The sequence below is a fragment of the Salmo salar genome, chromosome ssa11 (assembly GCF_905237065.1).
Source record: "Salmo salar chromosome ssa11, Ssal_v3.1, whole genome shotgun sequence".
Lineage (NCBI taxonomy): Eukaryota > Metazoa > Chordata > Actinopteri > Salmoniformes > Salmonidae > Salmo > Salmo salar.
The window spans coordinates 63,438,550-63,499,923 of NC_059452.1; the positions used below are offsets into that span (position 1 = coordinate 63,438,550).

The 61,374-nt window shown below is 41.7% G+C and overlaps 1 protein-coding gene across 1 annotated transcript; it reads right to left on the reverse strand.

Annotated features, from left to right (window-relative positions):
* Positions 1 to 24,307: 24,307 nt before the first annotated feature.
* LOC106562890 (serine/threonine-protein phosphatase 2A catalytic subunit beta isoform) lies at positions 24,308 to 47,111 on the reverse strand. The gene is made up of 7 exons (XM_014127962.2): positions 46,691 to 47,111; positions 31,718 to 31,927; positions 30,494 to 30,667; positions 28,498 to 28,587; positions 27,829 to 27,990; positions 26,914 to 27,032; positions 24,308 to 25,158 (listed from the first exon to the last, which is right to left on the reverse strand). The coding sequence occupies exons 1-7, from the start codon at positions 46,790 to 46,792 to the stop codon at positions 25,086 to 25,088; spliced, it is 930 nt and encodes a 309-aa protein (XP_013983437.1). The 5' UTR covers positions 46,793 to 47,111; the 3' UTR covers positions 24,308 to 25,085.
* Positions 47,112 to 61,374: the final 14,263 nt, after the last annotated feature.

Here is a 61,374-nt window from a genome sequence, read left to right on the forward strand (position 1 = left end):
GATGAAAGAAAATAAAGCATTCGGTCGACTCGGGCACGCGCCTAAGCCCATAGTACTCTGATCGACCACTTGCCAAAAGCGATAATGTGTTTCAGCCAGAGCCTGCCTCGATATCGTTCAGCTTTTTCCCGGGCTCTGAGAGCCTATGGGAGCCGTAGGAAGTGTCACGTTAGAGCAAAGATCCTCAGTCTTCAATAAAAAGAGCCAAGATGAAACACAACTTCTCAGACAGGCCACTTCCTGCATGGAATCTTCTCAGGTTTTGGCCTGCCATTTGAGTTCTGTTATACTCACAGACACCATTCAAACTGTTTTAGAAACTTTAGGATGTTTTCTATCCAAAGCCAATAATTATATGCATATTCTAGTTACTGGGCAGGAGTAGTAACCAGATTAAATCGGGTACGTTTTTTATCCGGCCGTGTCAATACTGCCCCCTAGCCCTAACAGGTTAATATGAGTCTGAAAGGAGAGTTTACAGTCTAGCCAGACACCTAGGTATTTGTAGTTAGAACCATCCAGAGTAATGATGCTAGTCGGGTGTGCGGGTGCGGGCAGCGATCGGTTGAAGAGCATGCATTTAGTTTTACTAGCGTTTAAGAGCAGTTGGAGGCCACGGAAGGAGTTGTATGGAATTGAAGCTCGTTTGGAGGTTTGTTAACACAGTGTCCAAAGAAGGGGCCAGATGTATACAGAAATGTGTCATCTACGTAGAAATGGATTAACCTGTTTGGGATAGGGGGCAGTATTTTCACGGCCGGATAAAAAACGTACCCGATTTAATCTGTTTACTACTCCTGCCCAGAAACTGGAATATGCATATAATTTGGATAGAAAACACTCTAAAGTTTCTAAAACTGTTTGAATGGTGTCTGTGAGTATAACAGAACTCATATGGCAGGCCAAAACCTGAGAAGATTCCATACAGGAAGTGCCCTGTCTGACAATTTGTTCTCCTTCTAGGGCATCTCTATCAAAAATACAGCATCTCTGCTGTAACGTGACATTTTCTAAGGCTCTCAGAAGGCGCCAGAAAGTGGAAAGACGTCTCTGCAGTCTCTGGGCGAAAAACAGCAGGAGTTGTTGTGAGTGGTCAGGCAGGGAACAATGACACTGGAGATGCGCGTCCACGAGAGGACTCCATGTTTTTCTTTCAGTCTGAATGAATATAACGTCGCCGGTTGGAATATTATCGCTATTTTACGAGAAAAATAGCAAAAAAATTGATTTTAAACAGCGTTTGACATGCTTCGAAGTACGGTAATGGAATATTTTGAATTTTTTTGTCACGAAATGCGCCCGCGCGCCACCCTTCGGATAGTGACCTCAACGCACGAACAAAACGGAGCTATTTCAATATAACTATGGATTATTTCGAACCAAAACAACATTTGTTGTTGAAGTAGAAGTCCTGGGAATGCATTCTGACGAAGAACAGCAAAGGTAATCCAATTTTTCTTATAGTAAATCTGAGTTTGGTGAGGGCCAAACTTGGTGGGTGTCAAATTAGCTAGCCGTGATGGTCGGGCTATGTACTCAGAATATTGCAAAATGTGCTTTCGCCGAAAAGCTATTTTAAAATCTGATACCGCGATTGCATAAAGGAGTTCTGTATCTATAATTCTTAAAATAATTGTTATGTATTTTTTTGAACGTTATTCATGAGTAATTTAGTAAATTCACCGGAAGTTTTCGGTGGGTATGCTAGTTCTGAACATCACATGCTAATGTAAAAAGCTGTTTTTTGATATAAATATAAACTTGATTGAACAAAACATGCATGTATTGTATAACATAATGTCCTAGGAGTGTCATCTGATGAAGATCATCAAAGGTTAGTGCTGCATTTAGCTGTGGTTTTGGTTTTTGTGACATATATGCTTGCTTTGAAAATGGCTGTGTGATTATTTTTGGCAGGGTACTCTCCTGACATAATCTAATGTTTTGCTTTCGCTGTAAAGCCTTTTTGAAATCGGACAATGTGGTTAGATTAACGAGAGTCTTATCTTTCAAATGGTGTAAAATAGTCCTATGTTTGAGAACTTTCAATTATGACATTTTGTGGTTTTAAATTTGGCTCTCTGATTTGTCACTGGCTGTTGAATAGTGTGGGACGATTTCGTCCCACGTACCCTAGAGAGGTTAACCTGTTGGGGATAGGGAGCAGTATTGACACGGCTGGATAAAAAACGTACCCGATTTAATCTGGTTACTACTCCTGCCCAGTAACTAGAATATGCATATAATTATTGGCTTTGGATAGAAAACACCCTAAAGTTTCTAAAACTGTTTGAATGGTGTCTGTGAGTATAACAGAACTCCTATGGCAGGCCAAAACCTGAGAAGATTTCAAGCAGGAAGTGGCCTGTCTGAGAAGTAGTGTTTCATCTTGGCTCTTTTTATTGACGACTCAGGATCTGTGCAATAACGTGACACTTCCTACGTCTTCCATAGGGTCTCAGAGCCCGGGAAAACGTTGAACGATATCGAGGCAGGCTCTGGCTGAAACACTTTATCGCTTTTGGCAAGTGGCCACTCAGAGTACTATGGGCTTAGGCGCGTGCCCGCTTCGACCGAATGCTTTGTTTTCCTTTGTCTGTTTATCTAAACGCAGATTCCCAGGCGGAATATTATCGCTTTTTTTATGAGAAAAATGGCATAAAAATTGATTTTAAACAGCGGTTGACATGCTTCGAAGTACGGTAATGGAATATTTAGAATTCTTTTGTCACGAATTGCGCCATGCTCGTCACCCTTATTTAGCCTTTAGGATAGTGTCTAGAACGCACGAACAAAACGCCGCTGTTTGGATATAACGATGGATTATTTTGGACCAAACCAACATTTGTTATTGAAGTAGAAGTCCTGGGAGTGCATTCTGACGAAGACAGCAAAGGTAAGAACATTTTTCTTATAGTAAATCTGACTTTGATGAGTGCTAAACCTGCTGGGTGTCTAAATAGCTAGCCCTGTGATGCCGGGCTATCTACTGAGAATATTGCAAAATGTGCTTTCACCGAAAAGCTATTTTAAAATCGGACATATCGAGTGCATAGAAGAGTTCTGTATCTATAATTCTTAAAATAATTGTTGTGCTTTTTGTGAAAGTTTATTGTGAGTAATTTAGTAAATTCACCGGCAGTGTTCGGTGGGAATGCTAGTCACATGCTAGTCACATGCTAATGTAAAAAGCTGTTTTTTTTATATAAATATGAACTTGATTGAACAAAACATGCATGTATTGTATAACATAATGTCCTAGGGTTGTCATCTGATGAAGATCATCAAAGGTGACATTATATGCTAGCTTGAAAAATGGGTGTCTGATTATTTCTGGCTCGGTACTCTGCTGACATAATCTAATGTTTTGCTTTCGTTGTAAAGCCTTTTTGAAATCGGACAGTGTGGTTAGATTAACGAGAGTCTTATCTTTAAAATGGTGTAAAATAGTCATATTTTTGAAAAATTGAAGTAATAGCATATCTAAGGATTTGAATAACGCGCCACAGGATTCAACTGGCTGTTGAGTAGGTGGGACGCAAGCGTCCCACCTAGCCCATAGAGGTTAACCACCTAACCGAGGAACTCAATTTAACCTTGCGCAATACCCTAGATGCAGTTGCACCCCTAAAAACTAAAAACATCTGTCATAAGAAACTAGCTCCCTGGTATACAGAAAATACACGAGCTCTGAAGCAAGCTTCCAGAAAATTGGAACGGAAATGGCGCCACACCAAACTGGAAGTCTTCCGACTAGCTTGGAAAGACAGTACCGTGCAGTATCGAAGAGCCCTTACTGCTGCTCGATCATCCTATTTTTCCAACTTAATTGAGGAAAATAAGAACAATCCGAAATTTCTTTTTGATACTGTCGCAAAGCTAACTAAAAAGCAGCCTTCGCAAATGGAGGATGGCTTTCACTTCAGCAGTAATACATTTATGAACTTCTTTGAGGAAAAGATCATGATCATTAGAAAGCAAATTACAGACTCCTCTTTAAATCTGGGTATTCCTCCAAAGCTCCATTGTCCTGAGTCTACACAACTCTGCCAGGACCTAGGATCAAGGGAGATACTGTGTTTTAGTACTATATCTCTTGACACAATGATGAAAATAATCATGGCCTCCAAACCCTCAAGCTGCATACTGGACCCTATTCCAACTAAACTACTGAAAGAGCTGCTTCCTGTGCTTGGCCTATGTTGAACATAATAAACGGCTCTCTATCCACCGGATGTGTACCAAGCTCACTAAAAGTGGCAGTAACAAAGCCTCTCTTGAAAAAGCCGAATCTTGATCGAGAAATTATAAAAAACTATCGGCCTATATCGAATCTTCCATTCCTCTCAAAAATTTTAGAAAAAGCTGTTGCACAGCAACTCACTGCCTTCCTGAAGACAAACAATGTATACGAAACGCTTCAGTCTGGTTTTAGACCCCATCATAGCACTGAGACTGCACTTGTGAAGGTGGTAAATTACCTTTTAATGACGTCAGACCGAGGCTCTGCATCTGTCCTCGTGCTCCTAGATCTTAGTGCCGCTTTTGATACCATCGATCACCACATTCTTTTGGAGAGATTGGAAACCCAAATTGGTCTACATGGACAAGTTCTGGCCTGGTTTAGATCTTATCTGTCGGAAAGATATCAGTTTGTCTCTGTGAATGGTTTGTCCTCTGACAAATCAATTGTAAATTTCGGTGTTCCTCAAGGTTCCGTTTTAGGACCACTATTGTTTTCACTATATATTTTACCTCTTGGGGATGTCATTCGAAAACATAATGTTAAATTTCACTGCTATGCGGACGACACACAGCTGTACATTTCAATGAAACATGGTGAAGCCCCAAAATTGCCCTCGCTAGAAGCCTGTGTCTCAGACATAAAGAAGTGGATGGCTGCAAACTTTCTACTTTTAAACTCGGACAAAACAGAGATGCTTGTTCTAGGTCCCAAGAAACAAAGAGATCTTCTGTTGAATCTGACAATTAATCTGGATGGTTGTACAGTCGTCTCAAATAAAACTGTGAAGGACCTCGGCGTTACTCTGGACACTGATCTCTCTTTTGAAGAACATATCAAGACTGTTTCAAGGACAGCTTTTTTCCATCTACGTAACATTGCAAAAATCAGAAACTTTCTGTCCAAAAATTATGCAGAAAAATTAATCCATGCTTTTGTTACTTCTAGGCTGGACTACTGCAATGCTCTACTTTCCGGCTACCCGGATAAAGCACTAAACAAACTTCAGTTAGTGCTAAATACGGCTGCTAGAATCCTGACTAGAACCAAAAAATTGGTCATATTACTCCAGTGCTAGCCTCCCTACACTGGCTTCCTGTTAAGGCAATGGCTGATTTCAAGGTTTTACTGCTAACCTACAAAGCATTACATGGGCTTGCTCCTACCTATCTTTCCGATTTGGTCCTGCCGTACATACCTACACGTACGCTACGGTCACAAGACGCAGGCCTCCTAATTGTCCCTAGAATTTCTAAGCAAACGGCTGGAGGTAGGGCTTTCTCCAATAGAGCTCAATTTTTATGGAATGGTCTGCCTACCAATGTGAGAGACGCAGACTCAGTCTCAACCTTTAAGTCTTTACTGAAGACTTATCTCTTCAGTAGGTCCTATGATTAAGTATAGTCTGGCCCAGGAGTGTGAAGGTGAACGGAAAGGCTGGAGCAACGAACCGCCCTTGCTGTCTCTGCCTTGCCGGTTCCCCTCTTTCCACTGAGATTCTTTGCCTCTAACCCTTTTACAGGGGCTGAGTCACTGGCTTACTGGTGTTCTTCCATGCCGTCCATGGGAGGGGTGCGTCACTTGAGTGGGTTGAGTCACTGACGTGGTCTTCCTGTCTGGGTTGGCGCCCCCCCTTGGGTTGTGCCATGGCGGAGATCGTTTTTGGCTATACTCGGCCTTGTCTTAGGACGGTAAGTTGGTGGTTGGAGACATCCCTCTAGTGGTGTGGGGGCTGTGCTTTGGCAAAGTGGGTGGGGTTATATCCTGCCTGTTTGGCCCTGTCCGGGGGTATCATCGGATGGGGCCACAGTGTCTTCTGATCCCTCCTGTCTCAGCCTCCAGTATTTATGCTGCAGTAGTTTATGTGTCGGGGGGCTAGGGTCAGTCTGTTACATCTGGAGTATTTCTCTTGTCTTATCCGGTGTCCTGTGTGAATTTAAATATGCTCTCTCTAATTCTCTCTTTCTCTCTTTCTGTCTTTCTCTCGGAGGACCTGAGCCCTAGGACCATGCCTCAGGACTACCTGGTATGATGACTCCTTGCTGTCCCCAGTCCACCTGGCCGTGCTGCTGCTCCAGTTTCAACTGTTCTGCCTGCGGCTATGGAACCCTGACCTGTTCACCGGACGTGCTTGTTGCACCCTCGACAACTACTATGATTATTATTATTTGACCATGCTGGTCATTTATGAACATTTTAACATCTTGACCATGTTCTGTTATAATATCCACCCTGCACAGCCAGAAGAGGACTGGCCACCCCTCATAGCCTGGTTCCTCTCTAGGTTTCTTCCTAGGTTTTTGGCCTTTCTAGGGAGTTTTTCCTAGGGAGTTTTTCCTAGCCACCGTGCTTCTTTCACATGCTTTGCTTGCTGTTTGGAGTTTTAGGCTGGGTTTCTGTACAGCACTTTGAGATATCAGCTGATGTACGAAGGGCTATATAAATACATTTGATTTGATATATATATATATATATATATATATATATATATATATATATATATATATATATATATATTAAATCATGTTTATTTTTTTAATAGCTATATATAATACACATCGAGGTGAGTGCGATGGAAATGCTTTTGGCGGTTGATCTGCTTCTGTTCTGTGGGTGGCACTGTGTGCTCTTTTCGAAGGATGGGTCCCTGTCACATTTCAGGTAAGACCCAGATGCAGACAACATCGAAGTAACAACAGGTTATTAACCGAACAGGAGCAGGCAAAAAGCAGGTCAAGGGCAGGCAGATGTCGGTAATCCACATAGATGGGGTAAAGGTGCCGGACGGCAGGCAGGCTCAGGTCAGGCAAAAGTTAGTAATCCAGAAAGGTGGGGCAAAGGTACAGGACAGCAGGCAGGCTCAGAGTCAGGGCACGCAGAATGGTCAACACCGGGAAAACTAGGAAACAGGAACAATCGAGAGACAGGAGCAGAGGGAAAAAAATCTGGTAGGCTTGACAAAACAAAACGAACTGGCAATAGACAAACAGAGAACAGGTATAAATACACAGGGACAATGGGGAAGATGGGCGACACCTGGGGGGGAGACAATCACAAAGACAGGTGAAACAGATCAGGGTGTGACAGGTCCCGGTCTCTCCAGGGCCATGAGATCTGGGGGGTTGGGGGTGGTCTGCCGGTCATTGGGGATGACAACCCAACTCGGGATGAGGAGGAGTTTTAGCGGGTGGAATAGTGGGGACCAATTGGAGGTTTACTTAGTAGCAGATCCCCTTATAGTATGGGACACATTTTCTTTTTTCCCCTTTTTTCTCCCCAATTTCATGGTATCCAATTGGTAGTTACAGTCTTGTCTCATCGCTGCAGCTCCCATACGGACTCAGGAGAGGCGAAGGTCGAGAGCCGTGCGTCCTCAGAAACACAACCAAGTCGCACTGCTTCTTGACACAATGCCCACTTAACCCAGAAGCCAGCCGCACCAATGTGTTGGAGGAAACACCGTACACCTGGTGACCGTGTCAGCGTGCACTGCGCCCGGCCCAGCACAGGAGTCGCTAGAGCACGATGGGACAAGGACATCCCTGCCGGCCAAACCCTCCCCTAACCCGGACGATGCTTGGCCAATTGTGCGCCGCCCCATGGGTCTCCTGATCGCGGCCCGGCTGCGACAGAGCCTGGAATCGAACCCAGAATCTCTAGACCACTACACCACTCGGGAGGCCTGTGTGGGACACTTTTAAATGTCCCTTTAGAGGTCATGCAATTCAGAACTCATCTATAAAACAAACAAAACATTTTATCAAAAGAGTCCATATTAATAAAGGAAATTGAAGGACTAATAGTACAGACAGATAGCAATAAAAACTGTACAATAGAGGCTCAGAGTAAGTTGGAGGAAAAAAAAAATGGAGGAAATTATTCAATCAAGATCCAGTGTAATATATTATAAAAATAAAGCGAACTGGATGGAATATGGGGAAAAATGCACCAAATTATTTTTCAATCAACAACAAATGCTACCAAAAATGTTTTACTGAAACTTGTTACAAATGGAGTCACTCATGATTCACCGAACAATATTTTGAAAGAGGAAGTAATGTACTTTAAGCATATATTTTTGTTTCAGTCTCCTCCACCTCCACTTTCACTTCCTATTAATAATGTAAAATTAACATCTGTACAGAAAGGCCAAATGTGAATGCCAAATTACAGAAGAGGAACTTCTTGAGGCAATTAAAGCCTTTAAGTCTGGGAAAACTCCAGGGCTGGATGGTATACCAGTGGAGGTATACAAAACTTTTTTTGATATACTCAGAGGACCATTATTAGCATGTTTTAACCATTCCTATATAAATTGTAGATTATCGGACACTCAACAAGAAGGTCTGATTTAATTATTACTGAAACAGGATCCAAATGGTATATATAAAGATTCAGTTCATTTAAAAAATTGGAGGCCTCTTACACTTCAGTGTTGTAATGCAAAAATTCTAGCTAACTGCTTAGCGCATAGAATTAAAAGGTTTTGGCAGATATTATTCATCCTAATCAGACAGGTTTTTTACATGGATGATACATTGGAGATAATATAAGACAAGTACTGGAAACAATAGAACACTATGAATTATCTGGGAAATCAGGCCTGGTTTTCATAGCTGACTTTGAAAATACTTTTGATAAGGTATGACTGGAGTTTATATATAAATGCCTGGAATATTTCACATTTTGGAGAATCTCTTATAAAATGAGTTAAAGTTATGTATAGTAACCCTAGGTGTAAAATAGTAAATATTGGCTACATCTCAGAAAGTTTGTCTACTATCGGCATATCTATTTATTATTGCCATTGAAATGTTAGCTGTTAAAATTAGATCCAACAATAATATTAAGGGACTAGAAATCCATGGCTTAAAAACAAAGGTGTCATTCTACGCTGATGATTCATGTTTTCTATTAAATCCACAATTAGCATCCCTCCACAGCCTCATAGAGGATCTAGATACTTTTGCTAACCTCTCTGGATTAAATCCAAATTATGATAAATGTACTATATTGGATCACAAACAAATGCTACTTTTACATTACCATGTAGTTTACCAATAAAATGGTCTGACGTGGATGTGGACATACTCAGTATACATATCCTGATAGAAAGAAATGATTTCACACCAATAAATGTAATACAAAGTTAGCAAAAATAGATAAGATCTGACTACTGTCATAACTCTCCTGTGAAGATCTAAAGGATCAGGTTGCAGTGGGTCCGCTCTACAGCGCCCTCTCTTTCTCCCGCAGAGGAGCTTTACGGCGGTCGTAAAATACGCTTCCTCTATGCTCTGTAGTGTTCGAGAATGTAATGCAACTGTGGACACTAAAAGGTTGAATAATTGAACAGTATTTCTGTATTATAAGCAGTTGAAATTGTCCGTGGACACTTAACCTGTTAGGGCTAGGGGGCAGTATTTACACCGCCGGATAAAAAACGTACCCGATTTAATCTGGTTACCACTCCTACCCAGTAACTAGAATATGCATATACTTATTACATATGGATAGAAAACACCCTAAAGTTTCTAAAACTGTTTGAATGGTGTCTGTGAGTATAACAGAACTCATTTGGCAGGCAAAGAACTGAGAAGGTTTCATGCAGGAAGTGGCCTGTCTGACAAGGTGTCGTTCTTCTTGTCTCTGTTTATTGAAGAGTGAGGATCTTAGCTGTCCCGTGACACTTCCTACGGCTGCCATAGGGTCTCAGAAGGCGGTAAAAAGCTGAATCGTGGCTTTGCAGGCTCTGGCTGAAAAAAAGTAGCGCGTTTGGGTAGTGGCTGGTTACAGTACTGTGAGACTCAGGCTCGTGCCCGCGTCGACCGAAAGCTTTGTTTACTTTCCTCTGTTTAGCTAAATGGACATTCCCGGTCGGAATATTATCGCTTTTTTACGAGAAAAATGGCATAAAAATGGATTTTAAGGGACAGTCATGTCGAGTTTGTTTCATTACTGTGTCTTTGGTTGTCTTTGGGATTTACATCTAAATGTTGTTAAAGGGATATGATTAAATATAAAACTAATTGTGAAAAGATGTAATGTGATGTTAAATATGAAGCCTTAACCAAGTCAGTGCCCACACCCACGTGAGCACTGACATTACCTCGGTGTCATGAACTGCCCCTCCTCGAAGTGTATAAAACCACTTGTGAAAGAATTTAAATTTTATGCCAAAGAGACCCACGGTAAGCCGGACTTCACGAATGGTTAAGAAATCTACAAACTAGGGTTAAAATAATGCTGTGACGAGGTCCCCACGTTGGAATGGCTATCACTCTAGAGACCAAAACATGCCGGGTGAAGCTGGTGTGTGAAGTGGGTCAAACTACAACTCTACAAAAGGACAAGACCAGAGAACGTGGAGATCATCCCCACACTGAAATGGTGAAGAAATCTACAAATTAAAGACCAATTATTCAGGCTGCTGCTGTTTAAATACTTTAGTCTGGTAAACGCACCCATACTAAGAACGAATGGTACTCTGAATTATCCATTATAATATACAACTATGGCAGACTTTGACCTCTGGTGGACAAAACAGGCTTTCTGTCGACTGTCTATCCAGCAGATGGACCAGCGATCGCAGAGAGGGACAACAAAGACATATACTCGTAAATATGTCAATTGCAATTTATTTTCAAATGAGCGGTTGTTCATGTTCAAAGTATTAGCAATTTCTATGAGTGTAGTTGTCAGCTCTGAGTTTCCCGATCTTGAGCTGTCGCCACCCCTTTCCAAGCCATCATATCAGTTTCGTCCACTAGGGACTTTTTATTTGTATCACGTAGTAACCAATGTATGACCTATTGTGTGTGTGTTTATGTAATTCTGTGATTGATTAAGTTAGTTTGTAAATAAATAATTAAGCCAATTTGTAATTCAATGATTCATGATCTATGCTAGTGTTTGTGCAGATGTCCAGGGGGTTTGCGACATTCAAAATATGACTGATGAGATAATAATACATTAATAAGTGACTGTAATCGATAAGATATGAAAAAATCTGAAGAGTTAATTTGAGAAATAGAGTCTCTTTAAACATTTTCCCGTGGTGCCCAGACTTCCTAGTTAAAGTTACATGATTAGTTTAATCGCGTAATTAAATTACACAGATATTTGATAATATACAGTCTTCACATTTAATGATGTGTCGATCAATGCGGGACAATCTAATATTTTCAGGGATACCGGAGAATGACAACAGCAGAGGCTGTGAGGACACAGTCCGAGATTTTATGTCAACTAAACTAAAATTGCCTACTGATGTTGTGAGTAATGTCACTTTCTCCAGAGTCCATAGAATAGGTAAGGCTTCTGGAAATAGGCCACGGGCTATTATTGCATGTTTTGACAAAATTAAGCAAAAAGAAATGACGAAGAACATGGGCAGAGAACTCAGAAACCCTGATTTTGGAATGAATGATCACTTCCCCACCGAGATCAATGAAAGGAGAAAAAAACTATATCCCATCATGAAGGAAAAACGTTGCCTGAATCAACGAGTCTCCATGGTGATGGATAAACTTTATATCAATGGTCAATTGTATCGGGACTCTAGAGTAACTCCCTGGCTATTTTAATTTAATGTTCAAATTTGAGTTTGTATGTTGTAGTGTATCATGACAACTTCAACTATAACGAATACATGCTCTATTGTTCTTCACTTGACAAGGAAAGGGTTGCATATAGCTCAGGTTAATGTATGTAGCCTTCCTAACAAAATACATGAGGTTTTTAACTTGGTCAAGATAAATAATATTCATATTTTGGCCTTGACCGAAACGCATTTAGATGCATCTGTAAATGATGGGCAAATTAATATTCATGGATATAGTCTACTTAGAAGGGACAGGAATAGGAATGGTGGGGGTGTAGCACTGTACATTCAGAATCATATACCTTTTAAGAGGAGGGATGACCTTAATGTATGTCAAGTAGAGGCACTATGGGCTCAGGTACATCTGCCTCACCAGGCAGCTATATTGGTGGGATGTGTGTATAGACCTCCTAGCTCTAAGGTGTCCTATTTGGATGACTTATGCACTGGGTTTGACAAGGCCACAGATAGCAACAGAGATGTACAGAATGTTTTATTGATTTGCTCACTGAGGTAATGGACCATCATGCCCCAGTAAGAAAGAGTACAGTTGGTGCTCGTCCATCTCCATGGATTGATGATGAACCGGGTGAGGCTTTTTCTCAAAGAAATATGTTAAGTCTTAGCAGCCAAATCAAAATCAGAAATTGATGAACAGAAGTATAGAACATTGCGTAATTATGCAGTTAAATTGAATCGAAGGGAAAAAAGTTATTTTTCAACAATGATTGATTGTAAAAATGATTCTAAAAAGGTATGGAATACAGTTAAGGGTTTACTTGGTACATCTATCTCATCATGCCCATCTAGTGTGGAGGTTGACGGGAGAATAATAACAAAACCAGTTGATATTGCCAATCATTTTGCAGAATTTTTCACAAAGAAAATGAATTTACTGAGCAACAATGTAAACATACATTCTTCCAAACAAGCTATTGTCCAATGGATTGATGATCATATTATGAGCAACAAGATCTGCTCTTTTAGTCTGCAAACGGTGTCAGTGGAGGAGGTGTTAAACCTTTTGAAGTCATTACCTGATGGGAAATCTACAGGTTATGATCTTATGGACAATTTTTTGCTTCGCTGTGCTGCTCCCCAGATTGCAGTTCCACTGAGATACATATTTAATTGGTCACTGGAAAAGGGGATGTTTGCAAATGTATGGAAGCATGCTAAACTGTGTCCTATTCCGAAAGACTGCAAAGAACCCGCTACTCCTACCAATAGTCGACTAATTAGTCTACTCCCTACACTCAGTAAGATATTGGAGGGTATTGTGAGTAGACAAATGTGGGAGTACATGGAAAATAATGATCTGATTACAGCCAATCAGCATGCTTATCGCAAAACTCATTTCACTACCACTGCATTGGTTGACATGACTGACCAGTGGCTCAATGCTATGGATAATGGCAAGTTTGTGGGGGTACTATTTTTAGATTTCAGTGCAGCATCTGATTTAGTGGATCATGAAATAATTTTGACAAAATTAATGCATTATGGTTTTAAGGATTGGGTTAAGGAATTGGGTACAGTCATATCTAACTGTCAGGAAACAGTCCACCTATATCAATGGTTCATTTTCTTCCCCTCATGCTTTAAACTGTGGAATACCGCAGGGCAGCTGCCTTGGGCCACTTCTTTATTTAATATATACCAACGACCTTTCCTATGCCCTAGCTGAAACTCAAGCTACTATATTTGCAGATGATACTACAATTTATGCAGCAGGACAATCGGTTCAACAGGTACAGCAAGCTTTACAAGGAGATTTGGAGAATATTAGGGAGTGGTTTTGTCAGAAAAAAACTTGTTTTAAACACCAAGAAAACCAAACTTATGTTGGTCTGTTCCACTAGGAAAAGGCCAAAACAGCATGGGATACAATTAAGTATGGGAGGAGTACAAATTGAAGAAGTGGCAGAAACCAAACTATTAGGAGTGCAGCTAGACAACTGCTTATCATGGTCATCTCAAATAACTAATCTATGTAAAAAAAAAAATATTAAAACAGCATGTATAATCAGAAGGATAGCTAAATATTTACCAGGAAAAATTCTTAAGCAAATAACACAAGCTTTAATTGAGAGTGAACTACTGTTCTGTGGTCTGGGGAAATGCATCATCAAGTGAAGTTAGGAGGCTGCAGATTGCACAGAACAAAGCAGCAAGGATTGTTTTACGGTGGAGATATGGTTTTTCTGTTGCAGTCATACGCAATGTCCTTGGTTGGTCATCAATCGACAAGATAATTGAAAAAAACATTCTTATTTTATTTCATAATATACATCATTTAAAACGGCCAAGTACAATTCACAACGGTAATCAGTTGGTAAGAGACAGACATTCCGTAAATACTAGGAATAGATTGTCCACCATCTATGCGTTATCCAGACAGAAAAGAGAAATAGGCAAAAGGACATTTCAATTTAGAGCAATAAAGAAATGGAATAAATTAACTGAGCAAACCAGAAACCTTTCAATATATAAATTTAAACATTATTTTAAAACAATTTAAATATAATACACAGAAATGTTGTGGGATTACAGTAGATGAAGAATCCATATTTTTTAGATTGATTATTTATTGGTTTATTACGTTAGTATATTATGTATGTTTGTAATAGTGTGTTATATGTGAAAATGTGTTCGTATATAAATTGTATTTTAATATTTAAGGACTCTTGGAAGATTAGTGCAAATGGGGACTAAAAGAGATCCAAATAAAATAAAATGATAGTCAACTCTACGACACTACCATGGAAAGGAAAATATCTGTCTATTTGTGAAAAATCATCCTGATTAACTCTTTAGTCATATCCCAGTTTACCTATTTGCTTATGGTTCTGCCTACACCTAGCAACCTGCTTTTTAAATTATATGAGCAAAAAATATTAAATGTTATTTCGAATGGCAAGCCAGACAAAATGAAAAGGGCCTATTTATGTAATGAATATGAATTCGGAGGGAAAAAATGATTAAATATTAAAGCATTAGAACTCTTACTAAAGGCATCAGTCATGTAAAAGTTATACTTACAGTTGAAGTCGGAAGTTTACATACACTTAGGTTGGAGTCATTAACCTCTATGGGCTAGGTGGGACGCTTGCGTCCCACCTACTCAACAGCCAGTGTAATCCCGTGGCGCGTTATTCAAATTCCTCAAAAATGCAAAAACTTCAATTTTTCAAACATATGACTATTTTACACCATTTTAAAGATAAGACTCTCGTTAATCTAACCACACTGTCCGATTTCAAAAAGGCTTTACAACGAAAGCAAAACATTAGATTATGTCAGCAGGGTACCCAGCCAGAAATAATCAGACACCCATTTTTCAAGCTAGCATATAATGTCACATAAACCCAAACCACAGCTAAATGTAGCACTAACCTTTGATGATCTTCATCAGATGACAACCCTAGGACATTATGTTATACAATACATGCATGTTTTGTTCAATCAAGTTCATATTTATATCAAAAACCAGCTTTTTACATTAGCATGTGACTAGCATTCCCACCGAACACTGCCGGTGAATTTACTAAATTACTCACGATAAACGTTCACAAAAAGCATAACAATTATTTTAAGAATTATAGATACAGAACTCCTCTATGCACTCGATATGTCCGATTTTAAAATAGCTTTTCGGTGAAAGCACATTTTGCAATATTCTCAGTAGATAGCCCGGCATCACAGGGCTAGCTATTTAGACACCCAGCAAGTTTAGCACTCAGAAAAGTCACATTTACTATAAGAAAAATGTTATTACCTTTGCTGTCTTCGTCAGAATGCACTCCCAGGACTTCTACTTCAATAACAAATGTTGGTTTGGTTCAAAATAATCCATAGTTATATCCAAACAGCGGCGTTTTGTTCGTGCGTTCAAGACACTATCCGAAAGGGTAAATAAGGGTGACGAGCATGGCGCAATTCGTGACAAAACATTTCTAAATATTCCATTACCGTACTTCGAAGCATGTCAACCGCTGTTTAAAATCAATTTTTATGCCATTTTTCTCATAAAAAAGCGATAATATTCCGACCGGGAATCAGCGTTTAGGTAAACAGACGAAAGAAAATAAAGCATTCGGTCGACTCGGGCACGCGCCTAAGCCCATAGTACTCTGATCGGCCACTTGCAAAAAGCGATAATGTGTTTCAGCCAGAGCCTGCCTCGATATCGATCAGCTTTTTCCCGGGCTCTGAGAGCCTATGGGAGCCGTAGGAAGTGTCGCGTTATTGCAAAGATCCTCAGTCTTCAATAAAAAGAGCCAAGATGAAACACAATTTGTCAGACAGGCCACTTCCTGCATGGAATCTTCTCAGGTTTTGGCCTGCCATATGAGTTCTGTTATACTCACAGACACCATTCAAACAGTTTTAGAAACTTCAGGGTGTGTTCTATCCAAAGCCAATAATTATATGCATATTCTAGTTACTGGGCAGGAGTAGTAACCAGATTAAATCGGGTACGTTTTTTTATCCAGCTGTGTCAATACTGCCCCCTAGCCCTAACAGGTTAAAACTCATTTTTCAACCACTCCACTAATGTCTTGTTAACAAACTAAAGTTTTGGCAAGTCAGTTAGGACATCTACTTTGTGCACGACACAAGTCATTTTTCCAACAATTGTTTACAGACAGATTATTTCACTTATAATTCACTGTATCACAATTCCAGTGGATCGGAAGTTTACATGCACTAAGTTGACTGTGCCTTTAAACAGCTTGGAAAATATCAGAAAATGATGTCATGGCTTTAGAAGCTTCTGATAGGCTAATTGACATAATTTGACATAATTTGAATCAACCTGTGGTTGTATTTCAAGGCCTACCTTCAAACTCAGTGCCTCTTTTCTTGACATCATGTGAAAATCAAAAGAAATCAGCCAAGACCTCAGAAAAAAAATTGTAGACCTCCACTAGTCTGGTTCATCCTTGGGGGCAATTTCCAAACCCCTTGAAGGTATGACGTTCCTCTGTACAAACAATTGTACGCAAGTATAAACACCATGGGACCACGCAGCTATCATTACCACTCAGGAGAAGACGTGCTCTGTCTCGTAGAGATAAATTCTTTGATGTGAAAAGTGCAAATCAATCTCAGAACAACAGCAAAGGACCTTGTGAAGATGCTGGAGGAAACAGGTACAAAAGTATATATATCCACAGTAAAATGAGTCCTATATCAATATTACCTGAAAGCCGCTCAAACCACCATAAAAAAGCCAGACTACGATTTGCAACTGCATATGGGGACAAAGACCGTACTTTTTGGAGTAATGTCCTCTCGTCTGATGAAACACAAATAGAACTGTTTGGCCATAATGACCATCATTATGTTTGGAGGAAAAAGGGGGTGGCTTGCAAGCCGAAGAACACCATCCCAACCGTGAAGCACAAGGGTGGCAACATCATATTGTGGGGTTGCTTTGCTGCAGGAGGGACTGGTGCACTTCACAAAATAGGTGGCATCATGAGGAAAGAAAATTATGTGGATATATTGAAGCAACATCTCAAGACATCAGTCAGGAAGTTAAAGCTCGGTCGCAAATGGGTCTTCCAAATGGACAATGACCCCAAGCATACTTCCAAAGTTGTGGCAAAATGGCTTAAGGACAACAAAGTCAAGGAATTGGAGTGGCCATCACAAAGCCCTGACCTCAATCCTATAGAGAATTTGTGGGCAGAACTGAAAAAGTGTGTGCGAGCAAGTAGCCCTGCAAGCCCTACAAACCTGACTCAGTTACACCAGCTCTATCAGGGGGAATTGGCCAAAATTCATCCAACTTATTGTGGGAAGCTTGTGGAAGGCTACCTGAAAATGTTGACCCAAGTTAAACAATTTAAAGGCAATGCTACCAAATACTAATTGAGTGTATGTAAACTTCTGACCCACTGGGAATGTGATGAAAGAAATAAAAGCTGAAATAAATAATTCTCTCTACTATTATTCTGACATTTCACATTCTTAAAATAAAGTGGTGATCCTAACTGACCTAAGACAGATAATTTTTACTAGGATTAAATGTCAGGAATTGTGAAAGACTGAGTTTAAATGTATTTGGCTAAGGTGTATGTAATCTTCCGACTTTAACTGTATGTATTTCACAAAAAAATATATGGGAGATTGGAAATGATGCAGGCAATTACATTAATGGAAGCTACAATCTATCCGCAATATTAATGCTGATCTACCCCCTGAAAAAATACATTACCTTCCATAACTCCAACTGGTGGACAAATATTTATCTGAGCCACAATCCCCACAGCTCAGCCTCCCCCAAAACTCTACACACACTGCAGATGGCGTTGGGTGGTGGACATTTCTGCTCCACTGCAGGCATGAGGAGTTGCTGCCTCAACCCCTTCCAGGCCTCAACATCAGCTGCCTTCCTTTTTTTATGATTGTGGAGGAGGTGCGTCACTGCAGCTGGGCACAATTTCTGCTGCAGAGGGAATGAGCTCTGTTCTCCCAGAACTCTGGGGCGGCATGTAGTCTAGTGGTTAGAGCGTTGGGCCAGTAACCGAAAGGTTGCTAGATTGAATCCCAGAGCTGACAAGGTAAAATCTGTCCTTCTGCCCCTGAACAAGGCACTGTTCCTAGGCTGTCATTGGAAATAAGAATTTGTTCTTAACTGTCTAGCCTAGTTAAAAAAATACTCTTCTACAGGCCATCAAAACTCTGCTTTCTCACACAATTTCATAGCATAGCCTATAAAAATGTTGCGTAACATGGGTTTATAGGAACACCTATTCTATTCCATGCTTCAACCAGCTTTGAGGAGCTGGCTCTCGCTGCACAACAGGTAACAATTTTTATTTGTTACAGGTACAGTGCCTTCAGAAAGTATTCACACCCCTGGACTTTTCCCACATTGTGTTGTGTTACAGCTTGTCACTGGCCTACACACAATATCCCATCATTTCAAAGTGGATTTATGTTTTTAGAATTTTTGATAAATTAATACAAAATGAAAAGCTGAAATGTCTTGAGTCAATAAGTATTCAAACCCTTTGTTATGGCAAGCCTAAATAAGTTCAGTAGTAAACATTGGTTTAATAAGTCACATAATAAATTGCAATAACAGTGTTTGACATTATGTTTGAATGACTACCTCATCTCTGTACCCCACAAATACAATTATCTGTAAGGTTCCTCAGTCGAGCAGTGTATTTCAAACAAAGATTCAAACATAAAGACCAGGGGTTTTCCATATGCCTCGCAAAGAAGGACACCTATTGGTATGTGTGTAACAAATATCCCTTTACGCATGATGAAGTTATTAATTACTCTTTGGATGGTGTATCAATACACCCAGTCATTGCAAAGATACAGGCGTCTTTCCCATATTTGAGGCAAATCCAACACAACACATCACTTCATATTTAGGGAGTTTTTGGGTGATAAAAAGAAACTGAATAGAGCTAAGCACAGGCAAAATCATGGAAGAAAACATGGTTCATTCTGCTTTCCAACAGACACTGGGAGACAAATTCACCTTTCAGCAGGACAATAACCTAAAACACAAGACCAAATATACACTGGAGTTGCTTACCAAGAAGACAGTGAATGTTCTTGAGTGGCCTAGTTAAATGTTTTACCTAAATTGGCTTGAAAATCTTGAATAATAATCAGGGATGCAAACTGGTAAGGGCCCAAAAAGGTGACACTGAAACATGCAAAAAAATCCCTGCTAGGGGGAAATGCAGGTTTTAACTAATTAAACAACAAAGAATATGATCTACATGATCAGTCTCTGTGTGTAAAATAAAAAGTGGTTCATGTGAACCTAACTCACAGGTAAAAAATGTAAAGAAAGCGATCCAATGATATTTGTTGCCTAGACTTTACTGCAAATGCCACTCAAGTCTTGAAAAAAAAACAATACACTAATATTGCAGTTAGCCATGACAGCCTTTATAATAGAATGCTTATGACCACCATCAAAATATTGCACTTGGGGAAAAAAACATCTTAAAGTAGAAATAGAATGAAACAAACAGGCATTCTATTTTAGCTCTATTATAGTGGCCACTACAGTAGAGGTCAATCAAGTGCACAAGACTACATCTGTGCAAAAATAATGTTCACTGAGTAAAATAACCCCCACTCACTCACACGTGTTACTGTCAAGTTCAACACTACAAAAGTAATATCTTTGGGCTACACATTATTACATTGTACACTTTCTGCCTGTGGACATCTGTTCTTCAATGTGCCAGCAGAGCATCATACCCTTGGTGTCAGGAATCCCTCTTCCTGAGTCTGTTTCTGCCTGAGATTACGGTTTTTTGTTTGAGTGTTGTCTAAGGTTCCTGAATGCACCTGTCTGGTTGCCAGGCAACGAGGTTAGGCGGGAGATCTATTTATTACCCGCACCTGCATCTCATCAACCTTCTGCACACCTGGTCCTGATCTTCACCTCTTCTTAAACCCTGAGCTGACATCCATTCCCTGCTGGATCGTTAGCAACGAACAGTATGTTGTGCCAGCGTATCAGCCTCATGTTTCCTGAGCTAGTTTTGTGCTTGTTACTCACTCCCGTTTACTCTGTCTACAGTCATTCTCCCGGAACATTCAACTCCCTTGCCTGGCCATCAGTGGGTACAGTGACTTCATTGGATCAACCCATTTACTCTCATCAACTCACCTCCGCTGCCGCTCCGTCTCCTGGATCACTCAAATTACACATCAAGACTACCAATAAATACTCACCTTCATTTTACTCACCTTGTCCTGGTCTGCTTCTGGGTTCTGTCTTAGAGAATCGTGACACTTGGTTGGCATATTTGATCTCTTTCAGGCAGAGTACACCTGGCATACCCCTTTTTATCCACTGACAGAAAAAAATTGAAAGAAAGTGTGTGGTGTTCCTTTCACCTCTACGGTGCCATCCGGCTTAAGCCAGGCCCAGATCCAGCTACACTTCATCCCTGAATCCACCTGTTTTACAAGCAACGCCTCATTTTCACCTAATTCTCTCATTCTGAAAATGAACTACATACTTTAGAGGGAAAGCATCACTTCACAGATAGTAGTTAGTTTGTTAGCTAGTTAACATTTCACACAGATTGTCAGGGTCCAGTAAGCAACTAACGTGTTATAACTTGAGGAACTGCAAGGAGTCGCATACCATTTACTATAGCGAATTGGTTAGGTTACTAATGTTAGCGCATCTGATGTTGTAGCTATCTGACTTTATTAGCCAGCTAATTTTCACACCATAAACTCAATTATTTGATCAGTTAAGTTGGCTAATGTTGCTCAACAATTCTCTGGCTAGCTAAAGGAGAATTCGATCCAGCTAGCAAGATACTTGACAATGCTAATACTTGTTCCACCACAATCTCCCTCACCTCAAACTTTCCAAATGCCAGTTGTTTTTCGGTTACAGCTCATGACGTAAGCTTCATCACCTTCTCACCTTCGTCTCTGTGGTCAGGCTTCTCACCTACCTCTTCGTTATATACATACTGCCTTTCCACTCTCCCACTGTCTTTCCAGAGCGCGCACAGCTGATGCTGTAACTAGCAAATTTGTTGTCTCTTCTCTCTTCAGTCATGTGCTGCATTCTGTTGTTTGAGGATTCTGCAACTACAGGAACTGCTATGTCCTCAGGGTCAATTTGGGGAATTTTATTAAAAAATATATGTTTTTATCCTTTATGTTAAGTTCACACTACAATCACCCCAGATTTTTTAACACCTCTCTATCAAGTATTTTAGCTACTTGTAACAATGTACGAGAGTTGGCAAGCAAGTTCAGGGAGTGAATACATTTAATAAATAAATAAACAAACAAAACAAGAAACACAAACCGCGCACTGTCATGAAACAGCAACAATGATGACTGGGGAAGAAACCAAAGGGAGTGACATATAAAGGGCAGGTAATCAAGGAGGTGATGGAGTCCAGGTGAGTATCATTATGAGTGTACCGCTGGCGACAGGTGTGCGCCCTAACGAGCAGCCTGGTTATCTAGAGGCACACGGGACACTACTTTTCAGATGCATTTTAGACCTCAATTTCACTTCTTTTCCCTTGTCCTAGGCCCAGACTTTTGAGCTTCTACTATGTTTTTCTATGAGAAAACATTAATAATTACACATTATGTAATGTTATCTTCTAGAGAAAGAGTCAATTTAAAAAAATCTGAATCAATATTTATTGAGAGTATGCCCTTGTCATGACGTTGGCCTCTTTGAGTACAGGGAGGACAGTTGACCCCCTCCCCCCCTTTGCACCATCCCCCAACCTACCTTCCTCCACCCAGTCCCTGTGTGAAGGAGTGGTCAAATTCCAGGAGAATCTCTTGCCACATGGCCCATAGAGAGACACAGGAAATTCTTCCAACTCACAGAATTGGGGAGCCAAGCGACATTTGTGTTCTGGAGAAGGTATGAAAGATTGGTGAAGAATCCAGCTACGAACTGGTCCGCTTGGTACAATTTTGTGATACTCAGAAGAGACAATATAGCCATATTACCATAAAACGGTTTATATAATAGCCTCAGCCTTGAGACTTGCATCCACATGGTTGTATAAAATGTATTAATAAGGATAAAGCTATTTGTAATACATTGAGATGCTATGTACTGATGTTAATGTGATAGAATTGTATTTCTGTACCAAGCTTAACTCAGTCATCGGCACGCCTCCAGGGACACAGACAGGACCAGGTGTCATGTGACATGTTCACTATAAAACTATACCCTGATCTACTTTCTTCAGACCAGGCCTCCACTCCATTGCGAGTTGGCCAATAGGTTTGACCATCCAATACCACGTGGTTAACTTTTAGACTATTGATACCGACAGAATAAGAACAAGTCTTTGATATTAATTGATATTAATATTAGTCTGCAGCTAGAAATTATATCATTGAACGCGAAGACCAACGAAACATCCATTCTATGAGGACATTAATGAATGTCGCTTTGAAAGATCCATTCTAACCGAGAGAGAGAGAGAGAACGCAGACAAAACTCTCCAACAGAACGACGCTCCAACAAGGATCCCGACGACACACTGAGCGTAAATATATATTGATTGCAATTGTTCCCAAATGAGTGAGCGTTCATGTGCAAAAGATTTAGCATGTCAATCGTTAATACTAATGAACTCTGTGTGCCTCCTCAGCTGAACATTTTATGACCCATTGTTTAACAAGACACCGCCATGCCTGTTAGCCAGTAGTGATCCAAAGCCCCGCCCCCCATACTTTTCTCATCGGATCTACAAAAATCACATATTTTGTATTATTCCTTGAATAATACAAATAAAAATAAATTGCAAACATCGTACAATCCAGGTGTGCAAAGCTCTTAGACTTACCCATAAATACTGTAATCGCTGCCAAGGGTGATTCTATACTGAACAAAATTATAAATGCAACATGCAACAATTTCAAAGATTTTACTGTGTTAGTTCATAGAAGGAAATCAGTCAATTGAAATAAATTCATTAGGCCCTAATCCATGGATATCACGACTGGGAATACAGATATGCATCTGTTGGTCACAGACACCTTAAAAAAAGGTTGGGGCGTGGATCAGAAAACCAGTTAGTATCTCGTGTGACCACCATTTGCCACATGAAGCGCGACACATCTCCTTCGCATTGAGTTGATCAGGCCGGTTGGACGTACTGCCAAATTCTCTAAAACAACGTTGGAGGCGGCTCATGGTAGAGAAATTAACATTTGATTAACTTACAATAGCTCTGGTGCACATTCCTGCAGTCTGCATGCCAATTACACACTCCCTCAAAACTTGAGACATCTGTAGCATTGTGTTGTGTGACAAAATGCACATTTTAGAGTGGCCTTTTATTGTCCCCATCACAAGGTGCACCTGTGTAATGATCATGCTATTTAATCAGCTTCTTGATATGCCACACCTGTCAGACGGGTGGATTATCTTGGCAAAGGAGAAATGCTCACTAACAGGGATGTAAACAAATTTGTGGATGCAATTTGAGCATATGGAACATTTCTTGGATCTTTTATTTCAGCTCATGAAACCAACACTTTACATGTTGAGTTTATATTTTTGTTCAGTATATAAACCTGTTAACTAAATCCATATTGCCAGGAAATTATGCCATTTGGTTTGCTAAATATAGGAAATTTGATAGCATTTACTTTTTACTTTTAACTCAAGTATGAAAATTGAGTACTTTTTACACCACTGTACTTAAGCACATTTAGTAGTATTTTACTGGGTTACTTGAGTCATTTTACATTAAGGTATCTTTACTTTTACTCAAGTATGACAATTGAGTACTTTTTCCACCTCTGCCTAGTGTACTCTTCCCAATGCTCAAACACCACATTTTGTGTATAAATTCCAGTGGTTCCCAAGATTTATTAAAACATTTTGCTACACAAATTTACTTTAGAGTGGACAATTTCGATTGAAAATATCCCTGAGAGTCAGCGATTTGGTGTCATTTACAATTAAAAAGTACTTTATTAGTTCAAATGCATCAAAGAGGCAATCACTTCATGACAAATATACAGAGGAAAATAAAACAGGTAGATTAGACCAAGGGGAAGAGTAGGAAGAAGTTTGGTGAAGAAGAGTGGGCTGGGGATGTAAGCTTGTGCATTTGTATAAAATACCGTTATTCACATGCCAGGCATTGCCAATGGAAAATGTATCATTGCCCAGTGATATTTGGGTGGGGAAAGTAAGCAAGTTATCACATTTTTTTGTGCAGAGTAATGTACAGTTGCAGAGAGAGGCCTCTAGTGGCCAAAAGGCCGTTTTAGATGGACAGCCAACTTCATTGGCTGATTCTCTTCCCCCCCTGTTGGAAATCATGTCCAACTGGGTAATCAGGAGAGATTAGCCAATCATGAAGAAAATTGACCACTTAAAAATAGAGATTGCCTCAATGGCAGTGCCTGTGCGCTCAGACGCAATAATGGGAAATACTGTATATAGGGATGCTTTCTCTCTGTGTGTAGAGCCCATAAACAAAATAACATTACGATCAATATTATACAGCAGGCAACTACAGTAAAGGCTCAAACGGGACACTGTGTTGCAGTACTGAGACACAGTGCAATTTGTATTATGTACTAAATGCTTATATGGCACATTTTGGTCCATGTCAGTGCTTCATGTTGTAACAGGTCATATGCACACAGGTTTTGGGGGGTTTGTTGTTTGCTTGCTGTAGCAGTCTTGCAGTCTTCTTCCTCCACCACCAGGCCAGTGGGTATTTATAAGAAGTAGTCGGGGGTACGACGGGTGACATGGGGCTCCCCGCGTCGAGGTGCAGGGTCAAACTGAAGGCTGGAGGAGGACAGTAAATACAACATTAGGATGACTCCAATGAAGACCATTACAGAACTGGCACATTTGAACATTTCAGAACAATTACAATCGAGGTGATAATGGAATGTATAACTCAATTTATAATGCCAGCACTTTTACAGATCTAACAATAGGTGCCCTTCTTTGCGAGGCATTGGAAAACCTCCCTGGTCTTTGTAGTAGAATCCGTTTTTGAAATTCACTGCTCGACAAAGGGACCTTACAGATAATTGTATGTGTGGGGTACAGAGATGAGGTAGTCATTCAAAAAAATGATGTTAAACACTATTATTGCACACAGGCTTGCCATAACAAAAGGGGTTGAATACTTATTGACTCAAGACATTTCAGCTTTTAATTTGTAATTAAATTTGCACAAATTTCGAAAAACCTAATTCCACTTTGACATTACGAGGTATTGTGTGACAATACCAGTGACAAAAAATCTCATAAATCCATTCTAAATTCAAGCTGTAACAACAATATTTGGAAAAAGTCAAGGGGTGTGAATTTCTGAAGGCACTGTATATATTTTTTATTTATAATATAATCATTAAGAACTAAAAATCACCAAAATAAATGCTATACAGCTGAAAAAAACAACTATGAATTCAGCAGCATTGATAGCCATGTTTGTGCATTGATTGTTACGTGCATTGATAGTAAAAGAACACAGCATTCATGAAAAAATACATAGAATTTTGGAAAATTAGCACAAATGTTTCTCAGCCCCATAGCAGAACATGTATAATTGCAGAAAACTAGCTTGAAAACAGCCTAAAAAAAACATTTCCCCACCAGCGGTGCATTTCAATCAAACAAACTTATTGGGGATACAGGGCTATGCGTGTAGACGTACTGCAGATAAAAATAATGATGTGTCACAAATACTGTTGCATTATACAACAAATGTGCCCACTCTGGTCTTGGCACGTGCACTATAGCCAACAGCTGGCAAATACAGTGCAGGTAGGCTCCCTACACGAGATTATTAAGGACAATATTTATTTGTCAAACGGCAGCCATGCATTGATAAATAAACATCACCAGAATAAGAAAGGTGCATCAAGCTCATCACCATGCATTGATAAACAAACATCACCAGAATAAGAAAGGTGCATAAAGCTCACCACCATGCATTATCACCACTCTGTGCAGTTCATTATAACTTATTTAATCTGTAGCCTAATAAACTGCATGCTTTCCCGAGTCCTAGTGGGAGGACCACACAACATATCAAGTTTACTTCAATATGATGGTTATTATACCAATATTTGCACATAAAAGGCATTTCCACCGCCATTTCTCACTTTATACATACAAATGCCGCTCTGACGTTGCTCATCCATAAATGTATATATGCTTATTCCATTCCTTACTTAGATTTGTGTGCATTAGGTATTTGTTGTGGAATTGTTAGATATTACTTGTTAGATATTGCTGCACTGTCGTTACTAGAAGCACAAGCATTGCACTACACTCGCAATAACATCTGCTAACCATGTCAATGTGACCAATAAAATTTGATTTGAAAAGATCCCACCGTGTCGAACCAACAAATTGTCTGTCGACAGATAGGAAATGCTGGTACAATTGTATGTTTCCATCAGTCCGGTCGTGACTTTTTTAATGCATCAGGTAATTAATCTGTATGAACCGGTTGGATGGAAACCTGGTTATAAACACTTGAGTTCACCTGTCCTTAGAGCCTCAAATAACCTCAATGTCACTTACAAAGAGTATTTCAGAGTATCATCCAGTTCCATGATGGCAGCTTGGTTGCCACAGCGATAGCAGTAGTTTGGTGCACTGAAGATGGTGACAACGTTTCGGTCATGACACCAGTTGTAGCCCTGGAAAACAAAAATCAGCATCACTATAAAAAGTAAAGTGAACCTTAAATTGCTTATTCTAATCATTAGTTAGATCTTTCTGAGGACATATGCCATGTATGTATTTTAGGTACTTAAACCCTTCTCTTACAAGAAGTAGTTATATGCATACAGTACACAGCTTAATTTTCAACTCTACATTCTGGCCCTGGAATTCTGAGCCAGGTGAATTACCAGGATGCGTCCCAAATAGCAATCTATTCCCCTCAGTGCAAATTTTAAAAAGAGAGCCCTGTTCAAAAATACTGCACTACGTGCAGGATAGGGTTTCATTTTGGACACAAGCTGCCAGCTCCTCCCTCAAAGCCGGAAGTGGATAATACTATAAATAAAAACGGCGTACACAAGACTCCTGAATTATTTATCCATGTTAAACAGCTAACATTTGCACAGCAGCTGCCAGCTGAAACATCTACAGAGACATGGAGGGCACGCTAACTCAAGTGTGTGTAGGCTACTCTTACCGCGATATCTGTTCATTTTGACATCTCAAATTCAATTCCCTCTGGGCAGTCTTAACAGACCTTTAGGTTCCATGTACAGAATGGAAGTACTACAATATTTGACTTGAAACATTTAGAAAAATTGTCCTCTCTTCCATGGGGGAATTCAAATTCTAAACCATCTACAGAAGCATTTTACTCCCAGAATCACTGTAATTGCTACTTGCTTTGATACTAAAACTACACCAACCAAGTATATAAAGACACTGAGCATAAACATTAACTGCCTAAACTAAAAGCATAACTGGGGTTACCTCCATGACAAGTTGGTGGGCACGGGACACAAGGGTAAGACCGTTGGCATGGTTGAAGGTTTCCGAGATGTCCTGCCCAAAGGTGTAGCCAGCACCTCGGGGGGAGATGCCCCAGCCCCCACGGTCATCTGGGTCTGACCACAGCAGGTCACACATGGGCCCCTGAAACACACACACACACACACGAAACGCAGCCCTCAATAAATTGCCGCATAGGGATTCTGACCTTATTTAGGACGGCTTGAAGACAGATCATATTAAATATGTAATGGGCAGTAGGATTGCAAAGAAGGGAAACAGTCCTAATATTTGTCATAAGACTGCAGCCATCAATGACAATGATGCATTGGAACCTGAATAGCCTACCCCTCGAAAAGAGACGAGGGTCACGTTCATTATGGCATGACGTAGCAAAACAGACGGAAAACAAAAAGGAGCATTTCTCAGTGGACAAGTCCAGATAAGGTCTCCCTATTTTACTCCATTTGGTGCCTACTGAACACAACCTGGGGCTTGGCTCTAACACTACGGTAGGTCAACACCACCACACCATCATGCAGTCGACCTCATACCATCTGACAGCCCCTCTCGGTGCTGACAGCTAGCTAGTATCCTACCCCCACTGTCTGTGTGGTTGACTAATTAGGTCCTCTGTCAGGCAACACTGACCTCATGTGGAACTTCCTGCAGGCGATCCAGGGCCCGGATGTGATCCAGTGTGTCTATGGAGGGGGAGAGGCCACCGTGCAGGCAGAAGATCTACAGCATAGGATGAAAGGATAGACGTGATTTACCTTTACGTCACTTTGGAAAAAAGAGGGTTGTTGCCTACATGCAAATCACAAACATAATTAGGAAGGCTTCCTTTGAACTTACGCATAACATTCAATGTATGTCCCAAATTGCACCCTATTATGTACAGTTGAAGTCGGAAGTTTACATACACCTACATACGCCGAAAAAATTTAAAATCAGTTTTTCACAATTCCAGATATTTAATCCTAATAAAAATTCCTTGTCTTAGGTCAGTTAGGATCACCACTTTATTTTAAGAATGTGAAATGTCAGAATAATAGCAGAGAGAAAGGTTTATTTCTTTCATCACATTCCCAGTGGGTTAGAAGTTTACATACACTCAATTAGTATTTGGTAGCATTGCATTTAAATTGTTTAACTTGGGTCAAACATTTAAGGTAGCCTTCCACAAGCTTCCCACAATAAGTTGGGTGAATTTTGGCCCATTCCTCCTGACAGAGCTGGTGTAACTGAGTCAGGTTTGTAGGGCTTGTAGGGCTACTTGCTCGCACACACTTTTTCAGTTCTGCCCACGAATTCTCTATAGGATTGAGGTGATGGCCACTCCAATACCTTGACTTTGTTGTCATTTTTCCACAACTTTGAAAGTATGCTTGGGGTCATTGTCCATTTGGAAGACCCATTTGCGACCAAGCTTTAATTTCCTGACTGATGTCTTGAGATGTTGCTTCAATACATCCACATCATTTCCATCTTCATGATGCCATCTATTTTGCTAAGTGCACCAGACACCTCCTGCAGCAAAGCACCCCCACAACATGATGCTGCCATGTAAACTTCTGAACCACTGGAATTGTGATACAGGGAATTATAAGTGAAATAATCTGTCTGTAAACAAGTGTTGGAAAAATGATTTGTGTCATGCACAAAGTAGATGTCCTGACCGACTTGCCAAAACTATAGTTTGTTAACCTCTCTGGGGTCGGTGGATACATGCATGTTTTGTTCAATCAAGTTCATATTTATATCAAAAAACAGCTTTTTACATTAGCATGTGCCGTTCAGAACTAGCATACCCCCCGCAAACTTCCGGTGAATTTACTAAATTACTCACGATAAACGTTCACAAAAAGCATAACAGTTATTTTAAGAATTATAGATACAGAACTCCTCTATGCACTCGCTATGTCCGATTTTAAAAATAGCTTTTTGGTGAAAGCACATTTTGCAATATTCTAAGTAGATAGCCCGGCATCACAGGGTTAGCCATTTACACACCCACCAAGTTTAGCCCTCACCAAAGTCAGATTTACTATAAGAAAAATGTTATTACCTTTGCTGTTCGTCAGAATGCACTCCCAGGACTTCTACTTCAATAACAAATGTTGGTTTGGTCCCAAATAATCCATAGTTATATCCAAATAGCGGCGTTTTGTTCGTGCGTTCAAGACACTATCCGAAAGGGTAAATAAGGGTTACGCGCCCGACGCGTTTCGTGACAAAATATTTCTAAATATTCCATTTCCGTACTTCAAAGCATGTCAACCACTGTTTAAAATCAATTTTTATGCCATTTGTCTCGTAAAAAAGCGATAATATTCCGACCGGGAATCTGTGTTTTAGTACAAAGAGAGAGAAAATAAAAACATGGTGTCGCCCCGTGCACGCGCCTCAGTCTGATGGTCCTCTGATAGACCACTTAACAAGAAATGTGTGGAGTGGTTGAAAAACGAGTTTCAATGACTCCAACCTAAGTGTATGTAAACTTTCGACTACTTTTGACCACGGCCCTATGGACCCTGGTGAAAATCCGGCCCTGGTCAAAAGTAGTGCAATATAAAGGAAAAAGGATGCCATTTGGGATGCACTCAATGACATAAAATAACACCACTTTATACACTTGTGTTACCTGTTCATCGACAAGGGCCGTCAGGGGGAGATAGTCGAAGAGGTCTGTGAAGTATTTCCACACATTTGCATTGCCGTACTTCCTCAAGCACTCGTCATAGAAGCCGTACACCTGGGTGATCTGTCTGCTCTCGTGGTTCCCCCGCAGTATCGTGATGCGCTTTGGGTAACGGACCTGCGGAGCGAGAGAGAGTTTAGCTCCAAAAGCTCTAGGCCTAAAAAAACTTGATTAATGAAAAATGCCTTTACAAAGAATGTGACAGCAGCACAGTGCCACCATGTGAAAACTTAACTGCATCGTATTCAAAACCATTTACAATCATGCACTTTACGCCGCATTTGGAAAAATACATATTTTTTTCGACCAGCAAAAAGTAACGGATTATAATCGTTCCTTTTAAAACGTCTGACATGTTCACATTTTGCTCGACATCAAAATTATTTCACCAATCAGTGTGGATAGAGCAGCTTGCTATGGAGCGGGCAAGCTATTTACATGCATTGAACAGACAAGTGTGTGGCGCGAGAGAGGGTGGAGACGGAGGCTTGGCTTAAAGCGCCGGGCATCTTATGACAGGCCCACAGAATTATACCGACGGAGGAGCAGACCTTTGATCTATGAAGGAACTTAGAATGTCTTAACTTCAGAGTTAGCTTAATGTTGGACCAGAGCTAGCTAGCTAACATGCTTGTGTGTGCAGAGCGTCACCAGAATAAAAACACGTCTTACCTTTTTGTAGTTAATAAATCCAATGTGAAACATGTTAAGGATACTATAGTTAACTACCATTGAAAAGGTTAATCCATTCTTCTCCAATTAAAAACATCTCTCCCTAATTTCTGAATCACTTTGTAACATCAGGGGAGGGGCAGGTAGCCTACACACACACACTGGCCAAGATTTTCAACTGGCAGATAGAAATTTATTGAGTGACAGAGTCAGGGCTTTGTATAGGCGCTTTGTTGCGTTTTTTTTGTGGGACTGAAAAAAATGCCTGGAACGTAAAATAACGTTATTCAGTGGTTCCCATGCTTTTAAATAACTCTTCTGTTCCGGAACAATCACACTTTCGCTCCCGGTTCTGTTTCGGTTCCTCTAAAAATTACGTTATTTTCCGGTTCTGTTCCCTGAACCGGTTCCAACCCCTGATGGCAAGACAGACTTTATACCAGAAACTGAAATACTGTGGTTTCAGCCCACTCATCAAGTTCAGAGTTCACTTGCCTTTAGTGCGACAAGCAGCGAGACTGTTTCCACCGAGTAGTAGCCTCGGTCTACGTAGTCCCCCATGAACAGGTAGTTGGTGTCGGGCGACTTGCCCCCGATTCTGAAAAGCTCCATGAGGTCATGGAACTGGCCGTGCACATCTCCGCACACCGTGACGGGACAGCGTACCTCCTGCACGTTGGACTCCTTGGTCAGGATCTCTTTAGCCTGGAGAGGGGAACAAAAAGTGGATTACAGAAAACATCAGTGACTGGTGTATACAAATGTAAACATTTATTCAAGAGGGTGAATGAAAGGCTGCAAGACAAGTAGGCTGACAGAGAGGGTTCCCTCACTTCTTGCTCTTAGGAAACTTTGCAGTATTTTGTTTTTTAATGTATTATTATTTCTTACATTGTTAGCCCGTCTTTTTTTGTGTTATTACATACAGCCGGGAAGAACTACTGGATAGCAGAGCGGCGGCAACTCACCAGCACTACCAGAGTCACAACCAGGAGTACGACTTTTCCAAAGCAGATCCTTTGTTCGCACCCCCCCTGAGCAATTGAACCGATTCCAGAAGCCGATCCAAAACAACACCGGCGAAGGAGAGGTACTCGGAGTGGTGTCTAATCCGATTTAGGAGGCGCGCACCCCACTCACCGATTCCGAGTATATTACTCGCTAATGTTCAATCTCTAGATAATAAAGTTGACTAGCTCAGAGAGCTTTCCAGAGAGAGATCAGGGATTGTAAAATACTCTGCTCCACAGAAACACGGCTCTCTTGGGATATACGGTCCGAATCGGTCCAGCCAGCTGGATTCTCAGTTCATCACGCAGACAGGAATAAATATTTCTCTGGGAATAAAAAAGGGCAGGGGTGTATGTTTCATGATTAACAACTCATGGTGTAATTGTGATAACATACAGGAACTCAAGTCCTTTTGTTCACCTGACCTAGAATACCTCACCATCAAATGCCGACCGTATTATCTCCCAAAATAATTCTTATCAGTTATAGCCACGGCTGTGTATATCCCCCCTCAAGCTGTTACCAAGACAGCCCTCCAAAGAACTCCACTGGACTTTATGCAAACTGGAAACCACATATCCTGAGGCCACATTTATTGTACAGTAGCTGGGGAATTTAACAAAGCAAATTTAAGAAAAAGGATGCCGAATTTCTATCAACATATCGACTGTAGTACGTGCTGCCAAAACAGCTCCAACTTCCAGGATGCCCATAAGGCTTTCCCCTCCTTTCAGCAAATCTGACCACCACTCCATTTTGCTACTCCCTTCCAATAGGCAGAAACTCAAACAGGAAGTACCCGTGCTAAGGACTATTCAACGCTGTTCTGACCAATCGGAATCCACGCATCAAGATTGTTTTGATCACGCGGACTGGGATATGTTCCGGGTAGCTTCCGAGAATAACATTGACAAATGTGACTGAGTTTATCAGAAAGCGTATAGGAGATGTTGTACCAACAGTGACTATTAAAACCTACCCTAACCAGAAAACGTGGATAGATGGCAGCATTAGCGCCAAACTGAAAGCGCGAACAACCACATTTAGCCATGGCAAGGTGACTAGGAATATGGCACAATGCAAAGTGTAGTTATTCCCGCCACAAGGCAATCAAAACAAGGAAAAGTCTCAATTCAACCGCTCAATATGTGGCAGGGTCTACAGACAATCACAGACTATAAAAGGAAAACAAGCACACCGACGTCTTGCAACAAGGACACCGACATCTTGCTTCCAGACAAGTGAAAACACCTTCTTTGCCTGCTTTGAGGATAACACAGTGCCACCAACGCAGCCCGCTACCAAGGACTGTGGGCTCTCCTTCTCCGTGGCCGATGTGAGTAAGACATTTAAGTGTGTTAACCCTCGCAAAGCTGCCGGCCCAGACGGCATCCCTAGCCGCATCCTCAGAGCATGCAGACATATTCAATCTCTCCCTATCCCAGTCTGCAGTCCCCAAATGCTTCAAGATGGCCACCAATGTTCCTGTACCCAAGAAAGTAAATGACTATCGCCCCGTAGCACTTCTGTCATCATGAAGTGCTTTGAGAGACTAGTCAAGGATCATATCACCTCTACCTTACCTGTCACCCTAGACCCACTTCAATTTGCTTAATGCCCCAAAAGATACACAGACGATGCAATTGCCATCACATTGTACACTGCCCTATCCCATCTAGACAAGAGGAATACATATGTAAGAATGCTGTTCATTGATATTCTATAGCTCAGCATTCAACACCATAGTACCCTCCGAGCTCATCATTAAGCTCAAGGCCCTGGGACTGAACCCCGCACTGTGCAACTGGGTCCCGGACTTCCTGATGGGCCACCCCCAGGTGGTGAAGGTAGGAAACAACACCTCCACTTCGTGCACCCTCATCACTGGATCAGCGAACAGTAGTAGGCTTGATTAACAACAATGATGAGACAGCCTACAGGGAAGAGGTGAGGGCTCTGGGAGTGTGGTGCCAGAAAAAAAACCTCACTCAATGTCAACAAAACAAATGAGAAGATCGTGGACTTCAGAAAATGGCAGAGGGAGCACCCCCTATCCACATCGACGGGACCGCAGTGGAGAAGGTGGAATGCTTCAAGTTCCTTGACGTACACATCACGGACAAACTGAAACGGTCCACTCACACAGACAGTGTGGGGAAGAAGGCACAACAGCACCTCTTCAATATCAGGAGGCTGAAGAAATGTGGCTTGTCACCCAAAACGTTTACAGCTGCACAATCGAGAGCATCCTGTCGGGCTGTATCACCACTTGGTACGGCAACCACAGGGCTCTCCAGAGGGTGGTGTGGTCCGCCCAACGCATCATTGGGGGCAAACTACCTGCCCTCCAGAACACCTAAAGCACCCAATGTCACAGGAAGGCCAAAAAGATAAATCAAGGACAACAACCACCCGAGCCACTGCCTGTTCACCCCGCTATCATCCAGAAGGTGAGGTCAGTACAGGTGCATCAAAGCTGGGACTGAGAGACTGAAAAATAGCTTCTCTCTCAAAGCCATCAGACTGTTAAATAGCCATCAATAGCACAGAGGCTGCTGCCTATATATAGTGGATTTAAAAAGTCTACACACCCCTGTTAAAATGCCAGGTTTTTGTGATGTAAAATACTGAGACAAAGATAAATCATGTCAGAACTTTTTCCACCTTTAATGTGACCTATAACGTGAACAATTCAATTGAAAAACAAACAAATCTTTGAGGGGAAAAAATAAAAAACTCACAATAACCTGGTTGCATAAGTGTGCACACCCTTAAACTAATACTTTGTTGAAGCACCTTTTGATTTTATTACAGCACTCAGTCTTTTTCGGTAGGAGTCAATTAGCATGGCACATCTTGATGTGGCAATATTTGCCCACTCTTCTTTGCAAAAGCGCTCCAAATCTGTCAGATTGCGAGGACATCTCCTGTGCACAGCCCTCTTCAGATCACCCCAGAGATGTTCAATTGGATTCAGGTCTGGGCTCTGGCTGGGCCATTCCAAAACGTTAATCTTCTTCTGGTGAAGCCATGCTTTCGTGCATTTGGATGTGTGCTTTGGGTCGTTGTCGTGCTGAAAAGTTAACTTCCTCTGCATCTTCAGCTTTCTAACATAACACGCCTGAAAATTGTGTGCCAAAATTGCCTGGTATTTGGAACTGTTCATAACTCCCTCCACCCTGACTAAGGCCCCGGTTCCAGCTGAAGAAAAACAGCCCCAAAGCATGATGCTGCCACCACCATGCTTCACTGTGGGTATAGTGTTCTTTGGGTGATGTGCAGTGTTTTTGCACCAAACATACCTTTTGGAATTATGGCCAAAAAGTTCAACCTTGGTTTCATCAGACCATAACACATTTTCCCACGTGCTTTTGGGGGACTTGATGTTTGTTTTTGCAAACTTCAGCCGGGCTTGGATGTTTTTCATTGTAAGAAAAGGCTTCCATCTTGCCACCCTACCCCATAACCCATTCATATGAAGAATACGGGAGATTGTTGTCACATGTTGCATACAGCCAGTACTTGCCAGAAATTCCTTCAGTAGGTCTCTTGGAAGCCTCCTGACCAGTTTTCTCGTCTTTTCATACATTTTGGAGGGACGTCCAGTTCTTGGTAATGTCTCTGTGGTGCCATATTTTCTCCACTTGATGATGACTGTCTTCACTGTGTTCCATGGTATATGTAATGCTTTGGAAATTCTTTTGTACCCTTCTCCTGACTGATATCTTTCAACAATGAGATCCCTCTGATGCTTTGGAAGCTCTCTGCGGACCATGGCTTTTGCTCTGAGATGCAACTAGGAAAATGTCAGGAAAAATCCTACTAGAACAGCTGAACTTTATTTGTGATTAATCAGAGTCACTTTAAATGATGGCAGGTGTGTAATGACTTCTATTTAACATGAGTTTGAATGTGATTGGTTAATTCTGAACACAGCCACATCCCCAGTTATAAGAGGGTGTGCACACTTATGCAACCAGGTTATTGTAAGGTTTTTATTTTTCATTTTCCCCCCCTCGAAGATTTCAGTTTGTTTTTCAATTGAATTGTTCACATTATAGGTCACGTTAACAGTAGAAAAAGTTCTGACATGATTTCTTTGTCTCATTCTTTTACATCACAAAAACCTGGCATTTTAACAGGGGTGTGTAGACTTTTTATATCCACTATACATAGACTTCAAATCCCAGGCCACTTTAATAAATGGAACTCTAGTCACTTTAATAATGTCTACATATCTTGCATTACCCATCTCATATGTATATACTGTATCCTATATCTTATTCTATGCCACTGACATTGCTCGTCCATATATTTTTACATTCTTAATTCCATTCCTTTACTATGTTTGTGTGTATTGGGTACATTGGGGGGAAAAAGTATTTAGTCAGCCACCAATTGTGCAAGTTCTCCCACTTAAAAAGATGAGAGAGGCCTGTAATTTTCATCATAGGTACACGTCAACTATGACAGACAAAATGAGAAAAAAAATCCAGAAAATCACATTGTAGGATTTTTAATGAATTTATTTGCAAATTATGGTGGAAAATAAGTATTTGGTCACCTACAAACAAGCAAGATTTCTGGCTCTCACAGACCTGTAACAACTTCTTTAAGAGGCTCCTCTGTCCTCCACTCATTACCTGTATTAATGGCACCTGTTTGAACTTGTTATCAGTATAAAAGACACCTGTCCACAACCTCAAACAGTCACACTCCAAACTCCACTTTGGCCAAGACCAAAGAGCTGTCAAAGGACACCAGAAACAAAATTGTAGACCTGCACCAGGCTGGGAAGACTGAATCTGCAATAGGTAAGCAGCTTGGTTTGAAGAAATCAACTGTGGGAGCAATTATTAGGAAATGGAAGACATACAAGACCACTGATAATCTCCCTTGATCTGGGGCTCCACGCAAGATCTCACCCCGTGAGGTCAAAATGATCACAAGAACGGTGAGCAAAAATCCCAGAAACACACGGGGGGGATCTAGTGAATGACCTGCAGAGAGCTGGGACCAAAGTAACAAAGCCTACCATCAGTAACACACTATGCCGCCAGGGACTCAAATCCTGCAGTACCAGACGTGTCCACCTGCTTAAGCCAGTACATGTCCAGGCCCGTCTGAAGTTTGCTAGAGAGCATTTGGATGATCCAGAAGAGGATTGGGAGAATGTCATATGGTCAGATGAAACCAAAATAGAACTTTTTGGTAAAAACTCAACTCGTCGTGTTTGGAGGACAAAGAATGCTGAGTTGCATCCAAAGAACACCATACCTACTGTGAAGCATGGGGGTGGAAACATCATGCTTTGGGGCTGTTTTTCTGCAAAGGGACCAGGACGACTGATCCGTGTAAAAGAAAGAATGAATGGGGCCATGCATCTTGAGATTTTGAGTGAAAACCTCTTTCCATCAGCAAGGGCATTGAAGATGAAACGTGGCTGGGTCTTTCAGCATGACAATGATCCCAAACACACCGCCCGGGCAACGAAGGAGTGGCTTCGTAAGAAGCATTTCAAGGTCCTGGAGTGGCCTAGCCAGTCTCCAGATCTCAACCCCATAGAAAATCTTTGGAGGGAGTTGAAAGTCCGTGTTGCCCAGCGACAGCCCCAAAACATCACTGCTCTAGAGGAGATCTGCATGGCGGAATGGGCCAAAATACCAGCAACAGTGTGTGAAAACCTTGTGAAGACTTACAGAAAACGTTTGACCTGTGTCATTGCCAACAAAGGGTATATAAAAGTATTGAGAGACTTTTGTTATTGACCAAATATTTATTTTCCACCATAATTTGCAAATAAATTCATTAAAAATCCTACAATGTGATTTTCTGGAGAATTTTTTTTTTCTCATTTTGTCTGTCATAGTTGACGTGTACCTATGATGAAAATTACAGGCCTCTCTCATCTTTTTAAGTGGGAGAACTTGCACAATTGGTGGCTGACTAAATACTTTTTCCCCCCCCACTGTATATGTTGTAATTGTTAGATATTACTCCACTGTCGGTGCAAGAAGCACAAGCATTTCTGCTAAACACGTGTATGTGACCAATAAAATTGGATTTGTATGTTGTTTTTTTAACTTTGTACACTACATCAAAACACTAGCTAGAAAAGCTGCCTCGCATGCTACAAGCAAGAGTTCTATGGCACTGTGTGCTCTTTTCAAAGGATGGATCCCAGTCTCTTCAGGGCTATGGGATGGGGAGTCTGCCGGGCATTGGGTTGACAACCCAACTCGGGATGAGGAGGGCTTTTAGCGGGTGGAATAGTGGGGACCAATTGGAGGTTTACTTAGTAGCAAAGCAAATATCATGGTATAGCTATATACTTTTTATATATAGCTATATACTTTTGTGTTACCATTTAATGGTACGTTTACAAACATTATGAAAAATAGAATAGAATAGAGTTGTCTCATTATGGTAAGTGGTGAAATAAGTATAGCCAGTTATAATTGTTATGGCTTAGCAGAAAATAAAAGATGATCAGTATTTACCTGGCTAAAAGAGAAGGAATATAATATCTATTGTTTACAGGAAACTCATTCAACAATTTTAGATGAAGTTTTGTGGAAAAAGGACTGGGGGGCGAAATATATTTCTCCCATGGGCAAAGAAATTCAAAAGGGGTGATGGTATTAATTAACAGTAATTTTCATCCAAATGTGCAAATTGTCCAAACAGATCATCAAGGTAGATGGATTATTTTAAATATGTTTTTGTAACTAAACGGTCACATGGAATTTGACTGCGGTCATGATTCGTGAACGCCGGTGTGACAGTAATACGGTCACCGTAACAGCCCTATGTGTAGACTATATAGCCTTTACGGTTATAATCGGACCCTGCTGGTCATCCATGAACGTCTTTGTGTGCTCTGTCCTGTCTGATTATCCATCAGTCTGACATCAGTCAGAGAGGACGAGGGAGGGAGGAGTGGAAGGAGAGGGGAGTAGAGAAGAGGAGCATGGAGAGGAAGAGCATCTATGGGGGCAACAGCCCAGCCTGTTGTGTCTGCCCCAAGTCCCACCATTCACCCTTGCACAACCCAGCCTGGGCCTAAAGTGACATTGGCATGCGGTTTTGAAGTGTTTTTTGAAAGCAGTAGTAGGAGTGTTTTTTCCCCCACCAGATTTGGTGTTTAACCCATAAGAGTCTAAGCCCCGTCTAAGCCGGGGGATACGTTTTTTTTTTTACTAAGCTAAATGGAATTGTTTTAAGAAGGTTATACTAAGGATAATTTTGCTATTTGATTGAATTTTACGACCCCTTAAAATATTTTTTTTAGGGATACTTCATGTACATTTTTATTTGACCTTACTGCTATTAGCCCACACCAAAACATTCCAAAGGAAGGTCCTTTTGAAGTGTCTGTCCTATATTTGAGAGATACAAGATCAGGAAACATTTGCTTTTCTTGTATTTTTTTTAATACATGTATTTAACCAGTTATTTTTGGCATTAAACAGTCTATATTTATACTTCCAGTACCGGGGGCCCTTCAGACAAGTCTTGTGAGGCCTGTGGGCGTCCTAGAGAAAAACATGTACGTGAGAGTCTCACCTTTCCAAAGAGGGGTCATATTAGTGTGTAGCCCAAACTGTTCGGATGCTTCAGACAGAAGTTGGCAGATCGGGTGTACCGACTTCAGACGAGTCCCAAGACGCTTGTTGTAGAGCACCATTGTTTTCTTGAGAGTCTCATCTTTCCATAGATGTGTTTGTAGTCCATACCGTTCCGATGATCCAGTGAGAAGACCGATTTTCAAGATGTCTCATGGTCTGACAAACATCGCTCTAACTCTGTCACCTTTCAACGCAGAAATGGAAGTGTGACATAGGCGGATGCAGACGCATCCAAATCGGCCAATATTAGCTAAAAATGCCAATAGCGGCCCGATGTCTAGTTTAACGCCGATGTGCAAAACCGATGTCAAAGCTGACGTGCATACCTATATAAACGTAGATAGATGACGTAACGACGCCACAAAAAAAAAATAATACACCGCTACACAGAACGAAAGCTGAAAAATACTTTGTGCACACTGCCAACAACTAAACAAGTTAAAGTCAAGCAGTCATTTGAAAAAAAATGTTGCCCTACCGGAGTTACACATTATTGTTGATAAACAAATTTCAGCGAGACAACTCAAAGGCGAAATCCATTAACGCCAAGATAATAGAATTCATTGCCCTTGACAATCAACAGTTTTCTGTTGTGGATGATGTTGGCTTTCGGCAACTGGTCGAGCACCAAGTAGGTGCTATTTTTCAGATGTTGCCCTACCAGAGTTACACAGTATTGTTGAAACACATCCATGAGCTACTTGCGATGGCCGTCACTGCTATTAGCTTCACGACTGACATTTGGACCAGCAATGTCAGCCCCATGAGCATGCTGAGTCTGACAGTACAGTGGGTCGACGAGGATTTCGTACTGAGGAAAGCCGTATTGCATGCTCAAGAATGTGCTGGTTCTCATACCGCTGCTGCCATTTCAATGGCATTTGAGAACGTTTGAAACATGAACACACTCCTAGCTCCATTCAAACAACTGACTCGAAATAAGCTCAACTGAGTCTGCAGCAGACGTGATACCCTGTCATGGCAATGAAAACACCTGCTCAACAAAACTGCAAAAGTACTCTACAAGAGGCTGTGAACAAGGTGGCATTCTCTGAGCCTCTATTGTGTCACCACCATGCTCGATGCTAGGTACAAGGACTGCTACTTCGATGCAGACAAGAAGCAGGGTTTACGTGAAATGTTAGACACAGCTGGACAAGATGGAAACGGACACAGTGACAGTGCGCACAGAGGAAGAGGCCATGGACAGACAGAGCTGAAACTTCACTGATTGACATGTATGATGAAATCCTGGTTGCGACTGAACAAATTAACAACGTAACAACACAGCAAGTAAGTGAAAGAAATAGGTTTTGATTATGTTTTACTGGTAATGGGGACATACGTAGATGCCAACAAAATAACTTTTTGGTCAGTGTGTGTTTCAACTATTTAACTGTACTATAATACTTAACAGGCCACAAATGTTTAAATATCGGTATTGTTTTTTTGGCAAGGAAAATATTGGTATCGGACAAAAATGACATATCGGTGCATCCCTAGTAAATACATGTACTACTTCGATCCAAATTCAGCCAGAATTTCCCCAAACTACTTCAACTACTATGATAACATTTGACAGTAGGCTACTGTGAAAGCAGCAAATGCCCCAAAAAAAGTGTGGGATACAAATATGGTGTATGACTCCTTGAATGGCTACTGGCTTGCTTTCAGTGTGTACACAGGTCAGGGGGATGAAGCAACATAGCTTGGCTTAGCCTTAGTTGTCATGGAGCTCATGCGGGGCTCTCTCATCACATCACCAGGTCTATGATGACATCTTATTTTCACCCATACCTCTGGTGAGAGATCTTCTTGACACTAACACATACTATTGTGGCACAGTAAGGAACAATAGGAAGAATTCCCCCAAGGCCATTATGGAGGGCAAGCTCCACAGAGGTCAGATTCTAAAACGGCCTGTGGATAATGTTATAGTGTGCTGCTGGAGGGACAAATGAGGTGTACTTTCTATGTTCTAATAGCTCAGAGAATGACACCCTAAAACCAGTATCAAAATACAGGAACAACGTTCCGTTCAGAGCTGGTCCTGGATTTCAACAAGAAAAAAAATGGTTGGGGTTGACCATCGACCAGTTCAGGAGCTACTATAATGTTGGACACACAGCCAGGAAATAGTGGAAGTATGTGTTTTGGGGGATGCTCAAAATTGCTATTATCATGCTTACATTGTGTGGGGGACCCTGCAAAGGCCCCTTCACAGAAACCACAGGCGCATGTCCCTGAAGGCATTCAAAATGCAACTTGTGCATTCGCTTTGTGATGGATATAGTGGCAGGAAGCGGGAAGCCAAGAATGTGGCACCAGGGGGTGTAGACCGAGTTGTAACTCAATTTGAAAGCAGGCCACTCTGGTGAAGTTTAAAGGGCGCATGAGAGGGTATGCCGTGTGCATCCGGAATGGAAGCAGGGCAAAAAGTGGGAGATGTGTAGAAACCTCCTTTGGGTGCTCTATGTGTTCTGGGCCACTTTGCAGGATGGGGCCGTGCTTCCAGAAGTTCCATGACACATTGTAGGCTAAATGCAAACACTAAAGTGACAGTGTGAAATATGAATTTGTCCTATAAATCATAGGCAAAAAAAAGTAAATCTAGCCTAACAGGGAGGCAGGTAGCCTGGCGGGTAGGAGCATTGGGCCAGTAACCGAAAGGCTGCTGGATCAAATCCACGAGCTGACAAGGTAAAAATCTGTTGTTCTGCCCCTGAGCAACATGCTTCAGCAACTTCCATGACATGTTGACTAAATGCAAAGACTTGCGTGACATTCATTTTTACTACAAATATTATCAGCAAATGTGTATGTTTTAAATTAGTCTCTGAACAGTTGTGTTTATCTAATACTTGTTGCATTCTCTAAATTGTTGTCAAAGTACTATTTCTACATTTTGTGTCAGGCCTGGTCCCCACTAAATTGTATTGGGAGAGGTTATCTATATTTTGAAATTGTCTGAATAGTCATTTGCATTTTTACATTGTAACAGAAGTAAGAATCTTTGCCAATCCAATAGCCTACTTTGTGTGGGTTTTGAAATAATTTCTGAATATTGTCCTCTGGTCAATATTTTGATACATTTTTGAATATGTACAGTACCAGTCAAAAGTTTGGACACACCTACTCATTCAAGTTTTTTTTAGTTTTTGCAGTGATCTGTGAGCTGCTCTGACAGCTGGTGCTTAAAGTTAGTGAAGGAGATATGAGTCTCCAGCTTCAGTGATCAAGACTTGTAGATGACCTGGAGCCAGAGGGTTTGGCAACGAATATGAAACGAATGCCAGCAAACGAGAGCATACAGGTCGCAGTGATGGGTAGTATATGGGGCTTTGGTGACAAAACAGATGGCACTGTGATAGACTGCATCCAATTTGCTGAGTAAAGTGTTGGAGGCTATTTTGTAAATGACATCGCTGAAGTCAAAGATCAGCAGGGTAGTCAGTTTTACGAGGGTATGTTTGTCAGCATGAGTGAAGGATGCTTTGTTGCGAAATAGGAAGCCGATTCTAGATTTAATTTTGGATTGGAGATGCTTAATATGAGTCTGGAAGGAGAGATTACACTCTAACCAGACACCTAGGTATTTGTAGTTGTCCACATATTCTAGGTCAGAACCGTCCAGAGTAGTGATGCTGGACGGGTGGGAAGTTGCAGGCAGCGATCGGTTAACCTGTTGGGTCTAGGGGGCAGCATTTGCACGTCTGGATAAAAAAAATGTACCCGATTTAATCTGGTTACTAATCCTACCCAGTAACTAGAATATGCATATACTTATTATATATGGATAGAAAACACTCTAAAGTTTCTAAAACTGTTTGAATGGTGTCTGTGAGTATAACAGAACTCATTTGGCAGGCAAAACCCTGAGACATTTTCTGACAGGAAGTGGATACCTGATGTGTTGTATTGACTTTAAACCTATCCCATTGAAAAACACAGGGGTTTAGGAATATTTTGGCACTTCCTATTGCTTCCACTAGATGTCACCAGCCTTTACAAAGTGTTTTGAGTCTTCTGGAGGGAGATCTGACCGAACAAGAGCCATGGAACGATGATGTCCCATTAGACACCTGGCGCGAGTTCATGTTGGGTACCCTCGTTCCAATACGTTATAAAAGAGTATGCATTCGTCCACCTTGAATATTATTCATGTTCTGGTTAAAAAAGGCCCTAATGATTTATGCTATACAACGTTTGACATGTTTGAACGAACGGAAATATATTTTTTCCCCTCGTTCATGACGAGAAGTCCGGCTGGCTTACATCATGTGCTAACGAGACGGAGATTTTTGGACATAAATGATGAGCTTTTTTGAACAAAACTACATTCGTTATGGACCTGTGATACCTGGAAGTGACATCTGATGAAGAGAATCAAAGGTAATGGATTATTTACATAGTATTTTCGATTTTAGATCTCCCCAACATGACGTCTAGTCTGTATCGCAACGCGTATTTTTCTGGGCGCAGTGCTCAGATTATTGCAAAGTGTGATTTCCCAGTAAGGTTATTTTTAAATCTGGCAAGTTGATTGCGTTCAAGAGATGTAAATCTATAATTCTTTAAATGACAATATAATATTTTACCAATGTTTTCTAATTTTAATTATTTAATTTGTGACGCTGACTTGACTGCCGGTTATTGGAGGGAAACGATTTCCTCAACATCAATGCCATAGTAAAACGCTGTTTTTGGATATAAATATGAACTTGATAGAACTAAAAATGCATGCATTGTCTAACATAATGTCCTAGGAGTGTCATCTGATGGAGATTGTAAAAGGTTAGTGCATCATTTTAGCTGGTTTTATGGTTTTGGTGACCCTGTCTTTGACTTGACAAAACATTACACACAACTCTTGTAAATGTACTGTCCTAACATACTCTAAATTTATGCTTTCGCCGTAAAACCTTTTTGAAATCGTAAAACGTGATTAGATTAAGGAGATGTTTATCTTTCAAATGGTGTAAAATAGTTGTATTTTTGAAAAATTTGAATTTTGACATTTATTTGGATTCAAATTTGCCGCTCTTGAAATGCACCTGCTGTTGATGGAGTGCACCACGGGTGGCACGCTAGCGTCCCACCTAGCCCCAAGAGGTTAAAGAGCATGTATTTAGTTTTACTTGCAATTAAGAGCAGTTGGAGGCCACGGAAGGAGTGTTGTATGGCATTGAAGCTCGTCTAGAGCTTAGTTAACACAGTGTTCAAAGAAGGGCCAGAAGTATACAGAATGGTGTCATCTGCGTAGAGGTGGATCAGGGAATCACCAGCAGCAAGAGTGACAACATTGATGTATACAGAGAAAAGAGTCGGCCCGAGAATTGAACACTGTGGCACCCCCATAAAGACTGCCAGAGGTCCAGACAACAGGCCCTCCGATTTGACACACTGAACTCTGAGAAGTAGTTGGTGAACCAGGCGAGGCAGTCATTTGAGAAACCAAGACTGATGATTCTGACGATAAGAATGTGGTGATTGACAGAGTCGAAAGCCTTGGCCAGGTCGATGAATACAGCTGCACAGTATTGTCTCTTATCGATGGCGGTTATGATATCGTTTAGGACCTTGAGCGTGGCTGAGGTGCACCCATGACCAGCTCGGAAACCAGATTGCATAGCGGAGAAGGTACGGTGGGATTCTAAAATGGTTAGTGATCTGTTTGTTAACTTGGCTTTTGAAGACCTTAGAAAGGCCGGGAAGGATAGACATAGGTCTGTAGCAGTTTGGGTCTAGAGTGTCTACCCCTTTGAAGAGGGGAATGACCGCAGCAGCTTTCCAATCTTTGGGGATCTCAGACGATACGAAAGAGGTTGAACAGGCTAGTAATAGGGGTTGCAACAATTTTGGCTAATAATTTTATAAAGAGAGGGAGGTTAGGCAGGTTACCTTTGCTTTCTTGAGCACAGGGACTATTGTGGTCTGCTTGAAACATGTAGATATTACAGACTCAGCCTGCGGTTCAAACTGATAAAAGACATACCCTTGTCCACTTACCCTTGACTTATTCCCTTGGGGGAATCCCCATCACTATCTTGGAGGGCGGTACAAATGATTAGCCAAGCAAGGGAAGTTTGCAACGTAAGCTCCACAGCCCTCGTTTTAAGTTGAGTTTGCGAGTGTACAATTATGTTCACTCCGGGGCCTGAAACTCCCCATAATACAATTTGTGACAATTGCACAACAATTGCACAACCGCTAAGAAAAGCCTGACAAAACTTAAAAACAACATCAGAGAAGTCTACATACAATTGTAAGTAAAAACAAATGCAAATAATTTGAAATTGTGCTACTAACGCACATGAAGACACAAACATCTCATAAAAAGTAAATGTTTTTTTGGTTATCTTTTGGAAATTGTAGAAATAAAACATTTTCCTTCTGAAGTTCCAGCTCGGCAGGCTAACGTTAGCTAATTAATTTGCTAGCTATCATACAGTAGGCATATATTAATAATTATATAGTTAATATAAGTAGACATGAAATCATAATTGACTGTAACGCATATAAAGCACCTACGGTGGCTGAAAACACAGTCATCGCGGGATGAAGGAGTGACACATTTCTGGGCAAGGGCGGTGCATTTAAAAATCATTCCTTCCTCCCTCGCCCTGCAAGTGTATACTCGTCAGACGTCATGATACGTCATCAGAAGTGTCCACTTAATTTGAGGGCTGAGGGGATAGGGTGTGTCTTTTAGTGTTTGGACTGCAAGCTCGGCCAGGGAGAGAGCTATCTGACATACAAATTGTACATGTTCTCTAGTTATCGGTGAGAAGTAGGCATTGAAGAAACGCACTCAGTTGGACGTTCTTACCTTTTCGCAGAGCGTTCTCACTTGATTCTCCGACAGTTGCTTGCATTCATTCAGTTGCTCGACCCATTGGTCTAATTCCTTTGTAAAGACTTTATCGTCCATTTTGAAAACTGATCAGATAGGCTGTTTTTAGCTAACTGGTGGATATGGTGAAGTAATGAAATAACCGTTATTTCGCCCAACTTCGATGCAACTCAAGACGTCAACCGGAACTATGGATGGCGTTGTAGCTAACTTAGAACGATGCGCAGCTCTATCTATCATCGAGATAATCAGTGATTATTATCGGTACCGATATCCTCAATACAAAGTTAGCTAATCTTCCTGGTATTTGTATACACCGTGTGGCACGGCACTGTTAGTTCCCTGTCGCCCCCCTACAAAGGAAACTGGCTGTATAATGGCCGCTCTGATCGACGTCTTCTTCATCGATGAGGTTTAACGGCAGTTGGCATCCAATAAATGTTGCATTACCGCCATCTACTAGACTGGAGTATAACTCCCTTATACTTTGCTTAATTAGTTAAAAAAATATATATAATACAACAAATACCCTACCATATAACACTACACTCACAAAAAATGTAATAATATAATAATAATAAATACCCTACTCCTCTATTTAAATGAATGTAGTCCTACTTCCTTTGTAAGGATGGAACATCACCACTAAACATAATGTAACGCTTCCTTCTAATGTCAAGTCTCGCACACCCAAATACCTCTCTGCAGCTGCCAGCACAACCTTTATTTTCTGCGACTTACGTTCCATCCCTGGAGTATAGTTAATAATGCAAAAAATCCAATCTTACTGAAACAAATATCACTTGTTGGCAGTGGCGGATTTAGACATAGGCGACATGGGCAGCCACCCAGGGCGGTATCTTGCCAGGGGCGGCATGGGGCGCCAGCACCAAAAAAATATACATAAATTCCAGAATGGTGACATTTGTGCGATCGGTTTTCTATCGCTCATTTGCACGTCACGTCAATGATATCATGTCACCGTGTGGGACTGTGGGTTAATTAACCTTTTCGGAGAGGGCGCCCTGATTCAAATCAAATCAAAGTTTATTTGTCACGTGTGCCGAATACAACAGTGAAATGCTTACTTACAGGCTCTAACCAATAGTACAAAAAAGGTAAGTAAAGAAATAAAAACAACAGTAAAAAGACAATGAAAAACAGTAGCGAGGCAATAAAAGTTGTGAGGCTACATACAGACACCGGTTAGTTAGGCTGATTGAGGTAGTATGTAGATATGGTTAAAGTGACTTAGAAATATGATGAACAGAGAGTAGCAGTAGCGTAAAGAGGGGTTGGCAGGTGGCGGGACACAATGCAGATAGCCCGGTTAGCCAATGTGTGGGAGCACTGGTTGGTCGGGCCAATTGAGGTAGTATGTACATGAATGTATAGTTAAAGTAAATGTGCATATATGATAAACAGAGAGTAGCAGCAGCGTAAAAGAGGGGTTGGGGGGCACACAATGCAAGTAGTCCGGGTAGCCATTTGATTACCTGTTCAGGAGTCTTATGGCTTGGGGGTAAAAACTGTTGAGAAGACTTTTTGTCCTAGACTTGGCACTCCCGTAACACTTGCCATGCGGTAGTAGAGAGAACAGTCTATGACTGGGGTAGCTGGGGTCTTTGACAATTTTTAGGGCCTTCCTCTGACATTGCCTGGTGTAGAGGTCCTGGATGGCAGGCAGCTTAGCCCCAGTGATGTACTGTAGTGCCTTGCGGTCGGAGGCCGAGCAATTGCCATACCAGGCAGTGATGCAACCGGTCAGGATGCTCTCGATGTTGCAGCTGTAGAACCTTTTGAGGATCTCAGGACCCATGCCAAATCTTTGTAGTTTCCTGAGGGGGAATAGGCTTTGTCGTGCTTGGACCATTCTAGTTTGTGGTTGATGTGGACACCAAGGAACTTGAAGTTCTCAACCTGCTCCACTACAGCCCCGTTGATGAGAATGGGGGCGTGCTCGGTCCTCCTTTTCCTGTAGTCCACAATCATCTCTTTAGTCTTGGTTACATTGAGGGATAGCTTGTTATTCTGGCACCACTCGGCCAGGTCTCTGACCTCCTCCCTGTAGGCTGTCTCGTCGTTGTCGGTGATCAGGCTTACCACTGTTGTGTCGCCTGCAAACTTAATGATGGTGTTGGAGTCGTGCCTGGCCATGCAGTCGTGGGTGAACAGGGAGTACAGGAGGGGACTGAGCACGCACCCCTGGGAAGCTCCAGTGTTGAGGATCAGCCTGGCAGATGTGTTGCTACCTACCCTCACCACCTGGGGGCGGCCTGTCAGGAATTCCAGGATCCAGTTGCAGAGGGAGGTGTTTAGTTCCAGGATCCTTAGCTTAGTGATGAGCTTTGAGGGTACTGTGATGTTGAATGCTGAGCTGTAGTCAATGAATAGCATTCTCACATAAGTGTTCCTTTTATCCAGGTGGGAAAGGGAAGTGTGGAGTACAATAGAGATTGCATCATCTGTGGATCTGTTTGGGCGGTATGCAAATTGGATTGGGTCTAGGGTTTCTGGGATAATGGTGTTGATGTGAGCCATTACCAGCCTTTCAAAGCACATTTAGTCATCTAGGCAGGTTGGCTTTGTGTTCTTGGGCACAGAGACTATGGTTGTCTGCTTGAAACATGTTGGTATTACAGACTCAAACAGGGACATGTTGAAAATGTCAGAGAAAACACCTGCCAGTTGGTCAGCACATGCCCGGAGCACACGTCCTGGTAATCCGTCTGGCCCGCAGCCTTGTGTATGTTGATCTGTTTAAAGGTCTTACTCACGTCGGCTACGGAGAGCGTGATCACACAGTCGTCTGGAACAGCTGATGCTCTCATGCATGCCTCAGTGTTGCTTGCCTCGAAGCGAGCAAAGAAGTGATTTAGCTCGTGTCACTGGGCAGCTCACGGCTGTGCTTCCCTTTGTAGTCTGTAATAGTTTGCAAGCCCTGCCACATAAGACGAGCGTCACAGCCGGTGTAGTATGATTCAATCTTAGCCCTGTATTGAAGCTTTGCCTGTTTGATGGTTCGTCGCAGGGCATAGGGGATTTCTTATAAGCTTCCAGGTTAGAGTCCCGCTCCTTGAAAGCGGCAGCTCTACCCTTTAGCTCAGTGCGAATGTTTCCTGTAATCCATGGCTTCTGGTTGGGGTATGTACGTATAGTCACAGTGGGGACGACATCCTCGATGCACTTATTGATAAAGCCAGTGACTGATGTGGTGTACTCCTCAATGTCATCGGAAGAATCCCGGAACATGTTCCGGTCTGTGATAGCAAAACAGTCCTGTAGTTTAGCATCTGCTTCATCTGACCACTTTTTTATAGACCGAGTCACTGGTGCTTCCTGCTTAAATTTTTGCTTGTAAGCAGTAATCAGGAGGATAGAGTTGTGGTCGAATTTACCAAATGGAGGATGAGGGAGAGCTTTACACGCGTCTATGTGTGTGGAGTACAGGTGATCTAGAATTATTTTTCCCTCTGGTTGCATATTTAACATGTTGATAGAAATTTGGTAGAACTGATTAAAGTTTCCCTGCATTAAAGTCTCTGGCCACTAGGAGCGCCGCCTCTGGGTGAGTGGTTTCCTGTTTGCTTATTTCCTTATACAGCTGACTGAGTGCAGTTTTAGTGCCAGCATCTGTCTGTGGTGGTAAATAAACAGCCACGAAAAGTATAGCTGAAAACTCTCTAGGCAAGTAGTGTGGCCTGCAATTTATCACAATATACTCTACTTCAGGTGAGCAAAATCTAGAGACTTCCTTAAATTACGTGCACTAGCTGTTGTTTACAAATATGCACAGACCCCCCCCCCCCTCCCCCCTCGTCTTACCGGAGTGTGCTGTTCTATCTTGTCGGTGCAGCGTATATCCCGCTAGCTGAATATCCATGTCGTCATTCAGCCAAGATTCTGTGAAACATAGGATATTACAGTTTTTGATGTCCCATTGGTAGGATATTCGTGATCGTACCTCGTCTAATTTGTTGTCCAATGATTGCACATTGGCGAGTAGTATTGACGGTAGTGGCAGCTTTCCCACTCACCTTCTGTGGGTCCTGATGAGGCATCCGGCTCTTTGTCCTCTGTACCTGCGTCGCTTCCTCTTGCAAATAACGGGGATGTCGGCCCTGCCGGGTGTTTGGAGAATGTCCTGTGCATCTTGCTTGAGGTAGTCACCTCAAACAAGTACTTGGGAGTATGGCTAGACGGTGCACTGTCCTTCTCTCAGGACATATCAAAGCTGAAGGCTAAAGTTTAATCTAGACTTGGTTTCCTCTATCGTAATCGCTCCTCTTTCACCCCAGCTGCCAAACTAACCGTGATTCAGATGACCATCCTACCCATGCTAGATTATGGAGACATAATTTATAGATCGGCAGGTTCTTTACCATTCGGCCATCAGATTTGCCACCAATGCTCCTTATAGGACACATCACTGCACTCTATACTCCTCTGTAAACTGGTCATCTCTGTATACCTGTCGCAAGAACCACTGGTTGATGCTTATTTATAAAACACTCTTAGGCCTCACTCCCTCCTATCTGAGATATTTATTGCAGCCCTCATCCTCCACATACAACACCCGTTCTGCCAGTCACACTCTGTTAAAGCTCACCAAAGCGCACACATCCCTGGGTCGCTCCTCTTTTCAGTTTGCTGCAGCTAGCAACTGGAACGAGCTGCAACAAACACTCAAACTGAACAGTTTTATCTCAATCTCTTCACTCAAAGACTCAAACATGGACACTCTTACTGACAGTTGTGGCTGCTTTTTGTGATGTATTGTTGTTTCTACCTTCTTGACCTTTGTGCTGTTGACTGTGCCCAATAATGTTTGTACCATGTTTTGTGCTGCTACCATGTTGTGTTGCTACCATGTTGTTGTTATGTTGTGTTGCTACCGTCATGTGTTGCTGCCTTGCTATGTTGTCGTCTTAGGTCTCTCTTTATGTAGTGTTGTGTTGTCTCTCTTGTTGTGATGTGTGTTTTGTCCTATATTTATATCGTATTTATTTATTTATTTTTATCCCAGGCCCCCGTCCCCGCAGGAGGCCTTTTGCCTTTTGGTAGGCCGTCATTGTAAATAATAATTTGTACTTAACTGACTTGCCTAGTTAAATAAAGGTTAAATAAAAAATTAAATAAAAGGCACAAACCAGATGGGATGGCGTATCCTTGCTGGTTAAGTGTTCCTTGAATTTTAAATAAATCACTGACAGTGTCACCAGCAAAGCACCCCCACACCAACACCCCTCTTCCTCCATGCTTCATACGTTCACCTACTCTACGTCTCACAAAGAAATGGCGGTTGGAACCAAAAATCTCAAATTTGGACTCATCAGACCAAAAGACAGATTTCCACCAGTCTAATGTTCATTGCTTGTGTTTCTTGGCCCAAGCGAGTCTCTTCTTATTATTGGTGTCCTTTAGTAGTGGTTTCTTTGCAGCAATTTGACCATGAAGGCCTGATTCAAGCAGTCTCATCTGAACAGTTGATGTTGAGATGTGTCTGTTACTTTACCTCTGTGAAGCTTTTATTTGGTCTGCAATCTGAGGTGCAGTTAATTCTAATGAACTTATCCTCTGCAGCAGAGGTAACTCTGGTGCTTCCTTTCCTCATGAAAGCCAGTTTCAACATAGAGCTTGATGGTTTTTGCGACTTTGGAAGAAACTTGAAATATTTCTTGAAATTCTTTGACTAACTTTCATGTCTTAAAGTAATGATCGACTGTCGTTTCTCTTTGTTTATTTGAGCTGTTCTTGCCCTAATATGGACTTGTTCTTTTATCAAATAGAGCTATCGTTGGTATACCACCCCTTCCTTCTCACAACACAACTGATTGGCTCACACGCATAAATTAGGAAAGAAATTCCACAAATAAACATTTAACAAGGCACACCTGTTAATTGAAATGAATTCCTGGTAACTACCTCTTGAAGCTGGTTGAGAGAATGCCAAGAGTGTGCAAAGCTGTGATGAAGGCAAAGGGTGGCTACTTTGAAGAATTTTTATGTTTAACACTTTTTTAGTTACTACATAGTTTTGATGTCGTCACTATTATTGTACAATGTAGAACATAGTAAAAATAAAGAAAAACCCTGGAACGAGTAGGTGTCCAAACTTTTGAATGGTACAGTATATACTACTGAAAGAAAACAAAACGAGATGGTAACTTTACAAGTAAATTTGTGGGGCTTGCTAAAGCTCTTTAAAAGTATTTTTGTGGTAGTGCAAGCAGTTTAAAACCTGTTATGGCTAGGGGGCAGTATTTTCACGGCTGGATAAAAAACGTACCCGATTTAATCTGGTTACCACTCCTACCCAGTAACTAGAATATGCATATACTTATTACATATGGATAGAAAACACCCTAAAGTTTCTAAAACTGTTTGAATGGTGTCTGTGAGTATAACAGAACTCATATGGCAGGCCAAAATCTGAGAAGGTTTCATTCAGGAAGTGGCCTGTCTGACAAGGTGTCGTTCTTCTTGTCTCTGTTTATTGAAGAGTGAGGATCTTCGCTGTCCCGTGACACTTCCTACGGCTGCCATAGGGTCTCAGAAGGCGGTAAAAAGCTGAATCGTGGCTTTGCAGGCTCTGGCTGAAAAAAAGTAGCGCGTTTGGGTAGTGGCTGGTTACAGTACTGTGAGACTCAGGCTCGTGCCCGCGTCGACCGAAAGCTTTGTTTACTTTCCTCTGTTTAGCTAAATGGACATTCCCGGTCGGAATATTATCGCCTTTTTACGAGAAAAGTGGCATAAAAATTGATTTTAAACAGCGGTTGACATGCTTCGAAGTACGGTAATGGAATATTTAGATTTTTTTTGTCACGAATTGCGCCATGCGCGCGACGCCGCAATTTGGATATAACGATGGATTATTTTGGACCAAACCAACATTTGTTATTGAAGTAGCAGTCCTGGGAGTGCATTCTGACGAAGACAACAAAAGGTAATCAAACTTTTATAATAGTAAATCTGATTTTGGTGAAGGCTAAACCTGCCGGGTGTCTAAATAGCTAGCCCGTGATGGCTGGGCTATGTACTTAGAATATTGCAAAATGTGCTTTCACCAAAAAGCTATTTTAAAATCGGACATATCGAGTGCATAGAGGAGTTCTGTATCTATAATTCTTAAAATAATTGTTATGCTTTTTGTGAACGTTTATCGTGAGTAATTTAGTAAAATGTTAGCAAATTCCTCCGGAAGTTTGCGGGGTATGCTAGTTCTGAACGTCACATGCTAATGTAAAAAGCTGTTTTTTGATATAAATATGAACTTGATTGAACAAAACATGCATGTATTGTATAACATAATGTCCTAGGTGTGTCATCTGATGAAGATCATCAAAGGTTAGTGCTGCATTTAGCTGTCTTCTGGGTTTTTGTGACATTATATGCTAGCTTGAAAAATGGGTGTCTGATTATTTCTGGCTTGGTACTCTGCTGACATAATCTAATGTTTTGCTTTCGCTGTAAAGCCTTTTTGAAATCGGACAGTGTGGTTAGATAAAGGAGAGTCTTGTCTTTAAAATGCTGTGAAATAGTCATATGTTTGAAAAATTGAAGTTTTTGTATTTTTGAGGAATTTGTAAATCGCGCCACGCCTATCATTGGATATTGGAGCAGGTGTTCCGCTAGCGGAACGTCTAGATGTAAGAGGTTAAAAAGTTGTACTTCAATTATATTATTCAAACAGTGAAATCATTTCAAATGCCTCAGTAGTGTGGTCAGTAGCTATGTGGTCAGTAGTGTTGTGGTTGTGGTCAGTAGGTTAGGTCAGTCGTTGCGTTGCCAGTAGTTGTGGTCAGTAGTTTTGTCTTTGTGGTCATGAGTTGTGATCAGTATTTGTGGTCAGTAGTTTTAGTATGTAGGTGTGTGGTTCAGTAGTTGTTGTCAGTAGTTCTGTAGTTTTGGTCAGTAGGTTAGGTCAGTGGTTGTGTGGTCAGTAGTTATGTGGTTTTGGTCAGTAGCTGTGTGGTTGTGGTCACTAGACGGGGTCAGCAGTTGTGGTCAGTAGTTATGGTGACTAGACGTGTGGTCAAATCAAATCAAATTTTATTGGTCACATTCACATGGTTAGCAGATGTTAATGCGAGTGTAGTGAACTGCTTGTGCTTCTAGTTCCGACAGTACATTAATATCTAACAAGAAATCTAACAATTCCCCAACAAGTACCTAATACGCACACATCTAAAGGGGTGAATGAGAATATGTACATACAGTTGAAGTCAGAAGATTGCATACACCTTAGCCAAATACATCTAAACTCAGTTTTTCACAATTCCTGACATTTAATCCTAGTAAAAATTCTCTGTTTTAGGTCAGTTAGGATCACCACTTTATTTTAAGAATGTGAAATGTCAGAATAATAGCAGAGAGAAAGTTTTATTTCTTTCATCACATTCCCAGTGGGTCAGAAGTTTACATACACTCAATTAGTATTTGGTAGCATTGCCTTTAAATTGTTTAACTTGGGTCAAAGGTTTTGGGTAGCCTTCCACAGGCTTCCCACAATAAGTTGGGTGAATTTTGGCCCATTCCTCCTCACAGCGCTGCTGTAACTGAGTCAGGTTTGTAGGCCTCCTTGCTCGCACACACTTTTTCAGTTCCGCCCACAAATTTTCTATAGGATTGAGGTCAGGGCTTTGTGATGGCCACTCCAATACCTTGACTTTGTTGTCCTTAAGCCATTTCGCCACAACTTTGGAAGTATGCTTGGGGTCATTGTCCATTTGGAAGACCCATTTGCGACCAAGCTTTAACTTCCCGACTGATGTCTTGAGATGTTGCTTCAATATATCCACATAATTTTCCTACCTCATGATGCCATCTATTTTGTGTAGTGCACCAGTCCCTCCTGCAGCAAAGCACCCCCACAACATGATGCTGCCATCTCCGTGCTTCATGGTTGGAATGGTTTTCTTCCGCTTGCAAGCCTCCCCCTTTTTCCTCCAAACATATCGATGGTCATTATGGCCAAACAGTTCTATTTTTGTTTCATCAGACCAGAGGACATTTCTCCAAAAAGTACAATCTTTGTCACCATATGCAGTTGCAAACCATAGTCTGGCTTTTTTATGGCGGTTTTGGAGCAGTGGCTTCTTCCTTGCTGAGCAGCCTTTCAAGTTATGTCGATATAGGACTTGTTTTACTGTGGATATAGATACTTTTCTACCTGTTTCCTCCAGTATCTTCACAAGGTCATTTGCTGTTGTTCTGGGATTGATTTGCACTTTTCACACCAAAGGAAGTTCATCTCTAGGAGACAGAATGCGTCTACTCCTGAGCGGTGTGACGGCTGCGTGGTCCCATGGTGTTTATACTTGCATACTATTGTTTGTACAGATGAACGTGGTACCTTCAGGCGTTTGGAAATTGCTCCCAAGGATGAACCAGACTTGTGGAGGTCTAAATTTTTTTTCTGAGGTCATGGCTGATTTCTTTTGATTTTCCCATGATGTCAAGCAAAGAGGCACTGAGTTTGAAGGTAGGCCTTGAAATACATGCACAGGTGCACCTCCAATTAACTCAAATTATGTAAATTTGCCTATAAGAAGCTTCTAAAGCCATGACATCATTTTCTGGAATTTTCAAGCTGTTTAAGGGCACAGTCAACTTAATGTATGTAAACTTCTGACCCACTGGAATTGTGATACAGTGAATTATAAGTGAAATAATCTGTCTGTAAACAATTGTTGTAAAAATGTATTGTGTCATGCACAAAGTAGATGTCCTAACCGACTTGCCAAAACTATAGTTTGTTAACAATACATTTTTGGAGTGGTTGAAAAACAAGTTTTAATGACTCCAACTTAAGTGTATGTAAACTTCCGACTTCAACTGTAAGTATATGGAGAAGCGATGGCTGAGCGGCATAGGCATAGCCCCCCCCCCCCGGGTTGTGCCGTGGCAGAGATCTTTGTGGGCCATACTCGGCCTTGTCTCAGGATGGTAAGTTGGTGGTTGAAGACATCCCTCTAGTGGTGTGGGGGCTGTGCTTTGGCAAAGTGGGTGGGGTTATATCCTGCCTGTTTGGCCCTGTCCGGGGGTTTCGTCGGATGGGGCCACTGTCTCCTGACCCCTCCTGTCTCAGCCTCCAGTATTTATGCTGCAGTAGTTTATGTCGGGGGGCTAGGCCCAGTCTTTTATATCTGGAGTATTTCTCTTGTCTTATCCGGTGTCCTGTGTGAATTTAAGTATGCTCTCTCTATCTCTCTCCCTCTCTTTCTCTCTTTCTTTCTCAATTTCTTTCTTTCTTTCTCTCTCTCAGAGGACCTGAGCCCTAGGACCATGCCTCAGGACTATCTGGCCTGATGACTCCATGCTGTCCCCAGTCCACCTGGCCGTGCTGCTGCTCCAGTTTCAACTGTTCTGCCTGCGGCTATGGAATCCTGACCTGTTCACCGGACGTGCACCTGTCCCAGACCTGCTGTTTCCAACTCTCTAGAGACAGCAGGAGTGGTAGAGATACTCTGAATGATCGGCTATGAAAAGCCAACTGACATTTACTCCTGCTACCCTCGACATCCACTGTGAATATTATTATTTGACCCTGCTGGTCACCTATGAACATTTGAACATCTTGGCCATGTTATAATCTCCACCTGGCACAGCCAGAAGAGGACTGGCCACCCCTCATAGCCTGGTTCCTCTCTAGGTTTCTTCCTATGTTTTGGCCTTTCTAGGGAGTTTTTCCTAGCCACCGTGCTTCTACACCTGCATTGCTTTCTGTTTGGGGTTTTAGGCTAGGTTTCTGTACAGCACGTTGAGATATCAGCTGATGTAAGACGGGCTTTATAAATACATTTGATTTGATTTAAAGTGGCATTGCTTAAAGTGACTAGTGATCCATTTATTAAAGTGTCCAGTGATTGGGTCTCAATGTAGGCAGCAGCCTCTCTGAGTTAGTGATTGTTATTTAGTAGTCTGATGGCCTTGAGATTAAAAAAACAGCTTCTATCTCTCAGTCCTAGCTTTGATGCACCTGTACTGACCTCGCCTTATGGATGATAGCGGTATGAACAGGCAGTAGCTCGGGTGGTTATTGTCCTTGATGATCTTTTAAGCCTTTCTGTGACGTCGGGTGCTGTAAGTGTCATGGAGGGCAGGTAGTTGCCCCCGGTGATGCGTTGTGCAGACTGCACCACCCTCTGGAGAGCCTTGCGGTTGAGGGTGGTGCAGTTGCCGTACCAGGCTGTAATACAGCTCGACAGGATGCTCTCGATTGTGCATCTGTAAAAGTGTGTCAGGGTTTTGGGTGACAACCCAAATTTCTTCAGCCTCCTGAGGTTGAAGAGACATTGTTGTGCCTTCACCACACTGTCTGTATGGGTGGACCATTTCAGTTTGTCTGTGATGTGTACGCTCAGGAACTTAAAACGTTCCACCTTCTCCATTGCTGTCCCTTCGATGTGGATAGGGGGGTGCCCCCTCTGCTGTTTCCTGAAGTACACGATCATCTTCTTTGTTTTGTTGACGTTGAGTTAAAGGTTGTTTTCCTGACACCACACTCCGAGTGCCCTCACCTCCTCCCTGTAGGCTGTCTCGTCGTTGTTGGTGATCAGGCTGTTGTGTCGTCTGCAAACTTGATGATTGAGTTGGAGGTGTGCATGGCCATGCAGTCGTAGGTGAACAGGGAGTACAGGAGAGGGCTGAGCACACACCCTTGTGTATCCCCACTGTTGAAGGTCGGCGAAGTGGAGATGTTGTTACCTTCCTTCACCAGCTGGGGGCGGCCCGTCAGAAAGTCCAGGACCCAGTTGCACAGGGTGGGGTTGAGACCCAGGGCCTCCAGCTTGATGATGAGCTTGGAGGGTACTATGGTGTTGAATGCTGAGCTGTAGTCAATGAACAGCATTCTAACATAGGTATTCTTTTTGTCCAGATGGGATAGGGCAGTGTGCAACGTGATGGCGATTGTGTCATCTGTGGACCTGTTGGGGCGGTATGCAAACTGAAGTGGGTCTAGGGTGACAGGTAAGGTGGCGGTGATATGATCCTTGACTAGCCTCTCAAAGCACTTCATGATGACAGAAGTAAGCGCTACGGGGCGGTAGTCATTTAGTTCAGTTTTTTTTTGCCTTCTTGGTTACAGGAACAATGATAGCCATCTTGAAGCATGTGGGGACAACAAACTGGGATAGGGAGCGATTGAAATATGTCCGTAAACACCCCAGCCACCTGGTCTGTGCATGCTCTGAGGACGTGGCTCCGGGTACCGTCCAGGCCCAGCAGCCTTGCGAGGGTTAACAAGTTTAAATGTTTTACTCACGTCAGCCATGGAGAAGGTGAGTGGGGCGATGCAGTCTTTGTTAGCGAGCCGAGCCGATGGCACTGTATTAGCCTCAAAGCGGGCAAAGAAGGTGTTTAGTTTGTCTGGAAACATGACGTCAGTGTCCTTGACGTGGCTGTTTTTGTTTTTGTAGTCCGTGATTTCCTGTAGAACCTGCCACATACATCTCGTGTCTGAACCGTTGAACGCACATGCTCCGGTATTTGAGGATTATTATTGACTGAATAATTCCACGACAAAGGCCGCTCCGTCTGCCCCTTCTGCGGCGCCGTTGTTTTGGGTCGCCTACTGGGATCAGACACATTGTCCTGGGTGGTGGTCCGAACAGAGGATCCGCTTCAGGAAAGCGTATTCCTGGTCGTAATGTTGGTAAGTTGACGTTGCTCTTATTTCCAATAGTTTTTCCCGGCTGTATGTAATAAGACTTAAGATTTCCTCGGGTAACAATGTAAGAAATAATACATTGTGCTCACATCTTCATCCTCATCATAATTTTTGCACTCTGCGTCTGTGTATCCATAGCAACGGATCCATTTCGGCTACTCAATGATGACACAGAGAGCTGTTAACTGATGTTAGCTAGCCACTTTTTGTCACTCTAAACTCTGACAAACAGCTGTAACTTTTTATTGGTAAAAGCTATTCCTAATCCACTATCCAATCGGGGTACAGCCCACCCTTCTCTTTACAGACAGGCAAACTAGACAGTTAAGCTTTTTAGAGCATGGAGCATGATCCTGAGAATGCGGATGATGCTGGTGAGCATTAGAAATTTTCACTATATCCTTCCAGGGTGTCTAGACCGGGGGACACATTAGAAATCTTAATGCTAGCTGTTTGGTCCAAAAAAGACTCTCAAATCATGGGAATTTGTCAAGCTATGAAGACATTCTCTCCCTCCTGAGTCAAGCATTGCTAGGCAACAGTAGCCTTGGCATCACTGCTGCCTTATTTTACCTTTATTTAACTAGGCAGGTCAGTTAAGAACAAATTATTACTTTAATTGGCAGCCTAGGAACAGTGGGTTAACTGCCTTGTTCAGGGGCAGAAGGACATATTTGTACCTTGTCAGCTCAGGGATTCGAAGTGGCCATTAGCCACTAGCTGACATTAGCGAGCCACTTTTTGTCACCCTAAACTCAGACAAACAGCTTTAACTTTTTATTGGTAGAAACTATTCCTAATTATTTTTATCCAATCAGAGGGGTACAGGCCGTCCTTCTCTTTAGACAATTGAGTTATTTAGAGCACGGAGGATGATCCTGAGGACAAAGCTAGTGATCATTAGATATCTTCTCTTTATCATTCCAGGTCATCCTATTGATTGGTACAAGCTATTCCTAATCCGTTATTGGATTTGAGTAGCAGAGAAGCAGAGGAAGATTTCATGTCCTTTATGTTTTTGTATGACTTGTTCAGGGAATGTTCAAAACGACAGTTGTTCGCAAAAAAAAGTTACAGAAAATGATGTTGCGGTTACTAAAACAGCTGTATTGTTAGATTCCTACTGGATATTTCTGTTATTTTTACAGATTTGGGTAACTTTTTGTCTAAGTTGTTAGAAAAGTGGTCAACGTACAGTAGCTGATTCGTGTCTAAAGATGTATTGTTGAATTGACAGTAAATGGAAGTTGGAAGTGATGATGTCACAATGTTGAGGAAATCCCATACAGGGGGATGGAGGACAAAAATATAAATAGTTAAATATTTTTAAGATGTCAAAACGTTGTATACAAGCAACTCAAGCGTGACCAAGAAAGCTTGCTTTCTAGCTGAAACGGTGTAAGAGGAGTAGTGTGCTGAAGAATAAGAAGAAAATAAGGAGTATGTCGAAGATTGAAGCTGGGGTTTTTGCTTCGCAAACCCCACAATAATAATAAGAAGAGGTATGTTGAAGATTTATGTAGGGGCTTTTGCTTTAAGACACAATTTCTTAATTCTGTACATGTTTCTATACAGCTGACATATTTGGTTTCGACTGAATCAACAATCAATTGCTCTTTAATAGTTTTTAAATAGTTATCTTACTGTATAATGAATTACGTGATGAATCATGGAAAGGGTACAGATCGGAGGGATAAAAACCTGCACTGCTGGTATGCTCATTACCACAGCTATAATGACAATCAACTACAGATGTCTCTTTATAGTGCAGCAGGTAGCCTAGTGGTTAGAGTGTTGGGCCAGTAACCAAAAGGTTGCTGGACTGAATCCCTGACCTGACAAGGTAAAAATCTGTCGTTCTGCCCCTGAGCAAGGCAGTTGACCCACTGTTTCCCGGGCGCTGAAGACGTGGATGTCGATTAAGGCAGCCCCCCTCTGATTCAGAGGGTTGAGTTAAATGCAGATGACACATTTCAGTGTAAGGCAT

Bases quoted from the DNA above. Each gene is read 5' to 3' on its own strand.
- LOC106562890 (XM_014127962.2), bottom strand. From the start codon at position 46,792: ATGGACGATAAAGTCTTTACAAAGGAATTAGACCAATGGGTCGAGCAA. The intron at 31,928-46,690 runs GTAAGAACGTCC...TCCCCTCTCCAG, and splicing joins TGAGAACGCTCTGCGAAAAG to GCTAAAGAGATCCTGACCAA. The intron at 30,668-31,717 runs GCAAGTGAACTC...CTCGCTCCGCAG, and splicing joins CGCTGCTTGTCGCACTAAAG to GTCCGTTACCCAAAGCGCAT.